We start from the raw sequence: 71,592 nt of genomic DNA on the forward strand, positions 1-71,592 counted from the left end.
CTAATACGATAATCTTTTTTTCGATTACTAACAGAAACTGAGATCACTTTAAAACAGCCTTCTTTTTGACATGTATATTAATGACTTGACATCTATATAAACTAAACTCGATAATTGTCTTCTTTTAATTGGCATTATTAATCATAAATATAATCCTATTGCTAGAATGACATACAAGCGAGGATGCTTGATAAATTATAAATGTCTTATATCCGTCGTGTCTAGAAGAGTAGAGAGATATTCGTTCTTTTTAAAAAAAATATATATATATTTATATCGAGGGTCTATTGGAAACAACCTCTCTATCCTCACAAGGTAGGGTAAGATCTGCGTCAAACTACCCTCCCCAGACCCCGCGGTGTGAGATAATACTGGGTATGTTGTTGTTGTTGTTATTTTTGTTTTTATAAATCAAATATATTATTTAATAATATTTTATATAATTTTTAATTTTATCTAATCATTGATCTGGAGTAGCACGAAATCCCAACATGAATTGTTAATCTTTTTATCCTTTAAAATAAATTTCACATTGGATAAAATTATTATTATTATTATTTATTTCCTTATTTGACCAACTTTTATATCCTTTAAAAGATTAAATTCTGCTAAAACCATATAAGGTAAACTTGTAACTAGATTTAGCTAAACTAATATATTTGAAACTTCTAAATTTTAATTTTGTTTTCCTATAATTTAAAAAACAAAATCGTACCATCAGGAAGTCTTGAAATTTCAAAGTTGGCAGAGTCCATCCATCGTTCGCTTTTTTTACCCTTGTAAAATAGAATTTATACTAGACAAAACAATTATTTGATTATTCTCCTAGCTAATATTTAGGAGTTTTAAATTAAATCAGATTTATTACTTATTAAATTTTTCTTTATTTGAATTGAGTAAGAAGTCCTTATAATTAGGACTTTAAAATCATTGAAGTTTACGTTATATAAATTTTATATTTAAAGTATAATTAAGTAACACCAAATCTTTTTCCGTATGATTTTTCTACAATTGAATATTTTATAGTACAGAAGAGATTGTACAATTGTGCTAAATTTTAGGTGAACAATTATGATGTAAATAAAATAAAAATAAAGCTTAAAGAAAGAGGAGATTTACTTTAACCTTTATCGCAAATCAGTAATTAACATATAAATGCTATGAGTAGTCTATGTAATATTGGTCCACTGATTATTAGTTTTATTCTTCGATCATTAATTTACTTAGATATAAATATTAATATAGATGTTAAACATAATTGGAAAAAATAATAACAAAAATATTTAATAATAACAAGAGAAAGAGAGAAAGAAAAGTAATTGATAAAAGTCATTTACTAACACTACGATAAACATAAAATGCAAAAGTTCGATTTTTTATCATTTGACAAGAGAACTTTTGGGATAAAAATATATTTAGAATTAATTATTTAATTTATGGTAGGAGCAAATATTAATAATTTGAATCCCAAAAAGCGAATTATCGCTTTTAGAAATTAAGTATTTGAATTAAAAGAAATCAGAATATAAAATAAAATCAGTTACAATATTAATAATTAAATTAGTTGAAATGCAAACTTTAAGAAATAAGGATTAAATCGTAGATGATAAAATGTATTCATAAAGAAAAGTCAGGTGAGACACAATTTACTATATTTGTATATCATATTATAAGATATGTATCATTACCAATAATATACAACTGATTTAACTTAATTCATCATCTATGCATGTTAAGAAGATATTGAATATAATTATTATGTTAGTGCTAGAAAAATTATTTTCATCATTTAAACAAATATTATATTTTATTTTAACGTTAATGAATATATTTTTATTTGATAGACACCATATACATGTGCAACGCACGTATACTAAAACTAGTTAGTGTAAAAGTGTAATGAAGTTCTATCACGCGGTACTATTCACATGGCATTTATAAGATATTGAATTAGTTACTAAAAGATACTATGAATTAATGTCTATTGATAAACACAATTTGAACATATTTCTTTCTCCAATTTGAACAGAATAATAGATTAGTAAGCCACTCGGATTCCGCACTATATATGTAGTTGAACAAACTAAACAGTAGTAGAACAATGTCAAGAACAATGTAAGTTGGAGCATTAATCTGCCACACAACTAGAGTCCCTCGTGCGTTCTGACAATGGATTTTAAGAATGTTAGTAAACTGTATTTGTAAACTAATTCTGAAAAAAACAAAGCAGAATAATAGATATATATAAACAGAAAATGTAAAGAGATAGAAATTAATTCGAGCCCACTGAATTCACAGTGTTTCCTTAAGGAATTTAATCCCCTCCTAGTACTCAAGGTTATGGATTATTTCCTCCCATAATAGAACGAATTACACACTGGTGTAGTGGTACTTAAAACCCCAGTGTTTCAGCGAACACAAAGTTCGGTAGCAAATCACACTTACTATTGCTTTGTTTGATGTTAAAACTATGCAGAAGAAGGAGGAGAAACTCAGAAAATCGTATGGAAATTCTAAGCAGAATAACCTTGTATTTATAGCCAAAGTTGGGCTGGAATCTGAAGAGGTGCAACTCTTCAGAATGGCTATTTATGCAAAACGGCCACAGTATAAATGCCATAACATAAATAGCTATTTACTCACCAATAAAGAGGGAAAATTGAAGGGTAGTTAATTTTTTGTTACAAAAACAGAAAACTGAAATTTGGATAACTGAATTGGATTTAATATTAATATTTATTTTAATATTAATATTCTGTTATTAAAACAAATATTTAATAACATTTCTGTTAATATTTGACTATTAACAAATAAATTTGGTCCAAAAATTAATCAATCGATCATTTGACCAAATCTGGAGCCGAAGCCAGAGCCGAGCCGAGCGACGACGGCGGCGGCGCGAGGCTTGCCTTCTTCTCAACTCTTTATGAGCTAGAAGAAGAGCAATTGTTTATATACACATCAAAAACCTTTTCCTCTTCCAATATGGACAATGTCCCTTTGCCAAGGGGGTAAAATTTAAAATTTCACTAAAAAATTTCATTTTCTTCCGTTTCTTATTCACCCTCTTTTAAGTATTTAATATAATTAAATATATAAAACCCAACAAAGAACCCCATCAAAAACTACAGTCACTATATATATTCTGTATGCACTACTAACCTTTGGTTTGCTGCTTATTCTCCTCATCAGCTCTTCATGTAGAAGCGGTAATTTAGCTCTCTTTCCTCTGCGAAACTCCATATGCCAACCTTCAAATGTAATAAACAATCTTTCTTACATAAAAACCTATGGAGATGACCTTGAATTAGCTTTGGCCGGAGCAGCAACGGAGGACAAGACGGTAATAGTTACTGTTATAAATAAAGCATACGTAGAGGGAGATAAGCCGATGCTGGATATTTTCTTGGATGGTTTTTGGCTTGGAGAAAGCACTGGGGAGTTAATCAAACACCTGTTGATAGTTGCGATTGATCAGACGTCGTACAGAGGGTGTAAGTTTTTGGGGCTCCATTGCTACAAGCTCCAAACCGGCGGTGTTGATGTCGTCGGAGAGAAACTGTACATGTCTGAAGATTTTATCAAAATGATGTGGAGAAGAACTTTAATTTGTTCTTAGGTGATGTTCTTAAGCGAGGTTACAACTTCATCTTCACGGTACGTTCATATTACATTGGAAATTGGAAGGCTTTTAGGTTGAAAACCAGACCATGAATTTACAGGATTTAAGTTTGTATACGGCAAAATCGGAGGGTCCAATTTCCCGTCTTTTAAGCATTTCGGAAGGTCGACTCAAAGCCTCGAGGCTGCAAAGATGCGCTCGAGTTTTCTTCCTCGGGGCCCATCGGCACCCGGCCTTGGGAGTATATCGATCGGGGCTAAGGCTGAAATAGGAGTTCCCAAGACACAGCTAAAATCTGTCGCGGCTAAGTCTGTCAAAAGCATAGCCAGGCTATTCTGAGCCCTACTCGAGGCGTTAGTTCAGTCGTCCCATCTCCACACCTTTACAGCTAATGTGTGCCTTACCGTATAAACTTCTTCCCTTCTATATAAAGGGAATTTTCACTATTTTGTAGAGGATGGATGTTGCTCCAAAAGGCTCTATATGAAATATATGATAACTCTCTCTCTTTCTCTCTAAGATACTCTCTCGACACTGTTGGTTCTATCCGATTATTTTCATACTTGTTCCATTTTCATGGCTTGTTTATTGCCTATCATTGGCTATAAAGAGCCTCATTTAATATTATTGCATCTGTTAGCCCTTCCCCGATAGCTCGAGCCCGAGCTCGAAATTCGACCTCGAGGCCCCAAATCGACCAGCTCGAGGCCCCGAACGGCTATCTCTCGGTTCGATTACTACTTTATTTTAGCTCGCGTCTCACGCTCAAACTACACACTCACAGCATCAACTGCTCCACCACTAACATAAAAATAGGTCACGTATTTTTAGAGTTCCATTAACAAATTTAATTGTTATTACCATTTCACGGTAAACAAAGTTATACGTGTAACTTTTTATTTTTTTGCTAATTAGTAGTACTTGAAATTATTAACACAATCCCATATGCATTCATTACAGGTATTATTCATTCAAAACTATATTTGTCAGACTCCATTAATTAGCTGACTACTTCTTTAATTTGGTGCTGACCAGGACACTAATGTATTATGGCTAAGAAATCCATTCCCAAATTAGTTGAGCCTGAACAAATTAAGGCGACCAATGTTCTGACGCAAACCCTATTAACACAGGATTCTACATGATCAGATCAAACAACAAATCCATAGCATTGTTCCGATACTTGGGGCTTAAAGTGAGGTTCTTAGACACTATTTATTTTAGCGGGTTCTGTCAAAATAGTAAGGATGTTAGGGCCGTTGTGACTGTTCATTCCAACTGTTGCCGGGGAATTAGTGCCAAAATGGCTGATTTGATAGCAGTGATTCATGATTGGAAGAGGTTTATGAGTGCCACTACAAATGAGACGACATTGACGTTTCAATGGACGCCTCATGATCATAATTGTCACAATTCCTGGCGAAAATGATCAACTTTTTTATGATTTTCTTCTGAGAATTTAACAATTATGATTACAAATTATGGTCAAATTCAGTCTTTTGATTTTGTAGCTAGGCAGTGTATCATTGTTTGTGATTAGTGCATAATAAGAAGAAATATTTTTCACATACTATTTGTCTAAGTACTTGCAATAGTTTAATGTCACGTTTGCTTCTTCACATACTATTTGTCTAAGTACTTCCATTTCTACTGGAATACCGCTTGTAAGATCCTCTGCTTCATGACTTCATCTTTCTTTTCCCATTTTGGTAATTTCTTTATTTGGTTTAATTTTTAATTGTTTGAAAGGGAGACTCAAAAAGTTTCTAAAATGCATCTTCAGACTGGTTTACTAGCTTTGCATGTTCATAGTTTAACAAAAACACACCCCACGCCTATCTGTTTTATCATGAGCCACCGACCCAAAGGAAGAAATGAGAGATTTTCCTATTAGTTAATTTTCTTTGTTTGGTTTAGTTTTTGAAATGAGATATTATAAAAGTTCTTAGAACGCACGTATATAGACTGCTTTACTAGCTTTGCTTGTCCTTAGTTTAACAGAAATATATCTCATGCATATCTATTTTATTATGGATGACCAGCCACCAAAAAGAATAAGAAACGAGATCTTCCAAATAGTGTCAAATCATCTCCTCCACGGTACTCTCATTTTCTCATCTGAACGCATATTATATGGTTCTGAAAGTTATAGCACAGAACTTAAAAGGTTTGGCTCCAATGCATTTCAATTCCACAAGTTATAGATATAGGTAACAAAGGAAGCAAATTTCAGTTATGATCAGGGGAAGAATATTTTTCCTTTTATAAGAATACTACCAGTGTGTTGGCCCAAGTGTAGGTTTGTTTTGAAGATTGACAAAGGAAGCTCAGGCATGAACTAGGTCCACCCCTTGTGTGCATAGACACGGCAGATTCGAGCATGTGGGATGCACGTGAAGGACATAAGCTTAACTTGGTACCTGATCGAAAAGGTTGCATAATTGATAAGGAGAATGACTTCTTACTCAAAGAGAACACTATTCAAGATAAGGGAGGAGTTACAAGTTGAGATCAACTAGAACTCTTCCACCAAGGAAGAGTAACATTAGAACTCTAGTTATTTCTTCATCTAACTCTATATATTGCAAGATGTTCTTATTTTACAGGTATGCACAAAAGCAGAAGTTAAACGCGAATTGAGAGCAAAATAGCAAGGCATTTTGCAAGCAGTTCGTGTGTGATTCAAGTGTGCAAATCTGAAGTTACATGAACCAGATAGAAGAACCAGTTCCAAGTATCTGTCTTTTATTCCAGTTCAATTGTAGTTGGTATTTTCATATTGTACCTTTCAGCATTCTCTAGAGGCAATTGTAATAGGTACTTAGAGTATTCAAGTTAGAGTTATCTTGAAGTTGTCGCAACAGTTAGAGGTTGTTTGCCACAACGGGATTCAAGTTATGTGGAAAATATTTTGTAAATACAATTTTTGGCTCAGTGATTTAGTGGAGAGTTTGGGAAAATCCTACTGAGAAGTGGGTCGTGGTTTTTTCACCTTTTGAGCTAGGTGTTTTCCACGTAAAGTACTTGTGTTCTTTACTTTCCGCATTTACTATTTTAGCAATAGTAAGTTAAGGAACACTTAGAAGAACTATGTCCTTCCATAAGTAGTTTAGGCGAAATATTGGACACCACACAAATCACAGGCCCCCCTCTTGTGTGGTATTGAAGTTAAAACATTAATTGGTATCAGAGCGGGTTTATCTTGAAGAAGCTAGCATCTTAGAAGAAGATCAAGATGAGTGCACCACCTGGAAATCGGGAAGGACAATCCACTGCTAGGCCACCACTCTTCAATGGCCAGTACTACTCCTGGTGGAAAAACAGAATGAGAAACCACATCATAGGAGAGGACTATGAGCTATGGGACATTGTCACTGATGGTCCCCTGGCTACTATGAAGAAAAATGCTGAAGGAGTAGATGTGCCGAAAACAAGAGCTGACTGCACTGCTGGGGACTTGAGGAAATGGGAGAAGAATGCTAAGGACAAGAAATGACTTGTGTGTGGACTTGGTCCAGATGAGTACAACAGAATTCAAAGCTATACCACTGCTTAGGAAATTTGGGACACTTTGCAAGTGGCTCATGAAGAAACACCTCAAGTGAAGAGGTCCAGAGGAACACTACTATATTCTCAATATGAGAATTTTACCATGAAATAAGGGGAAACCATCCAAGAGATGTATACAAGGTTCACCACACTGACAAATGGACGTAAGTCTCTTGGAAGGATTATTCCTGAAGAAGACAGAGTTGAGAAGATTTTGACAAGGGTCTACTAGTCACTTGGGAGAGCAAAATCACTGTCATTTAGGAATCAATGAACATTGCCACTCTTAAGTTTGATAAGCTAATTGAAAATCTCACTGCTTATGAACTTAGAAGGCAAACCGTGAAGATGGATGTACCTAAGAAGGAAAGGAGCCTGGCACTCAGAATCACTGAAGGTTCTGAACTAGAAGATGATGAAATAGCTATGATCACAAAGGACTTCAAGAAGTACCTAATGAGAGGAAAGGGTCCTTCAAGAAGTGGAAGCTACAACAAACAATGAGGGTTGCTACAAGTGTGGGAAGACTAAAAACTACATCAAAAACTGCCCTCAATGGGAAATAAATGGAATAAGGAAAGAGCCGAACGATGAAACAGGAAGAAGGAACAGGTTCCACCCAAGAAGAACAAAGGATCAACAAAGGCTAAGGTTGCTGCTTGGGGAGAAAGCTCAGATGATGAAGATGGAGATGAACAAGCACTTATGGCCATTGGAGAATCTGATGAGGAATCTGAGGTAAGTGTAATTCATCTCAAAGACAAGATTAATTTTTTGTCTAAAGAAAGGCTATCTGAGTTACTTCTAGATTCACTACTGATTCTGAGGATGTAAACACTGAAAAGGAACAACTATCTAAGGAATGTGTGATTTGAAAGCAAAGTGTAAGAACCTGGAACTCAGGGTTAGTGAAACTGTAAGTGAAAATACGGCTTTAAAGAACCAGGTTCATGCATTTGAAGCAAATATCCTAGAACTTAGATCTGAAAACCTAAAACTGAAATTAGAAACAAGTAAGAAGACAGTTGATTGAACACAACTCACTCTAGAAGAAAATTAGGTACACTAAAAGATGAGTTGTATAAGAAGGATGAGCAGGTAAGAATTTTGAAGGAGGATCTAGACAAGGTCAAGCATGAACTAGACAGAACTTGTAAATGGAACAGGTCCTCCGATGCACTTTCATGGCTACAGGAACATTATAGTAGCAATAGAAGAGGACTTGGCTTTGGGAATCTACCACCTAAATGGGATCCCAAAAGCAAGTACCTTGCACTTCATGAGAACAAGATTTGTACACACTATGGTAAAACAAGTCACTATAAAAGTGAATGCAATGCAAAAGAAAAGGCAAGCCAAAAGAATAAAGAATTTGTTCAGGGAAGAATAGGCTACCAAATTGGGCTAAAAAGAATTGGATTCATCCTTTTGCCTATAGAAAGGGACCCAAACTAGTTTGGGTTCCTAAGACTAACCCCGATTTCCTTTTGCAGGTCCAAGTGAAGGGGAGCAGCCAAATATAGTACATGAATAGTGGCTGCTCAATGCACATGAGGTTCCTTTCACTTGAGGGCCTCAAAGGAGGTAATGTCTCCTTTGGAAATGGGAAGAAAGGTGAGATCATTGGGGTTGGAAAGGTAGGTAAGACTGATTCTCACTCTATTGAGAATGTCTACTTGATAGATGGCCTAAAATACAGTCTAATCAGTGTATCACAACTGTGTGATAGAAGTAACTTGGTAGCATTCACCTCTACCAAATATTTTGTGATAAATCTTACCACTGACAAGATTGTTTTGCAGGGAAAAAGAGTGAATAATATTTATATTGTAGATCTGTCCACACTTTCAGAAAATGAACTCACTTGCTTAAGTGTGTTGGACAATGATCCCATTCTTTGGCACAAGAGACTTGGACATACAAGTCTGAGTCAACTCAACAAATTAGTCTCCAAGGACCTGGTGATGGGATTTCCTAACATCAAGTTCAAGGAAGACAAATTTTGTGAGGCTTGTGCAAGAGGGAAGCAGGTAAGATCCTCTTTTAAATGCAAGAAAGTAGTAAGCACCACCAGGAATGGAATTGGTCCATATGGATCTCTGTTGTCCAATGAGAACATTAAGCGGAGGTGGTAAAAGATATGTGATGGTGCTTGTTGATGTACTCCAGGTTTACTTGGACATTGTTTTTTTCACTTCTTTTGTTAGCAAAACTCAGAAACAACTAGAAAATCAACTTGCATCAATTAGGTCTGATCACGACACTAAATTTGAAAATGCTAAGTTTGCTGAATTTTGTGATGAGCATGGCACGGATCATAATTTTTCTGCTCCTAGGACTCCACAACAAAATGGAGTAGTTGAAAGAAAGAATAGGACACTTGAAGATATGGCTAGGACGCTTATTTCTAGTAAACTGCCCCATAGCTTCTAGGCAGAAGCTGTTAATACTGCATGCTACATGGAGAAGAAAATGGATGCCACAATAATGGTAAAGACTCCCTAGGTAAGTTTGATCTCAGAAGTGATGAGGGAGTATTCTTGGGGTATTCTTCACATAGCAAAGCTTATAAGGTCTATAACAAAAGAACTATGTGAGTAGAAGAAAGTGTTCATGTGGTTTTTGATAAAACTAACATTCTTTCTGAGAGGAGGGAACATGATGATTAAGAAATTAGGCTGGTAAGAAACTCAAACGAAACCATAGCCCAGACTAAAGTTGCACTGGAGGAAGGAACAGATGATGGAACAAGTTCTTCCACCCAGCGCACCATGACAGGGGAATAGAACAAAGAGGAAATGATTCTAAAACCTCAAGGGAACCTGTCCATGAACCTATTCCACAACAACAAAACATTGAAGGAACATCAAGAGGAAACCAGTTAGTTGTGAAATCTTACAAGTATCAAAGTTCCCATCCCATTGAGAACATAATCACCGATCCAACCTCTATAATCAAAACCAGATCTTCATTAAAAAATCTCTGTGATTTTGATGCTTTCTTATCTTTTATAGAACCTAAAAATGTTGCTGAGGTTTTGCAAGATGCAGACTGGGTAAATTCAATGCAAGATGAACTCAACAAATTTGAAAGGAGTCAAGTTTGGCATCTAGTACCAAGACCCAAGGACAAATCAGTAATTGGCACAAAATGGGTCTTCAAAAACAAATTTGTGTTTTATGCCTTGTAGGAGTGATTCCGAGCTATATAGATGTTATGGAATGAATTCAAGTGATTTGGAGCTTTGAAGTCTGAGTAAAAGCCTAACGAATTAAGCCGGGATCGTATTCGGGGATCAACGGATGATAGAGCAATAAAATAAAGATTGAGTAGGTATATTGCACACTGTCTAGTAAAATGCACATAACTTTTTGCTCAGAACTTCATTTGTGCTCCACAATATATGGTTGGAAAACTAACTCAAAGAGCTACAATATTTATGTTTTAGGTTTTTCCAAATTTTAAACGAAACAGGGTGAAAACGCGGTCAAAACCACGACCGCGGACCTGGACGCGGACTGAGGCAGACACTGGGTAAATACCGCGCTTGGACCGCGCCCGGACCGCGACCGCGGCGTGCAGACCTGGAAAATTGTCCTTTTTCGCGTAGGAGAAGGTATAATTATTTGGTTCAGACCCTACTTGGTATATATACATGGAAAAATGATATTTTAAGGAGGTTGGACATATTTTTAACAGAGATTCGACCTAAAGAGGCAGAGACATAATAGGAGCATGGCGGGGAATTCTTCAACGAGTTTTTCCTTCCTCTTCCTATTTTTCGTTGTTGGTTATGACTTTTAGTATTGTAGTTTTACATACTATTATGAATAACTAATTTGTTATCTAGGATTTTGATACAACCTTTTGTAGGATAAATTCTTGTTATATTTTTATATAATTGAGTTGTTGGAGTTCTCTACTTGTTCAACTACGTGTTTATTATTGTTGATTGAATGGCCATCGATTGATTGTGCCTATTTATTATGTGTTGCTTGAGAAAGGATACATATTTAGGTGGTTGTTGAACAACGTCACTCCTAACGTATGTGAGAAATCAATACAGCGGGTTTAAAGGTAGGCTTAGAAATAACAAAGCCTTGACGTGGTCATAATGAGCGGTTAGATAAAGCCAACAAGTGTAGTTCGAAAGAATATGTCTAGTAAATTGTTGTAGTTGCTCGAGAGAGAATTACGGCATCTAAAGTGCTCACGATCAGTAGAGAATACGTTGGCAAAATTGTAGGGAACATAGCTAGAAGGATTCCGATTGGGGAAATCATAACTCTAGACCTCCTTAATTTAGTCTCCAACCCTTTGTCTCGTTAGTTGATAATTTTACCGCTTTGTAGTATTTGCTAGTTAATTAGTTAGAAATATAAATCTCAATCTTATAATTTAGAAAATTATTCAATCTTGTGTGATACTAAACAAATACAGGTAAGCCTTAGTTCTCTGTTGGATTCGACTCCGGACTTTTAGACCGGATTATATTTGCAGCGACCGCTTATCCTTTTTAGGACTAGAGTTGGCGTGATCAGTTGCTTACACGGAATTCACTCTCCATCAGATGGATGTCAAGAGTGCCTCTCAAGGAAGAAGTGATTGTCAAGCAACCTCCGAGGTTTGAAAGCAAGGAATATCATGATCATGTGTACAAACTTGACAAGACACTTTATGGGCTCAAGCAGGCTCCAAGAGTATGGTATGAATGATTATCAAAGTTTTTGCTTGAGCATGACTACAAGAGAGGTAAAATTGATAATACTTTATTCTTAAAGGAAAAAGGTAAAGATCTCTTGGTAGTTCAGATATATATTGATGATTAGAGCTATATATCAATATAGGCGGCACCGGGCTAGCCCAGCACAGCCCACGTGGGCTTTAACAATTGATGGGCTGGGCTGGGTTAGCCCACCATTTTGAGGGGCCTTATAATGGTCAACCCACCCCTATGTGGGTTGGGGGCCGGCCCATTATTTTTTAAGAAATAATTTTATATTTTTTTCTTTAAGTTCTAACCTAAAAAAGATAAATATTTAAAAGTTAAAAAAAAAATCTTGGAAATTTTTTACAAAACTTAATAACTTTTATATTGTTCCAATATATCACAATAAACACTAAAAAATAAAGACAAGACTATATTTTATTCACTAAAAGTCAAACTCAAATAAAAGTATTCAAGAGAATGTCCATACGCTTATGGGATATACAACACATCATCTTCATCAAACACATTTGAATCCGCTTTGGAGAAGGTTGTCTTAACATCTTCACTTTCATCTACATCTACAATTCGTATGCAATATTAATTAGTTAAATATTAAGAATAATTAAATTTTTAAAACTAATTAACGTTTTAAGACTTTGATCTTTTAATATGATGAGCTTAATAAACTTTAAGCTTGGGATGTTATTTTTTGTGTCATATACTTTTTATATTTTATATATTTTAAATACGTATTTTTATTTGGCCCACGGGCCGGCCCAGCCCAGCCTCACTCAAGCCTCACGGGCCACGGGCTTACTCAGGCCGGCCTTAAAAGCCTCATTTTTAAATGGGCTCCAAAAATCCTAGCACAACCTGCTAAATTACGGGCTGGGCTGGGCTGGCCCAACAGGCCAAGCCCATATTGATGGCTCTATTGATGATATAATCTTTGGAGCAACTACTGATATGCTAAGTAAAGAATTTGCTAAACTAATGGGGAGTGAATTTGAAATGAGCATGATGGGTGAGCTTAATTTCTTTTTAGGCTTACAGATTAAAAAAAATTCAAATGGAACTATGATCCATCAGCAGAAGTATGTAAAAGAGTTGCTTAAAAGGTTTAAAATGGAAGATTCCAAAGAAATTGACACTCCTATTGCAACAACTACAAAGTTGGATACAGATGATTAGAAATTGTATAAGGGAATGATTGGCTCATTGTTGTATCTCACTGCTAGCAGACCTGACATTGTTTTCAGTGTAGGCCTTTGTGCAAGATTTCAGGCGAATCCAAAGGAGTCTCACTTGACTGCTGTCAAGAGGATTTTGAGATACCTAAAAGGCACCACTGACCTTTGTCTTTGGTATCCAAATGGTAGTAATTTTAATCTAGTGGAATATGTTGATGATCATTATGCAGGTTAGAAAGAGTACCTCAGGTATGGCACACTTTCTTGGCTCATATCTTGTGTCTTGAGCCACCAAAACGTAAACCTTATCTACTGCCGAAGCTGAGTATGTTGTTGCTGCTTCAAGTTGTGCACAATTGGTGTGGATCAAACAATAATTAATGGACTTTGGAATTGATGTTGGTTGTATCCCTATCTTTTGTGATAACACTAATGCAATTAGTATGACCGAGAACCCAGTTCGTCACAAGAGAACTAAGCACATAGATGTTAAGCATCACTTTTTGAAGGATAACTATGAAAAGGGTTTGATCACTGTAGAATTTTGTGCTACTGACAAGCAAATAGCTAACATCTTCACAAAATCCCTAAGTAGAGTTCACTTTGAAAGGAACATGTTATAATTATGGATGATTAAGATCACCTAAATAGACCAGTCCAAAATTCACAATGAAAAAATTATTATTTGTTTAGAAAATCTGTAAATTGTGTATATAATTAGATTAAATCTTGTTCAGTCTCATACTTTCAATAGTATACTCTTGTACCATGTGCTAAAATGACTCATTAATCTCTAACAATATTTTCTCTATTTTGGCAAATTTGGACTTACACAAGAGAATTCTCAGTGAAGAACCTGGTTCATCAAGATTATTTGGTGTGTTTCCTACACTCTGCATAATTTAAAATAATAATATTTGGGTCATGAGCAGAGTCCTACCTAATTCCAAACTCCTTTTGGACTTATCCGTTACAAGTGAACCAGTTCCGTTCAAAAGAGTCCTAGCCGAATTGAAGTACCTAGATTCAAGGGATACACTCCAACCACTACAACATTTTTGCCCTATAGCCACACTAATTATAGACAACACTCGAAAAGTGTTGCCAAAAGTAGCTATAGATGAGCTTTTGAAGCGTGGTCTTTGACTAGAGTATTTGGCCACGTTTTTAAAGGCCACACTTAAAAAGTGTGCTCTTATAATATAAAGACAACACTTCTTAGGTGTTGCCAGTTTACAAATTATTTGGCAATGCTTATTAATGAGAATTTAACGTTTTTGAAGCGTTGTTATATTCTAATACCAAATTTAACACCTTATAAGCGTAACCTAAAAATTTGTTATATAAATTTCTCTTAAAATTTCCCCACAAATAACGAAAATATTTCCCTCTTCCCCACCCAATACTCAAAAGGCAAAGTAATTAAAACATACTCCTCCATCCAGAACGATTCCCAGCGTTCTTTTCCTCCTTGCCCTAACTTTTTGTTGCGCTTTGTTACTCCTCCATCTAGAACGATTCCTAGCGTTCTTTTCCTCCTTTCCCTAACTTTTTGTTGCGCTTTGTTTTCCGCCGCTGCTGGAGCTGCTCCTTCACTATAGCAAATCTCCATCCTTTCTCTATTGGTTAGTATTTCTTTTACTCAAAGGTTTTCTGTAAAAAAAATTTCGATTTCTGATGAAAAAATAATCTTCTATGATGTATATACATGGGTATGTTGGTATAGTCTTCAGTTTATACTCAATGTTTTTAATTTTTTTCTAATTTTAGATTCTTGGGCTGAAAAGAAGTAATTTTATTTTGTTTAATTTCTGGGTATAAGTTTTAGTTGTTTTTAATAAATTCAGATTCTTGGGTTGAAAAGGAGTAATCTTTACTATTTGATTTTAGTTATCTTTGATTGATGTTCCTTCTTATACTTAAAAGTTTTAATTTATCTAGCTTCTTATTGAATTTTTTTGGGGCCGATAGAAGTGAAACAGGATTCGAGACACAACTGGTATTACAGTGCATTTGCAATAACACAGTTGTGATTATCTGTTGTGAAAACACCGCCCAACACCTCGAAATTGTGTTTGTTGTGCCTATTCTCATCCATGATTCAATTGTGATCCATGAATGAACACCTGAAAATTTATTCTGCTTATGTTCCCGGTATGTCCTAACTTGTTATTGTTCTGCAAGCTGCTAACTTTAGCTATTGTATGCTAATATATTATGTTCTTTGAAGTAATTTTGGACTGAAGAGGTTTATTCCTTTTTTTGGGTTGTTTGTAATGGTAATGTTCTGTTTAGATGACTGAATGGTTAAAATCAGTTTAGGTTACTAAGTTTAGTTATTTTGAATCATAGAGTTCATATATGACTTGCTAATTGATTACAGATATGAATCTCTCATGTTAGTATGGCAAGGCCATAGGCATAAGGACTACATCAAGCGTTCAACAAGAGAGATGCCAGTATTTGGACAAGTTTAATTGCATTGAATCCACAAAAATATAGACGATTTTTTCTACTAAAAGTTTGTGTATGAACACTCTTCAAACATTTTTCAGTTATTCTTCAGGAATATAGCTTATAAGTAATATTTAAGAGGAAGAAAGTATCTTAAAGAAGATTTTCAAACAAAACAAAAAAAGAAATTAAGAGATTAGATAATTGGCTAAACCTGGGAGAAAGAGAATAGTAACTATTCTATCTTACAAAAATCAGATCTTGAGAATACGTAGTAAATTTTATACCTACGAGAGAAGATTGGTTTCCAGTTTGGGAAATATTATAAGCTCAAGGAGATTTTTAACATGCATAAACATTTGGGAAAAAGCAATTTTTAATTCCTAGTTGCATTTAATAGAGTTTGCATTGTATCAAGAGTTACTAATAGGAACTTGTTAAAGATGACTTCAAGTTGTCAGGATAAATGGTTCCCTTTATGTCCAAAGCTTTCTTTTAGTAATTTCAGAATATGGCTAGTTCTTTAGTTTCTTCTTTAGAGTTGATGAAATCATAAATAGCTAGTTTTTTTTTTTTGGCAAACCGCTAGGCAATTGCCTAGGGCTAATTTTTATATATAATTAAATTAAAGAAGAAATACAACATGTCTGGAGGCCTTACACGATGAAAGAAGTAAACATTGACAAATACATAATTCCTATTATCAATATTGAATGTTGAAGTCAATATTGATATTACATTATGCATTCTAATAGGAGAAAGTAACTTGTAAATCAAAAATAGCCATGTAATGTCTTCCAATTTGCGAGTATTCTTCAATCTTGCTTTATTGACATAGTGATGTATCAATCGTGCCTCCGTTGCTGCATCCAATGTGACTTCGATCATGATCCTAGTATCACTTTTCATCACAACTTGTTTTGAGTAATTGGTCCTGTCATTTTCCAGTTTGTCCTCGCGTGTAGTCCCTTCTCTTTATAGAATTCCATTGCCAGTGTTCCAGTAAAGCTGTTGCATCGAGTACAATTTCTATACATTTTCCCTCCTTATGTTCATAGTGCCAAATGTTTAATACCCAAAATAAGTTTGCCCTGGCATGTATATTTTTTCCATATTTATTGGGATAGCTCGTGATTCCTTTGGTTGTCGTTTCTCCTGGTGATGTTCCCCTGCATATGTGTTTGTCTTGCCTTGGATATCGACTTTCAGCTGCCATCTGCACGTATTCCTATTTTTGTTATTGTTCTTCTTGCTGACAATTCCACGACAACAATTGTAGTACCCATTGGATTCATTGTAATCTCGTTTTCTGAGTGTGATTATCAAGCCAAATCCTGTGACATTTGTTCTGTTGGGAGTTGTAATGTCCAGATCTTTATTATTTGTACTAAAAACTCCACCAGCTTTTAAAGTTCCACAACGCATGCCTTCACCTTGACCGATACTCCTTGACCTTTTCAACCACGCTTTTGTGCCTTTTACTCCTATCGAGTACTTCCTATCTCCTATCTTTAAGTTTTGAATTAAAGAATAGGACATATCTGTAGTAACTTCTCTTTCAGTGAAACGATCTCTTTGCACAAATGTAACCAGTTGAGACTCCACCAAAGAGAACTCGATGACTCAATTGGACAAGTTGATAATTAACCTCCCTTCTATGTTTTCAATCATCATTGATATCCCATTCTGGGATTGAGCACCAAGTGCTAATACCACCCAAATTGGGATAGCCAAATGATGAATCAAAAACATAGATCCTGTACCTGCATTAAAAAATAGACTGTCAGTTGAAACTGTAAGACCTATGATCTCCTCCCTTCTTATTTGATCACAACTCATGCTGCTAGCAGATATAAACCCATTGCCTCCCAAATTTATCAGCCACAATGCCTTACTTATCACAAAGATCACTCTTTTAATAAGCATGATCTCAGGATGATAGTCGACCAATTCTTTTCCTGCTTGCTGCAGCCTGCCAACTAACCTTGTTACCTCTTTACCTCCTAACCTCTTGCAACATTTACTCTTAGATAAGGACATAGTTGTTTATCAGAATTCACTATCCTTCTCCCTTGACTGTCTAATTCCCAGAAATCATGTGCCTCAATATTACCCACATCTAAAGCATAATTGTCGGAACAAAGTGATATCTTTTTTATATCTTCTTTGATATAATTTGTAGCGCGCAACCAAAGAGAACAACGAGGAACCATAAAAGTCTGAAATGTTTATTACAACTCGTACAAAGAAAGGGAAGGAAGTTCATACAGATACTCAAGTTGCAATAGTAAGTCATGCTGCAAGTTAAGTCTTGTTATTGTATTTGCTGTTTGGCTTTTATGAATTGCTTGAAAAGGATTTTTAGCGTCAGAAGGACTTAATTTTCATGGTATTTTTGCAACCAGCTAATAACTGTTTCTGCTATTATCTTTCTTTTTTTTCTTGTTCTTGCTGTTTGATGTCTGTATTGTCTCTAGAAGTTTGATTTTGTTGTAGTGAAGATATGGTTGTAGTTGAGTATATAAAATAAAAACGATGAGCTTTGTTATTATGTTCGAGTTTCTCTGTGTGTGTGTGTGTGTTTTAACTTGGAATTCTATGAGCTACTGTTATAACCGTGCAGTCCGCGAATTCTAGTCTGATTATTTTCTGTAGAATTGCATCTGTTGCATTGTCAATGGATGTAGTGGCTTCATCTAGTACTAGAATTCTACTCCTCTTCGACAGGGCACGTCCGAGACAGAATAATTGTCGCTGTCCCATGCTCCAGTTTGATCCATCTTGTAAAACTGCATTTTGCTCATAGTACTATTGTTATCTTCTAGTACAAAAACCAGTAAAATTGGCTATATGATCTTATATTGATGATCTACATTTTGATCTGTACCTGAGGAATCTAGTCCTGTTTCTTTTCCTTGAATAGCCTCTCTAAGCTGACATTTCTCAAGAACCTTCAACAAGAAAATTGTATAAGTAAATTAGAAGCAATTATCAAATCCTTATTAACAATGAGATTAGCTTTATATGAAAGTTATCTTCCATACTTGATCATCACTATATTCTGACAAGGGATCTAAGTTGTATCTAACAGAACCTGTAAAGAGCGTAGGATCTTGTGGAATAATTCTAATACGCGACCTAAGATCATGAAGCCTAATTGTTGAAATATTGCGGTCATCAATGATGATCTTTCCATCTGTAGGTTCAACGAGGCGAAACAATGCACTGATAAGAGTTGTTTTCCCACTGCCTGTTCTGCCTGCAACTCCAATCTTTTGTCCCCCTTCAAATGTACAACTTATACCTTGAAGAACTAATGGAGCATTTGGCCTGTACCTCACCTGTTTTAGAACAAACTTAAAAGAGATCAGACGCTTTCATGAACTAATTAACGATTCCTGCAACTGAAACCATACCTTTAGGTCGCGAATTTCCACTTTGCCACGTGTAGGCCAACCGGGTAAAGTGTGATTACTTTGGGCTACTTCAGTTGCTTCACTAGGTAGTCTCATGTATTGTTCTAACCTTTCTACAGAGATAATAGAATTTGCTATTGTGCATTCACATTGAACAGACAAGTATCTTCAAAGGGAATTTCAGAAGAAATTCTTGGAGAAAATGTTTGTTTATAGCTAGTGTAGTAATTGTAGGAATTATTGTTGCTTTGCAAGTTATACTAATCCAGATCATAATTATAGGCAGTTTATTAGGATGTTATTCATATTATAAGAGCACAGCACTAAGCTAGAAACAAGACCTTTGGAAAGGTTCAAAGGAGCTGAATTTTCATATCTTCCAATCTAGCCTAAATTCATGTCTTTGCTGTGCCATTCTTGGAAGTAAGAGCCTAAATTTTCATAACTCAAAAGCTGCAGTGTAAACGCAAAAACCTTTTGCCAACAGCTTCAGTTTGTTTGTTTCAGATTTTACCTTTTTGTAGGTTGAGATTATAGTATGTGCAATTTACTTGTAAGTGATGTGCAATAATATTTTTTTTTGACAGTCTAAACTTCAGAATCGTCAAAGTTCCGGAGAAACAACAGATGATGCATTTAGGGCTGTATTTGGAAAGGAGCAGCCTGGTCGGGTTAGATGCTATGGTAGATCGGTGACGACAAGCTCTCTGAAAAAAGATGAAGAATTCACCAAGCTTAAACAAAAGAATGCCAATGAAATAACTTCTCTGAAGGAAGAAATGAAGGAAATGATGAGAGAAGAAATGCGACGTTTTTTTAGTCAAATGGTGAAAAAGAACCCTGGACTGGATTTTCATGATATACAAGGGTGTGCTGGATCTAATATTCCTTCACCAATTGATGCAAGTAGTGCACGAGCTATGAGAGGCCAAAATCTACCACATTCTTCTGGCTCAACTCACGCCCCAAGTCTTGAAAAGGTATTTATATTTCCCAATTTCAAAAACTACCTCAATCTTAACTTACAAAATCATGATTTCTAACCAGTATATACTATATATATGTTTCTTCCTAATTTTTAATTTTATTTTGAATGTGTAGGAAAATACGGGTGATGCAATTGGATATGGTGGTCACAAATCAATTTGATTCATTAAAGTGAATGATGAAGACCTTTTGAACAATTTGGATGTTTATTTTATTGATTCTATAAATATGAATACAATTGGTTTTGTAGAGGTCTTTGCTAGTGAACTTTTGAACCAACAGTGCTTTATTACTATAGACAGTACACAAAGTATGTTTCTTTGTTGAAATTTATTTTAAGTATATGCATTTGAATTATTTTTATTCTATTACTTATTATCTAATTTAATGCTTGAGATATATATGTGTGTGAGAACAGAATTTGATGCAAACAAATATAGTTTTTTAACCACAAAATTGTGGCTAATATAAGTATTTGAAAAATAATTTTGTCGTGCAGACAAAATCGCCACGCTTAAAAAGGGTGGCCATAGGGATTGTCATGTTGCTCTAGAAGCCACACTTTGTAAGTGTAGCCTTTAACGTGACAAAGATCACGCTTCATAAGTGTAGCCTTATGTCATAAAAGCGTGGCTATATGAGAAAATATAAGTGTGGCCTTTGTACCGTATCGGCCACACTTTTAAAGCGTGGCTTCTAAGGCAACACCTACAAAGCGTGGCCAATAGTCAAAGGTTACGGTACTTTAGGCCACCCCCCAAAAAGCGTTGCCTAAAGTCGTAAAGTGTTGCCTTTGCCCAAACGCTACACTTCTTGGCATCTTAGGCCACACTTCTCAGGGGTGGTTGTAGGCCTAAAATGTTGTAGTGAACGTCTTTTCAGAACTGAAATTCAGTTTGATTAGACTTCTAAAAGTCTGAAAATCTGTCGTTACCCCATTAATTACTCCTCTTTAAATTGATCAGCTTTAGTGTATTTCTTACTTCATCTCTCTCAAGCCGTCAAAAACTCTCAATCTTCTTTCATCTTCCAAACACAATCTAATTCTCTTCTCTTCCATACCCAAGCACAGGAATGGCTAACACTCCTGAAAACCCTTCATCACCACCACAAGAAACCACTTCCACACACACTATCACTCCATCCAACGCCCCAACCTCTAAGAAAAGAGTAAAAAAGATGGCTCGCAAGTTTGTTGCTGGTGAAGAGCAGATTCAGAAAATTAATGAACAATTGAAAGTGTACTGAGGAGGAAGAAACTGTTTCTTCCGAACTGAACAGGTATCTTCTGGTCCTAAAGTTACTCCTGAGATGATTTCTGAAGTTGCTGCAAATTTGGAGAATAGATTTGTACTGGTAGGGTTTATAGCAGGTTTTGAAACTACAAGTCTGGAGAAGTTGGTAGTAAAAATGAAAAAGGAAAAGAAAAAGAGAGCAAGGGTGCTAGGAGTGTTGTGAGTGGAAAGGGCAAAAGAGTGGTTGATTCTTCACCCACTCCCGTGAGCTTAACCAAAGACACAGGTGCAATGGTTGTTTGGGGAGAGAAATCTGGTGGAGTAGAGGAGAGTGTAAAGAAAATAGGGGGGGAAGCGGGTCTGGCGAAGCCGCTGAAAGGCTTGTTCAACTTGGAAAAAATGTAGATGAACTTGTTTAATCTGTAGAGGAAACCTCGCAGACCTACTGAAAAGAGTGACTGAAAGTTATAATCTAAAGAAGAAAAGGAGTTCAAAGGTTAGAATCCTCGGCACTACTAAGGCAAATAGGAAAAGGAAGGTTGTCCCTTCTGTTACTGTTGAAGTTCCTCCCACAAGAGGAAGAGCCACAAGAAGTCAACTAAAGCAAAATGAGGCAGAACTGCAGAAAGCCTTACAAGAAAGCGGAAGAAAAGTTGTTGCTAAGGGAAGAAGAAGATAGATGAGCATATTGAGGCTGTTGACATTGATGAGATGGACCTGGTCCTTCGAGATGAAGATGAGACTGAAGAAGTGGAGGTTTTGACTCCCAAACCCAAGAAAGCTATGACTTCCACTAAGAAGTCTGTTTCAGAGTCAAAGTCTGCTGAACCATCCACCTTGGCAAAAAGAACAAGGTCTGCTGTGAAGTCAAAACAAGTGAAAATTGTTGAGGAAGAGGAATGGAGTGGAGAGGAGAAGATGATTCTAACACTGAGAAAGACAAGATGGCCAAGTTTGGCAAGAGGACAATTTTGAAGGGCAGACTCCTCAGGGACTTGGAGGAGCAAGGAATGGTGTTGCTTTTGGAGAAGTTAGAATTGCAAGGCTGGAATACATGGTCCTTCAGATGGATGGCAGGTTCGCCAGGAATGATATTGTTGAGTTTATGGCAAATGCTGAGGTGAAAAATGGAAGGGTTACTAGTATAGTAAAAGGAGTGCAAGTCTCTTTCGATGTGAAGGAGTTGGGAGAAATTCTGGGTGTACCTGGTGAGGGGTACAATGACTATACAAAGCTCAAGCGGCCAAGCCTAGAAAACCTTCCTACTGCCCTGGCCATTACTAGAAAATTCAGTGACAATGAGGATGAAATTAAGCCTAAGGCTGTGTACAAGAGTGAGATGAAGCCACCCCACAAGGTGTTGTTCGAATTTGTCAACAAATGCATGGTACCAAGGCAGGAAAGGAGGCCAATTGCAAACTTCATGAACTTGGTCCTGATGGAGTGTTTGGATAGTGTGAGGTGGATTAATTGGCCTGGATTTATTATCCAGCTTCTTGATAGGGTTATAAATGGCACCAAGACTCGTGTCATTCCCTATGGCTTCATTCTCACAATTGTGCTTGCACATTTCAAGGTACCTATGAAGAAGTGGGAGGTTGGTACAAGCAAGGAACATTTTGGGGAAAATACTCTGCTTGCTTGTGACTATGAAGTCCACGCCACTCCTAAAGAACCATGTTCATTCAAGAAGGTATCAGTGAATAGCAAGGTGCGAGCCTTGGTGCAAGAAAGTGGGGCAAAGAATGCTGAGATTGAGAGGCTGAAGAAGAGGTTGGTGAGGTCAAGACTGAGAGAGATGCTCTCAGAACTGAGCTGGAAAGAGAAAAGGAGAAGAGTGATGGCATTCTTCAGGATATGCTGAAACTCCTCCAAGCCAAAAAACAAGCACCTAGTACTTCCCAGCCTTAAGCCTCCTAGCCTAGTGTAGATCAACCAGTGACCCAGTTCGGGATTTTTTGTTGCTTTTGCTCATGTTTCCAGTGTTTTTATTTCTTCTTATGCTTTGTGGTAGAATTTTATCAATGAAATTCGTTGTCTTTTGCTCTAACTGTTTGTTTATATTTCTTAGATGGTTAAAGTTATTAGTTTGATCTATGATGATTAATCTATGATTGCATTTGAAGTAGCCTCAGTGGCCATGAGTAAGTTTTAAAATATGGTTATCTTACATATTTATGAAACTTTTTGATGATGCCAAAAGGGGGGAAAGGTTGTGTTTTACACTTTGAACAGTGATGTTTATAACCTAATGTACCTGATCCTTGATGATAAGTGAAAAAGGGAAAAATGGTGCTAACATTGTGTTGATGTTGAAAAGCACAGAGTTTATCATCATCAAAAAGGGGAATTTGTTGGCCCAAGTGAAGGTTTGTTTTGAAGATTAACAAAGGAAGCTCAGGCATGAACCAGGTCCATCCCTTGTATGCATAGACGCAGGCAGATTCGAGCATGTGGGATGCACGTGAAGGAGATAAGATTAACTTGGTATAATTGATAACCCCTGATCGAAAAGGTTGCATAATTGATAAGGAGAAGGACTCCTTACTCAAAGAGAACACTATTCAAGATAAGGGAAGTAGTTAGAAGTTGAGATCAATTAGAACTCTTCCACCAAGGAAGAGTAGCATTAGAATTCTAGTTATTTCTTCATCTACTAACTCTATATATTGCAGGATGTTCTCATTTTACAGTTATGCACAAAAGCATAAGTTAAACCTGAATTGAGAGCAAAATAGCAAGGCATTTTGCAAGTAGTTCCTGTGTGATTCAAGTGTGCAAATCTGAAGCTACATGAACCAGATAGAAGAACCAGTTCCAAGTGTCTGTCTTTTATTCTAGTTCAACTGTAGTAGGTGTTTTCATATTGTACCTTTCAGCTTTATCTAGAGGCAATTGTAATAGGTACTTAGAGTATTCAAGTTAGAGTTAACTTGAAGTTGTCGCAACAGTTAGAGGTTGTTTGCCATAACGGAATTAGAGTTAATCCTAGGTTTACAAAAGTATTTTGTAAATACAGTGTTTGGCTCAGTGATTTAGTCGAGAGTTTGGAAAATCCCTACTGAGAAGTAGGCAGTGGTTTTTTCACCTTTTGAGCCAGGTGTTTTCCACGTAAATACTTGTGTTCTTTACTTTCCGCATTTACTATTTCAGCAATAGTAGATTAAGGAACACTTAGAAGAACCAGGTCCTTCCATAATCAGTTTAGAAGAAAAATTGGACATCACACAAATGAACCCCCTCCTCTTGTGTGGTATTGCAGTTATAACATCACAGTGTGTGGGAGATTGAAAAACTCTCACCTGTTTATTACTTATAAAAATATTATTACTCCATCCTTTACAACTTTTTCCAAGCAATTTGACTTGGCATGGATAGAGTATTACATATTTACACATATACAAAGTGGACTTTTAAGCCCCATTCATATAATATTAGCTATGAAAATCATTTCTATATATTTTATGTAAACTTTTGCTATTTGGATGGAGCTTTAAAGATCCTTTCGATTTTTAAGCTCCATTCATATAGAGCTCCGAAGAGTCCTTTCTAATTTTTATATATACTATTGCCACTTAAATCCTAAGGACGAAATTAATTTGTCAAATGGAAAATGGTGTTTAATTTTATTTGTTTCTTTGAACAATCAACTAATCCAAATATGCATAAAGTTGTAACTGATCCAGGTAATCGCAACTTTTAGCTTTGGCTTGGCTTCAAACCTTATTAATACTAACTTTTTCTATTTGTGTTGTTAATATTGGCGCTGGCTACTTTGCCTAATAAGGAACTACTTAATAAAAATAACCTCCCCTGATCCTTAAGGCAAGGTTTGCCGGGTGACAGGAATCCTCTGAGGTCAGCTGATCAACAGGTTGACAGAACACCAACAGCGAAAGCACTCTGGTGGGCCAACTAGAATTCCATCTGTTTTTTGGAATTGGGAAAGTGTGGATTTTCAGGAACGAGAATCATATGATATGTTGGGGATCTCCCATGATGAGGAGTAGGGGCTCTAGAGCTTTTTCCGCAAGCTGCTATGCTCGTTGCAGCGCGATAGCGCTTTACTAATATAATAGAAAGTCATCGTCCAATTGGAATGATAACAAAATGCAGCCTTCAACCCCTCAACAACTCCACCTTTTTGTTGACTTTGAAAATCCACTTGTACCCGAATACTAATTTTCCTAGAGGAAGAGAGACTCAATCCCAAGTAGAAAACGTCACTTAGTAAATTGGTGGATCACACACTTGGAGACAGGGACAGGGGCAAATCAAAAGTACTCTTTCAAAATCGGTAAGTCAAAGGTCAGGAGCTGAATCAAAACTAGCTAGACTTCCCTCTCAGCTTGCCTGTAAACCGGTGAAACTGGAAGCAGTCTGATTATTTCCACTTGAGTGGACTTAAGTCTTTCTCTCCTCGTACAGTCTTGGCAGTCACTGTATAGCGACAAAGGGAATGTTTCCACCGTAGGGGTTTGTCTCCATGGAAAAAGTATTCACTACTGCTTACAGCGTTGTCGGACAAGTGGGGAATGTTGAGGTAAACCAGAAAAATTTGGGTAGAGCCAGACCGCGATGATATTTTCTTGTTCCTGAATGAGTCTGTTTCATCTTTTTAGGTTTATGCTCTACTCCGAGTGAAGATCCATGGAGATCATATGAAAGGCGTAACTGATTCTAGCTAGGGCAGCGATACGAAGGATTGTGAGTACGAATAACCTCTGGATTTGAAATCACTGTTTATATACCGGTATTGGCCATATTTTACAAGAATATTCTGTAGTCTTAGTAAGAGGGGGAAGGGTTAAGGATTTACCCGGTGTGTGATATCACATTGTAACTTCGTCGCTTAAAAATAATTTGGCAAACTCCAAAACATGACTTACAATAAATAATCTTTCAAATGGGAGACAAAAGCAGAGGCCCGCCATTTGCAAGCATTGAACTTTGTCAATGATCGAACTTAAAGATATGACCTGAGTGCTATTTGATGAGTAACTGAGAACAACTATCTAAGCTCCGTCCTAGTCTGCGCTCTTTGGACTTTTTAAACTTAACGAATGGTCCTCTCCTTAGAGTCAAGTGGCTTTCAGCTCCTCTCAAATCCCATTTTTTCATCAACAGGTAGGGTGAATTCTAAAAATTCTCCTTCAATAGAAATTTCTGTTTACTATACCTTATAAAAGACTAATCAAGATTCACAAATTTGTCAAACTAGGGAGAGAATAAAAGCCTAATTAAGATCCTCGTTTAACCATATATAGATTAAATACAAATTAGAATAAACTAATGTAGATTGGAAAGAAGGCACCCAGCCATTTATGGCGCAGGGTACTGGACATACAAGCACATGTATAGAGATTAGTTGAAGGTCCTCGTTTGATTGCAGAAAATAAGGTTGATTTTATCCCCTCTAAGTTTATTCTTTTTGCATTTAGTTTTACATCCACTTGATCAAGATCGGAATATTAATTGAATTTTTTTTTTATCTTACTCCCACAATAAAATAACCACCTTTTATCTCAGCCTATCATTTTTTACTTTTATTATGCAAGGTCAAAGCATAGGTTAAATAAACCGTGAAATGTTTATATCAATTTTAGGCATTGTAGTTGTACCCATGCATTGCTAGTAATTAAGTCCGTCACTTTGTTTTGTTCCCTGAAGTTGTGTCAAATACATAGTGTCTACTTTCTATTTGGTTTTGGCATTTACCCCCACCCGAGCTTTATACCATGCATACTGCAGATAGTTGTTATAAAATTAAGGGAGAATTACATTCCTTGTCACTTGGCCCAACAACCCATTAGAAAACGGCCCATGTTTGAAGCTTTTACCCAGTATAGCCCAGGTTATACATAATCTGAAAATTAATTTTAACCAGTTAGCCCACCCCTTATTTCTTCGTTCCTCTTTTTTCTCTGTTCCCTTTTTTCTTCGCTCTTCTTCTTCTTCTTCTTCCCATCAGCCTTTGCACCACAAAATTTTTCTACTATTGTTATTCTCCTTCAATTCTTTTCCGGATTTCAATGGTTAACTAAGGATTTGAAAAATAAAAGTCACCATTACAAGTTGTTCGAAGATTCGATTTCAGAAATTGAGTTTTCTGATTTTGTTAGTTGTTTGGAATGGGTGTTGTCTCAATTGATTGGAATCATCAAGATGAGTTCAAAACTTAAATTTCAAGTGATTTGGAGTAGATTTAGGCTATATTTGAGTTAAATTTCAGAAATTGAGTTTTCCGACTTGTTAGTTGTTTGAAATGGGTGTTGTCTCAATTGATTGGAATCATCAAGATTAGTTCAAAACTTAAATTTCAAGTGATTTGGAGTAGCTTTAGGCTATATTTGAGTTAAATTTAGAGGATGCCCAAGGAAGAAGAAGAAGAAGAACACGTGAAACTCCATTGATAGGATTCATTTGTATAATATTGTATAAATAGTATATAATAGTGTATAAACACAACTTATACACTATTATATCCAAGGTTGATACATTATTTACAGGTATTTGGTGAATTTCTCGCATTTTCTTCTTCTTCTTCTTCTTCTTCTTCTTCTTCTTCTTCTTCTTCTTCTTCTTCTTCTTCTTCTTCTTCTTCTTCTTCTTCTTCTTCTTCTTCTTCTTCTTATACACCTATATACATAGTATATCAAGAATATTTTCACTCTGTGATTATACATCTTTATACACTTTTATACAACTATATACATACTGTACCTATTTGTATAAAAGTGTATAACATTGTATAAAAGTGTATAAGCATCGCTGACGAAATTTTTGTACGATTTTCATTTGCAATTCTTATATAAAACTAGTCCAAATCTCCAGTAAATAACTCCAAACTTTGTATACAACCTACTTAGACTATTTCTAATAAGTTCAAACAACACCCACTCCAAATTTCTCACACAATCATAATCGAAATTTAACAAGATTAGCATCAAAGGAGATGAGATTTTAGGTTTCTTGCGTCTGTTTTTGCGTTTTGCAGTTGTGATAGGTATGTATAAACCTGAAGATATACAAAAAAATTTAAAAAAAAAAAAAAAGAAGAGAAGTATATGTAATGGAAGAAGGCACGACTGAGTGTTGACTGAATGGGGAACTAATTTTTCTTTTTAGTTTTGTTTGCATATGATTCTTTTTCATTAATTAAATTAAATATTTGGGTGAAAAATGAGGAGAGAGCTACAATAGGGGTAGGTAGGAATAAATAAGGTTGTTATAATTAGAGAAAATGAGAAAAGAAAAGATCTTATTGATATTTGGTTACACATTTGCAAACTTGTAATTGGGCTAAAATAGTGCAAGGTCAACTTATGGAGTGCATTATTCTGTAATTTTCTCTAAAATGACAGCTCATTTGGATGGTTGTTGCCCATTGTATCGAATTATATTGTTACCCCAAAATAATGTTTATTTTGATTGTTCAGTTAAAATTGGTTGTATTGTATTGTTAGATCCATTTTCCGGAACAATAAAAAATCTTATATTTTGAAACAACCGATTTGGTGTGGTGAAATTGTTTCCTATTTTTCTTTCCCATTATGCCCTAACTCATTACTTTATAATTCTATTTGCCCTTTATTATTTTTTATTTAATCTAAATATCCTAACTTATAACCTACATCTTCATTCCTCTTTTCCTTCTGCCGCTTCCAACTCCAACGTCAGATATAGGTTTTGCCTTCTTTTTATTTTGTTCTTTCTTCTACTTTAATTTTTAACTCCAATTCTGATTATTTTATCGCCAATTAGCTGTGTAATATTAATTTTTAATTCCAGTTCTAATTATTTTATGTGTAATTCTTGATAATATTTAAAACAATTGAGAGTATTTCAGCAAAATTATCAGCTACAGTACAATATAGTCAAACTAAACAGCAAAATGTTATTTGACAATATCAAACAATACAATATATCAGAACATAGTATTCATAAAACGATACAATACAATATCATACAATACGATACATTATAAAATGATGGTAACAATTATCCAAACAGAATGTCATATAATCTAAAATGGTATCATTCTAACTTATGATAGTTAAGTGACTTAATGAGGAATATATATATATTGCTAACAATCGCTAAGTACTTGAAATACATGTGCAAACACACTTGCCATCCGTCAATTGATTTAGTATTGCAAGACTAAATTCCAAAGCAATAACAATGACTTACATACCTTACTAGGCGCAGCAAAAATTATTGTAATTGCTGTGAAGATAATTGATCACGCCCAACTATGCCTTATAAAAAGGACTCTGCGGACGTTGTAAATATAACCCGAGTATTACGCCCAGGGTCGAATCCACAGAGAGTTAACCTATCAACCACTATCTTCAGACCCACTAATTCTTCAGAACCAGCTTCCCAAATATTCAAATCTCAGTTGAGTGTTCTTTAACAACTAGCTTGCAAGTAACTAAATAGCTGTAAACTAAACTAATAAGGTTGTAAACAATTATGAGAAAAATGCTAAGGCAATGATTTCCCCTATTGATGGAATCCCTTCTGTTTATGCTCATACAATTTACCAACACATCTCTATCAATCATGAACACTAATCTTACCGTAAATCTCTCCCGAGTAATCACAGTAATTTACTATTGCACTCTCCCGAGATACACTAGCTTACTTTATTTAGCACGATTCACTTTAGATTACACCCAAGGCTTCGTTATCCCTAATCCCGCCTTTAAACCCGCAATTATAGATTCCTCTAATAATCTAGGAGTGGTGTTGTTCAACAATACCCTAAATATGCACTCTTTTCCAAGTTATGCACACTAAATAGGCATAGCTAATTGAGGATCCTGTCAATTAACTACAACAGACACGAAGGTGAACAAATAGAGATTAAACTAGCAATTTGTATTCACATAAACAAGAAGTTCATCGCCCAATAGGTTCCATCAAAACCTTAGACAAGGAATTAGCTACTCATGGCTATGGGAAAAGAAACTAAGATTGAATTCATCATAAAAATCAAAAGAAAAGAAGAAAGATGTTTAGAGTATTCTCTCACAATGGTTTTCCTTGCTAAGAAACCTTAAAAATCAATACATGCCTCTCTTGGGCGAAGTCTAATGTTTTAAATAGGGTTTAGGTCTAAAAATCCCGTGTTTTACACTTTGGTCCCTGAAGTTTTCGGCTTCCGCCGCGGTTCTGCCGCGGTCGCGGTCAGACCGCGGCCAAAAGCCGTCTCTGATTCTGAAATCATCCGCAGCTGTCTTCCACCGCGGTCGCGGTGGAACCGCGGTCAAACCTGTGCTCTGAATCTTCGGCCTGTTTTGCATGGTTCACTTGGGAAATTTCACAGTTGGCCTCTTTTTTCATCAATTTTGACTCCAAAACTGCTCCTTAGCCTTCCTTATACATATATCACCTGCAAATCATGAAAAGCACTAATAAGAGCATTTTGTTATCACTTTTAGCATTAAAACTACACAAGAAGGTGATTATTTAAGGCGTAATTATAGTCAAATTCACCTATTATCAATAATTGCGCCAAGTTTACTTTGCCTCTCTTGAAATCGAAATTCTGATTCGCAAATTAGATGCCTTATTTTCTTTTGCAATGTTTTTCTTTTTCAAAGGGAGAATCCGGTGAGCAATTTCTCTCTTGAACGAGAGATTTTAAAGAAGAGAAGTTTGTCAGGAAAACTACCGATGGAATCAATTGATCCACGCTAGTTTTTTAGGAGTTAAGAAACTTCCTTATATAACCTCCTTCAAGTTTATCTCCTCTAAACGGGTCGGCTAATCCAATAAGTACGGGAAGAAATTCAAAAATAATCAAATTTACAAGTGGTCATTTAAAAATTGCCACCACTTTTCATGTAAAGATAAATCTGAACGAAAACACTGTTCAAAATCCGGAAAATACTCCAGTATAATATACTGGAGTTCCGGCATAACTATACTAGATTTCCAGTATAATATATCGGTCCAGTATATTATACTGGAACTTTCCGCGTGTTGGAGTTCCAGCATAATATGCTGGAAGTTCATACACAGGTGCACCGGTCTCCAGTATATTATGCTGGAACTTTCCGTGTTGCAGCAAAATAGTGGCTATTTTTCAATGACTTTGCAAACGCTGCTATTTTTGAATGACTAGTCCGAAAACTGACTAGCCTGTGCTATTTTTACATAAGTGACCCCTGATCTAATCCAATATTCGATGGGTATAAACATCATATGTGTTATGAACCAAGATATTGGGCCAAGAAGAATTATTGGGCCGAGAAGAAGCCACAGGGCCAGAAGGCCTTCGAAAAGGTTAATTTGGGATCTGGGTCCAAGAAGTGCAATCACGAATCGATTAAAAGGGACTAGGCGATAGCATGGACACGTTAGGCTGAATTTTGTAGAAACTTCTCCTCTCTAATCTCTCTCCCTCTGACTATTTCTCTCTGTGGCTCTGTCTATCCCATCCCCGTTCTTTTTGTTACTTAGTTATTGTTACTTTTCAGTCCGCTATTTCTGTATTGGGTCGTGGATATTGGATCCATAACATTGGTGCTTTCATTGACTTGTCTACCATGGTAGACCCCAACATCCAACATTCTTGTTTTGGTTTGTATTCGTCCATGGAAGCTACATCGGTCATCGGTCACAATACCCAGATTCAACGGCGATAACCCTAAGGCATGGGTATTCCAGGTAGAACAGTATTTCACCCGCTATAGTATTTCTTCTGATCATAAATTGTCGTTGGCTTCTTTATATTTGGATGGCGAGGCTTTGGATTGGTATTGTTGATTATATCGAAACAAACAGCTTGCGGATTGGACCACTTTGTAGCCAAATTGTTTATTCGTTTTCGAAATCGGGATGCACCTAAGGGGCGTTTGGCCTTTCTCCGACAACTTACAAAGTAGACTATTATCCGACACGAGGTGCGGCTATTTCGCCGCTGTGCACTATGGCCAACTCCCTTTTGCCCCAATCTTGGAATGCACAATCATACTACAACAACTTCAACCTTGCCCACAAGGTGTTTGGTGCAAAGTCGGATACGAATACTGATAATGTTGTAGATGTTGAAACAATGCTACCAACACCAGATGCTGTGAAACCGGAGGGTTTGTGACGAGAATGCATCAATAGCAATTGAAAATGACAGTGCTGGAATTTTGGCAACTCAAGCGAAAGAGGAGATCTGTCACTCGGATTTAGATGAAAATAGAGAGAATGCCGACTTCCCTTTGCCACAATACTTTGTTGAGCCATCTGTATACAACAACAATGAGGCGCACAAGGTGTTCGTGGAATTCGGTCTAAAGCCGCTATTCTGGATACTATTGAGGCACATTTTCCTAATGATCCCGAGTGTCATGTCGCTCTAAGTGATAAGGCAAATGACTGTGCTAATGCTGTTGAAAATAAAGACAAAAATGAGGAAGAGAAAGTTGTTACTATTGGAAAAGAAATACTGCAATTTGTTCCTGCAATGATAGTGAAACCTTCATCATGGATTGGTTCTACATTTTCTTGTTCTGGTGACCTTGTCATGTTTAATTCTCAACATGGACTTGCGCTAGCCCAATGCTTGAAGGAGATGTCGTGTGTACTTTTAAATTGTAATTGCGACCAACTTATAAAAAGAGGTATATTTAGCTAGCGTTTGACCATAGATCCCAAAATTATTTTGAAAAATCTGATTTGGGTGAAGTTTGGTTTGAAGTTGAAAATGTGTTTGGACATACGTCTTCAAAACATATTTTCCAACTTTATTTTGGAAAAACATGTATATAATTTCCAAGTTTAGGGATTTTGGCCCAAAATCAGCTCAATAGCTGATTTTGGAATTTGGGATTTGTCCAAAATATGGGCAAAATTTATGGCCAAACATGAGTTTTGAAAATAAATCCCAAATTTATTTTGGCAAAACTCATAACCAAACAGGGCCTTAATCACTTCAGTGGACTTAGTTATGTTGCACGTATCTTAACTTTGCACCTTGTCATGTGAATACAACATTTGATAGAGACTCTACTGTGTCCAGGACGGATTTTATTTGGGCATCCTTTTCTATGACACAAATCAACATAACTACCATTGTTCTTTCAAAAGAATGCCCTCTCTCGAACTTTGAGGACACACAACTACAAATTCGGTAAAAATCGACCAACATTGGTCAGTTATGGCCAATTACTGGCCAAAACATTTACCGACCAACTTTGGTCGGAAATATATTTTAATAATTTAATTTTACCGATCAAAGTTTGTCGGTGTATTTGAATTATATTTTTTTATTAACTATTAAATTTAAAAAAATACCAATCAAAGTTGGTCGGTAAATGAAAATATATATATTTTTTAAAAAAATTAAAATTTAACAATACCGACTAAAGTTGGTTGGTAATGTTGAATTCTGGGAATTCCTTGTTCTTTAACCGACCAACTTTGGTCGGTAATTATAAATTTTTTATTTTTTTAACGATTACCGACCAACTTTGATCGGTAATTTGCAGAAAAATATTTTTTTTAGTAGAAACCGACCAACTTTGGTCGGTTTTCTGGGTTTTAATTTTGGCATAAAATGCCTGTTTTGGAAGCTACACCACCTGTCAGCATACCAACACACCTAATAGCAACATACAACAACAACAACAACAACAATCAATAAATACATTAAAACTAACTAATTAAAGTTCAATTGAACATAAATATCCAAAACCAAGTTAAAACTTATTACAACTAGTTCAAAACTGGTTCTATTTGTCTAGTTCAAAATATATAAAAGTCAAGGAGTATTTTCTATAACATCATCATCACCGTCTGATGAACTTTCGTCTACAAGACGGTATAGAGAAGGGTCTTGTGGAGGACGGGAAGAACGATCATGGGGAGGACGGGAGGAACGATCAGGTGCAGGTCGAGCCTCTGGCGATGACCCACGAGACCGGGGCAACGAAAAAGCTCCAGTAGATAGGAGAGTTCTGATCTGAGCTTGCATAACAAGGAATTGAGCATCTCTAACCCTTTCTCTTTCCTTGGCCGCTTCTAGCTCGGATACGAGCTTTGTCACAGTCTCCTGCATAGCGGAGAGGCTCTCCCTATTAAGTTGCTTGCCTTGCAAGGAAGTCCCTATTCCTTGGATTCCACATTTATAGCGATGGAACTTTTTAGTAGGAAGCCCGTATACCTTCCCCCATTTTGGACCGCCAGCAGACTCCATCCATATTCTTTCAGCATCCTCGTCCGAAGGTTGGGTTGGCTCGCCCGATTCACCAGCTGGCTGAGTGCGGATGAATTCCTCCACGTTAGTTTGGTAGCGACCCTATATGAAAGTTTAAATTGAATTAGTATTTCAAAATTTATATAAAAGTAAATTAAAATACTTAAAGAAAAGTGAAAGCTTACATATACATTCGAGGCCCGGTCCTCGACCCACCTTTCTTGAACCGTCTCTTTCTTCTTCTTTACAATATGCGTCTCCTTCAATAGCTCATCATGGTTCATTGGACGCCCCAACTTCTTTTTCTGAAAATAAATTAATTTAGTTAATAAACATAATAGATATACTTTGAAAATTAAAATAATTTAAGCAATTACGTACCAATCTTCTTTTTATTGTCCCTAGGCTGATCGCACCTCTAATGTGCAAGGAGCCTCCCTTCTCAGATGCACGAGCTTTCTTTCCTTTTTCGCTCTTCTCTAAGAACTTTGCGGTAAGCCATTGCCTTTGCAATCATCCCATAAATTTTGAAGTAACCAGTCAGGCTTCTTGTTCTTCTTTCTAGCATCGGAGAAAGCATCCGACAATCGCCTGCGAGTTTTTTGATGAAAATTTGCAGCCACTTCCGTGCTATAGCGGTGTTCCCATACACACTTCTGTATTTCAAAAGTTAATTATTATATGGAAATATCATAAGTATAAATTATTAAACTGCTTAAAAGAACATATATACCTTAAATTGATTGAAAATTTGCTCCTTCAGCGAGAATGAAAAATCAACCAAAGTCGCATAAGGGCCATCATAAAGCTTTATGATGGCTTTGGTGATTATCCTCGTAGTCTTATTACTTGAATGAACCTGCAATTTAATTATAAAACACATTAATATCTTAGTAGAAACGTTACAAAAAAAATAAACGCAAAATAATAAATAACTCTTACCCATCACCCTCAGGGACTATGATGATCCTGTCATATTGATCATAATGCACTTCCTCATCATCATCATCATCGTCGTCCGAAGTATGTGTATCAGAGGCATGTGTGGACGGTGTAGGGGGGCCAAAGCTACTACCTCGCAGGCGAAGGCTTGAAATAGATGGAGTCGCTGATGAAGATGGTTGCGATCCCTGTCATTGCGACATATCTGGATGGACCCCAAGTGGCTATGATACTGATTGTTGTGACCCGAGTGGGTGTGACATGGGTGGATGCGATCCATGTGGCTGTGATATGCAGGAATGCGATATGGATAGCTGCGATGCAGATGGCTGCGATCCACGTGGTCGTGAGGCAACTAGACTGTATGTCGGGCGTATAGTCCTATGGCCCTATGATGAAAGACCTGGTGTCTGGATGAAGGTGTAGGGCTCGTGATCCTATGGCAGCTCAATACAACCGTGGGGTGGAGGATAAGACATAGGCATCTCTGAAGAGGGTGAAAAAGAGGGAGTATTATTATCTACCATCCTCTTTCCCTTCTAAGCCTTTTCTCGACCCCGAGAACCAATAGGGTCATTGTTACCTTGACCCTTGCCTGCCATCTGAATATAATACATATTTAGATTGAAACATATAAGAAACTAGCTATAAAACGAGAGTGCAGAACTCATCGACGCATGTAACCTCTTTAACCTAGGTATAAGAGATAAATAGTGCATCGCCTTGATAGCGACCATATTCCCGCTGTACAGCCTCTTGAAACGAGGCTTTTTGCAAAATTTACAACTGTCTAAAGTTGCATCATCTTTATAATATAACATGCAACCATCTTCACAACAATCAATTCTCATTGACGAAAGTCCTAACTTAGAAACAAATCTCTTTGCCTTGTAGCAATCACCAAGTAATTTGATATTAGGGTCAACTAGTTCACTCATAAGGTCAATGAAAGAGTCCATGGCTGCTTGAGAAATATTCCAATCAGATTTGATACTTAGTAATCTAACTGCAACAGACGGCTCAGAGTGCGGACTTCCTTTACGTAGTGGACGACTAGCTTCCTCTAACTGTTCATAAAAACATTTTACGTCATTATTAGGAGTTTGTTCAACATTTTCATTGGGCTCACCCCCGAAGTGCATCCCAAAAGCATCTGCAACCATATCCTGAATTCTAGAATCAAGATTTGTATTCTCCACCGACCTACTACTTTCACCAACAACCATGTTATGAAATATCCCACGGCTACTATCTATATCTCCATGATTAGTCCACAAAAAGTAATTCTCTATAAACCCCTTCCTATAAAGATGAAGCTTAACTCCTCCGATTTTACAAACTTCATACAGTCGCACCTGACACAAGGGCACCTAATTACTCCTTCACTTTGGTATGGTGGAAGTGACATTGCATGTCTAATAAAGTCATCAACCCTTTCTACAAAATCCCCCCGCAATCCCCGCCGATTAGGATAATTTCTATTGTACATCCAAGTACGATGTTCCATCTATACAAATAAAATAAGAACAAATTAATTTAGTTAATTCATATCCTACTCTTTTTTTATTCAATTCATATCCAAAAGGTCCAATTCATATCCTAAAATTTCAATTTATAAACTAAAATTTCAATTTATAAACTAAAAGTTCAATTCATATCCAAAAGGTCCAATTCATATCCTAAACGTTCAATTCATAAACTAAAAGTTCAATTCATATCCAAAAAGTTCAATTCATAAACTAAAAATTTCAATTCATATCCAAAAGGTCCAGTTCATATCCAAAAAGTTCAATTCATAAACTAAAAATTTCAATTCATATCCAAAAGGTCCAATTCATATCTAAAAAGTTCAATTCATAAACTAAAAATTCGATTCATATCCTAAAAGTTCAATTCATAAACTTGTCACGACCCTAAAACTGACCCGATCGTGATGGCGCTTATCGTGAAACTAGGCCAGCCGACACAACTCCCGAATTAACCATTTAATCAATAACAATCACTTTTAAGCCTTTAATTAATCAGATATATCATAATGTAAGTCTACATGAACAGTGCGGAATAAATACACAAGCCCGACATCGGGGTGTCACAAGTCACGAGCATTTACTAAGGTCTGAACACAACTAAGAATCAAAAATATACTAAATACAGTCTAAGGAAGACAAGAGGGAGAAAAGCAGTGCTGCGAACATCGGGCAGCCAGCTTGCTAACTCCAATGACTCCGCCACTGAGCAATCAACACCCTCTACTGGGTTCAGAACTACTTGAATCTGCACACAAGGTGCAGGGAGTAATGTGAGTACGCCAACTTAGTAAGTAATAAAAATAAATGAAAGCTGAGCAGTAAGAAAACACGTAAGCCACGTCATAACGCTATAGCAAGTACAGTACATTTCCAAAATAGTACAGAAATTATTTACTACGTAAATCAAGCTCAGTTTCAGTAAAACCTTTTAAAACAACTTTCAGTAGTTTCAAACGAGTGATAAAAACTGTGAGTAAAAATGATAGAATAGTAAACAGCCCCTCGGGCGAAATATGTACCATAAACTGCCCCTCGGGCATATGTCAACAGAACTAGCCCCTCGGGCTACCTCACAATCACTCGTAATCAGCCCCTCGGGCATAACATGAATCAAAACTTCCCCTCAGGCAACATGGATCAAGAACAACCCCTCGGGCTGTAACACATCACACACACTGGGTACCCGCGCTCACTTGGGGTGTACAGACTCCGGGAGGGGCCCCTTACGGCCCGAGCGCAATATCAAGCCATCTTGTGGCATAATCAAATAGGCTCTCGACCTCATATCAATCACAAGCCACCTCGTGGCATAATAAATCAGGCCCTCGGCCTCTCATATATCACAAATCAATACCACATGCTGCGGCGTGCAGCCCGATCCCATGATATCCTCACAACACAGGCCCTCGGCCTCACTCAATCTGATCTCACTCAAGCCCCTCGGACTGACACTAAAACAAGTACCCAGCTCAAAATCATTTATGAAATCAAAAGGAGTGAATAAAACTAAGTTATCAAAACAGTAAGAACATAGCATGACTAAGTGTAAACATTAAACCAAAACAGTGAGGTAAAACAGTAGTAAAAGCCCCTAAGGGTCCAAACAATCGGCACAGGGCCCAGACACAGCATTTATCCCCAAGCACAATAATATTTTACAAAATATAACAACATCGAATAGTTTTTAAGTAAAATACGCAACTTAATAGTTGTACGGGATGGACCAAGTCACAATCCCCAACGGTGCACGACCCCACGCTCGTCATCTAGCGTGTGCGTCACCTCAAAGTAGCACAACAATGTGAAATCCGGGGTTTCATACCCTCATAACAGTATTTACAATCACTACTTACCTCAATCCAGATGAAATTCTACTCCGCAATGCCCTTGCCGCTCGACTCGGCCTCCAAATGCTCCGAATCTAACCAAAAACAGTACCATACCATCAAAATATGCTAAGGGAGCAAAGCCCGCTCGAAAATAACCAATTTACATCAAGAATCCCAAGATTGACCAAACCCGACTCTGGGCCCACGTCTCGGAATCCGATAAAAATCACATCAATAGAATCCTTATCCTCTCACGAGTTCGTACATGCCAAGAACATCGAAATCGGACCTCAATCCCCAAAAGAAATTCTCAAACTTTTCCTCCATTTTACCCAAATTCCTACTCTAATTTCTCTAATTAAATGATGAAATTCAAGACTAAATCATGGAATTAAATCAAATATGAGTGAAGAATGCTTACCCCAATTGCTCCACTGAAAATCTCCTCAAATTTCACATTCTCCCATGCTCTCTAATGGAATTTCGAAATTATGGACCAAACCCTCGTTTTAGAACTTAATATTCTGCCCAGACATTTTTCCTTAATCGCGATCGCGGAAACATCCTCGCGATCGCGAAGAACATTTTTGCTGCCTCAATATTTTACTCTACGCGACCGCGTTAATCCACACGCGAACGCGTTGCATAGATTTCCTCGAGCTGCACGATAGCGCTTGACTCTACGCGAACGCGATGGGTAACACCTGATTCCTTTACCGCCTTATTTCTTCTATGCGGACGCGGCCTGGCCCACGCGTTCGCGTTGCACAACTTGACTGACCTACGCGATCGTGTTTCTTTCTCTGCGAATGCGAAGGGTTGACCCAGCTGGCCTCTCATTTGCCTTACGCGATCACGAACCTCCTCCCGCGATCGCGATGAAGAACGTACTAGTTGCAGAACACCAGCAAACCAGCAACTCCTTAAGTCCAAAAATTGACCCGTTGAGCATCCGAAACTCACCCGAGGCCCCCGGGACCTCAACCAAGCATGCCAACACATCCCATAACATCATTCAAACTTGTTCCAATCTTCGGAACGCTTAAAACAATAGCAAAACACCAAATTTACATCGGATTCAAGCCTAAGCATTCCAAAAACTTCCAAATTCTGCTTTCAATCAAAAGTCTATCAAACCTCGTCCGAATGGCCTGAAATTTTGCACACACGTCACAAATGACACAACAAACCTACTGCAACTTTCGGAATTCCATTCCGACCCCTATATCAAAATCTCACCTATCAACCGGAAAACGCCAAAATTCCAATTTCGCCAATTCAAGCCTAAATCTACTCCGGACCTCCAAAACACATTCTGATCACGCTCCTAAGTCCCAAATCACCTAACGGAGCTAACCAAATCATAAAAATTCCAATCTGAGGTCATATACTAACAAGTCAAAACTTGGTCAACCTTTCAAATTTTAAGCTTCAAACTGAGAACCGTTCTTCCAAATTTATTCTGATTATCCTGAAAACCAAAACCGATGATTTACATAAGTCATAATACATCACACGGGGATAGTCATGCCCGAGAACCGGAGAGCGAAGTGCAAAAGCTCAAAACGACCGGTCGGGTCATTACATCCTCCCCCACTTAAACATACGTTTGTCATCGAACGTGCCCATAGTTGTTCCAAAAGCCAACAAGTCGCTTTATGACCTTACCATGCAGATACGCGGGGGTGATCCCACGTCACCCTACCTCATATAGGTCCGATAGCACAATGTAACCGCAATTCCACAATCTAACCTAGCCCATAGACCTTAGAACCACATTTTCACTTTTAAAATCATCTACAAGATCAGAATCTCACATTTATACTCTGAATAAGCCTGAACAAGCTGTAATAACCCATACCTACAACCTCAGGTGCAATTGCATGACATACCACATAACTCAAACACTTGTAGCGATAACTTCTAATCACAGCAGTTGCTCAAAACATCCGAATTTCGATAATAAGCCTTTTATCAAATAAAGCCTCATTCCAACACTTCCGTATACTACCAATGATAAATGAAAAACATAGGAAGCCCTAACCATTCCTCAGACCAACCATTCGTGAAGCCACTTCTCCCTTGCAAGGACCATAGCAAATTTCCTAGCCGAACATCGATATTATCGTTCCAACATGCTGAAACCGAATCCGTTTGTGTTCATTATGGATCCCAACGATCTCATATAATCCAATACAACTACTCTGGTGACATGACACATCAGTACAATCTAAAGCCACAACTCGTGCAATCCGCGCACCAACAAGCAACAATCCAAACGTACTCAAATCATGAAAAAAGTGACTCAAATGAGAGAGCTGTACCGCAAGCTCACCAGTACCACCACAACACAATGCTGAGAACCCATCACACGTCGTAGAACCAGAACACACGAATCTAACCCGAAAGGGTCATACCTCCACATAACTTTGCTGCAATGCGCGACCCTATCCAAACACTGATCCACATGAAACACCTCAAGTCACTATGCTCAAAATCGACAACCACACGCAATTTGATGTCTAGAACCAAAGTAAATCATCATAACCACGGCGAAGCAATTGACATAACACTACACAAACCCGAAAGGACACAACCGATACGCCATCCGTTGAGCAATACCCAATACTCTTCCCGCTCGAATTCCACCGAGAGGCCCCAATACAACCGCACCACATGTGCCTATAACTAATAAATCCTAACACCTCGCATCACAGAAAGATAACTCATAGATCTCCCCAGATCACTAATAAGCTCAATAACAATCGAATCAACACATCCCTCAACAATAACAACTCAGAGTCAACCAAGTGGACTCGATGCAGAACACACATCCAAATTAGCCTACCAGTGAACCCCTTATCAAGGAGTTCCTGAAGCTGCTCCTTCAACTCCTTTAACTCCGCCGGTGCCATACGATACGGTGGAATCGAAATGGCTGAGTGCCCAGCACCAAATCAATACCGAAATCAATAACCCTGTCCGGCGAAATGCCCGGCAGCAGGAAACACATCCGGAAAATCCCTCACTACCGGAACTGAATCAATGGTAGGAGTCTCTGGATTGACATCCATCACGAAGTCCAAATAAGAAAAACGATCCTTCCCAGCCATCCGCTGGGCCTTCAACAATGACACTGCCCTACTGTGAACATAATTCGTCAAACCTCGCCACTCACTCCGTGGCATTCCCGGCATAGCCAACGTCGCCGTCTTAGTACAACAGTCCAGAATAACACGACGCTGAGACAACCAGTCTATGCCCCATATCACATCCAAAATCTAACATACCAAGCAACAGAGATCCAATCGGGTCTCCAGACCTCCAATGGTTACCACACAAGACCGATATACGCGGTCCACATCCACGACCTAACCTGTTTATGAGAACTCCCAGTCTCCAAATCCACACAGCACGCGAATCACCATATACGATCCCAACTCCACCGTTCAAATATACAACACACCTCTAATACCCAATCATCCCACGAGAGGTACTCCTATAATTCTTCTGTACCACCAAGCAACTCGAATATCAGCAGTCGATCCAACAAGAGAGCGCCGTAATACTAATGAAGTATCCTCAACTCAAACACATCGCCCTTTCTCAAATGTATACCCTCATCAAGCCACACCAATTAGTGATCTCATTTATCTAGTCATCTAAATTGTCCATGCTACCTAAGAATTTGTGACCTTCCTTTCAAAGCTGAACCGTGACCTTACTCATGCAAATCTCAATACTACACAACATACCGCATATACCATACCATCCTAGGATAAACATGAGAACTTCATATCCCTTCCGAGCCACAAGAAGCTGCGCACTAAACTAGCCAAGAACTTTCCATTGATCCCATCTAGAAGAAAATCACTACACACCCCATGCTCCTCACGCTCGTTGCAAATATACATCTCTAACCGTGGTAGAAACCATCAAGAACCCTCCGAATTCCATTTGCACAAAACTAACCGTCAGGACTGAATCCTTCTAACTCAACCAAGCTACGTAGGCCACTAAAAACCAAGAGCATTGCCGCGAAACACCTGCAGAAACTCATTATCTATTAAGCATCCCAAGAACTAATCATATCCTTACCATCCCGATCCGGCCTACTACCAAGCTATCCCATCTATCCGAGTTTCCTTCTGATTTACCTTCAACTTGATACTCCTTCTTGCTATAACACCACAATTCCTCAACCCAAACTCACCATACGAGACCCAAGAATAAAACTGCACTGTCTAAGGCTCATAAGCCGCTGAATACTCTCTTAAATATTCCCAAAAGCACCACATTCAATATACCTACCCTGAAGGGACTTCCTGCGAATCCAAAGCCATTACCTTTACCTTCCTGATACTAATATATAGAAGCCCATAATGATATAGAAATACCACGAGTCTTGACACCCTCCAATGCAAACCTCAGTTTCTATCCAAATATACAACTTGAAAATCTCCAATTATTACATGTAAAATCTTGAACCCATTAGAACCATTCTCGAGAGTCATCCACTTTACTCAATCCGCAATTAGACCGATCAAATGGACCGGATGACATGTGCTCCAATGCAACCAAGCAACTTCATGACCTACACCACACATCCTTTACCAATAACAACTCAAGTCATCCCGCGATTCTTATACACCCACAAAGCATAACATAACCTTTATTGAAATTCCCTTTACTCGAGCCATCCTCGGTCTCAACCCCGTAAGCCATAACTGATTCACCAGTACTCCTCAAACTGGAACCAACATAGCACATAACCGTGCAATCAACTAATCAATAGCACGCTCCCCCACTTGGCTCAAAGCCATAGATCAAAACACACAATAACTCATAATGCGTATACTCTATTACTGCCATAATACCATAGTGAGATTAAACTCAATCCTTCATAAGCTCGTGCAACACAGACCATCTAAGACTTCAAATCTTCTGCAAATCTCGCGTTCACCCTCGTAACAAACAAGCCCACTCTCTTAAGCGACCCCAAATTTAAATTGAAACACATATATTTTACTGGTAAAGGAGATCTTCCAACAACAACATAAGGAACACACAAACTTCAGAACACTCCGCGGGAGATAACCCACCTACTTCACCTCAAACTAACATCTCTTTATACCCTTCCACCGTTATAAACGTTATGCAGTCATTTAATCTTCCTGAGTCTGAACTCATATCACAACGTGAAATCTACTTCACTTCCCAACTAGGCAACATGAAAAGATCCTTCTTCACACCCATAACTCGGGGCTATACATCAAATCACGAAGGAAATCAAACACTATATAGTTCTTGCTGCCCCCAAGCAGACCCTTCTCATCTCATTCAATTCATATGAACACCTCTCGCAGTCACATCACACTCATCACGTAACTATCCAGTCATCACTTCCCTTAATAGGGACACAATCGAACATATAGATCCAGAAATACGCGCTCGCGCAATAAATAGCTCAGGGCTCAAGCTATAGGCAACATCCAGCCTCAAGTCTTCCAGACTAGCCCAACATCAACACACAGAGATCACATCTCGCCTCTCGATCAGGGAATCACAAGCCATCAATGCACAACTGATACCGAGTGCTCATGTGCCATACGAACGCATGGAAGGAATTCAATGAGTTACATTTCAAGCTGAATCAAGAACGCACGATAAGAATCAAGAATGTGAAGTTTTTCCTAAAGGTTTTGCAGCCTCCCGTGGATAAGCACAGACGTCTCCGTACCGATGCGCGAGACTACTAAACCTGCTCATGACTTGCGAGACCTATGTAACCTAGACTCTGATACTAACTTATCACGACCCTAAAACCGACCCGGTCGTGATGGCGCCTATCGTGAAACTAGGCCAACCGACACAACTCGAATTAACCATTTAATCAATAACAATCACTTTTAAGCCTTTAATTAATCAGATAAATCATAATGTAAGTCTACATGAATAGTGCGGAATAAATACACAAGCCCGACATCGGGGTGCCACAAGTCACGAGCATCTACAAAGGTCTGAACACAACTAAGAATAAAAAATGTACTAAATACAGTCTAAGGAAGACAAAAGGGAGAAAAGTAGTGTCGCGAACGTCGGGCAGCTACCTTGCTAACTCCAATGACTCCGCCACTGAGCAATCAACACCCGCTACCGGGTTCAGAACTACCTGATCTGCACACAAGGTGCAGGGAGTAATGTGAGTACTCCAACTAAGTAAGTAATAAAAGTAAATGAAAGCTGAGCAGTAAGAAAACACGTAAGCCACGTCATAACGCTACAGCAAGTACAGTACATTTCCAAAATAGTACAGAAATCATTTACTACGTAAATCAAGCTCAGTTTTAGTAAAACCTTTTAAAACAACTTTCAATAGTTTCAAACGAGTGATAAAACCAGTGAGTAAAAAAATGATAGAATAGTAAGCAGCCCCTCGGGCGAAACATGTACCATAAACCGCCTCTCGGGCATAATATTAACAGAACCAGCCCCTCGGGCTACCTCACAATCACTCGTAATCAGCCCCTCGTACATAACATGAATCAAAACCGCCCCTCAGGCAACATGGATCAAGAACAGCCCCTCGGGCTTCAATATGAATCAACAACAGCCCCTCGGAATATAACACATCACACACACTGGGTACCCACGCTCACTGGGGGTGTATAGACTTCAGGAGGGCCCTTATGGCCTAAGCACAATATCAAGCCATCTCTGGCATAATCAAATAGGCTCTCGACCTCATATGAATCAGAAGCCACCTCGTGGCATAATAAATCAGGCCCTCGACCTCTCATATATCACAAATCAGTACCACATGCTGCGGCGCGCAGCCCGATCCCATGATATCCTCACAACATAGTCCCTCGGCCTCACTCAGTCAAATCTCACTCGAGCCCCTCGGGCTGACAGTAAAACAGGTACTCGTCTCAAAATCATTTATGAAACCAAAAGGAGTGAATAAAACCGAGTTATGAAAACAGTAAGAACATAGTATGACTGAGTGTAAACATTAAACTAAAATAGTGAGGTAAATAGTAGTAAAAGCCTCTAAGGGTCCAAACAATCGGCACAAGGCCCAGAGACGACATTTAGCCCCAAACACAATAATATTTTACCAAATATAACAATATCGAATAGTTTTTAAGTAAAATACGCGACTTAATAGTCGTACGGGATGGACCAAGTCACAATCCCAAACGGTGCACGGCCCCACGCTCGTCATCTAACGTGTGCGGCACCTCAAAATAGCACAACGATGTGAAATCCGGGGTTTCATATTCCCAGAACAGTATTTACAATCACTACTTACCTTAATCCGGATGAAATTCTCTACCGCAATGCCCTCGCCGCTCGACTCGGCCTCCAAATGCTCCGAATCTAACCAAAATAAGTACCATACCATCAAAATATGCTAAAGGAGCAAAGCCCGCTCGAAAATAACCAATTTACATCAAGAATCCCGAAATTGACCAAACCCGACCTCGGGCCCATGTCTCGGAATCCGATAAAAATCACATCAATAGAATCCTTGTCCTCTCACGAGTTTGTACATGCCAAGAACATCGAAATCGGACCTCAAATCCCCAAAAGAAATTCTCAAACTTTTCCTCCATTTTACCCCAATTTCCACTCTAATTTCTCAAATTAAATGATGAAATTCAAGACTAAATCGTGGAATTAAACCAAATATGAGTGAAGAATGCTTACCCCAATTGCTCCACTGAAAATCTCCTCAAATTTCACCTTTTCCTGTGCTCTCTAATGGAATTTCAAAATTATGGACCAAACCCTCGTTTTAGAACTTAATATTCTGCCCAGTCATTTTTCCTTAATCGCGACCGCGGAAATATCCTCGCGATCGCGAAGAACATTTTTGCTGCCTCAATATTTTACTCTACACGACCATGTTAATCCACACGCAAATGCGTTGCATAGATTTCCCCGAGCTGCGCGATAGCGCTTGACCCTACGCGAACGCGGTGGGTAACACCTGATTCCTCTGCCGCCTTATTTCTTCTACGCGAACGCGGCCTGGCCCACGCGTTCGTGTTGCACAACTTGACTAACCTACGCGATCGCGTTCCTTTCTCTGCGAACGCGACGGGTTAACCTAGCTGGCCTCTCATTTTCCTTACGCGATCGCGAACCTCCTCTCGCGATCACGATGAAGAACGTACCAGTTGCAGAACACCAGCAAACCACCAAAAATTGACCCGTTGAGCATCCGAAACTCACCCGAGGCCCCCGGGACCTTAACCAAATATGCCAACACATCCCATAACATCATTCAAACTTTTGCCAATCTTCGGAACGCTTAAAACAACAGCAAAACACCAAATTTACATCGGATTCAAGCCTAAGAATTCCAAAAACTTCCAAATCCCGCTTTCGATCAAAAGTCTATCAAACCTCGTCCGAATGACCTGAAATTTTGCATACACGTCAGAAATGACACAACGAACCTACTGCAACCTTCGGATATCCATTCCAACCCCTATATTAAAATCTCACCTATCAACCGGAAAACGCCAAAATTCTAATTTCACCAATTCAAGCCTAAATCTACTTCGGACCTCCAAAACACATTCCGATCATGCTCCTAAGTCCCAAATCACCTAACAGGGCTAACCAAATCATAAAAATTCCAACCCGAGGTCATATACTAAAAAGTCAAAACTTGGTCAACCTTTCAAATTTTAAGCTTCAAACTGAGAACTGTTCTTCCAAATTTATTCCGATTATCCTGAAAACCAAATTCGACGATTTACATAAGTCATAATACATCACACGGGGCTAGTCATGCCCGAGAACCGGCGAGCGAAGTGCAAAAGCTCAAAACGACCAGCCGAGTCATTACAAAACTAAAAGTTCAATTCATATCCAAAAAGTTCAATTCATAAACTAAAAATTTAATTCATATCCAAAAGGTCCCATTCATATCCTAAAAGTTCAATTCATATCCTAAAAGTCCAATTCATATCCTAAAATTTCAATTTATAAACTAAATGTTCAATTCATAAACTAAAAGTTCAATTCATATCCAAAAGGTCCAATTCATATACTAAAAGTTCAATTAATAAACTAAAAGTTCAATTCATATTCAAAAGGTTCAATTCATAAACTAAAAATTCTATTCATATCCAAAAGGTCCAATTCATATCCTAAAAGTTCAATTCATATCCAAAAGGTTCAATTCATATACTAAAAATTCAATTCATATCCAAAAGGTCCAATTCATATCCTAAAAGTTCAATTCATATCCAAAAGGTTCAATTCATAAACTAAAAATTCACTTCATATCCCAAAAGTCCAATTCATATCCTAAAAGTTCAATTTGATTCATAAGAACAAATCCTAAGCCCTAGATTCTAACTAAACTATTCAAGACATGTGACGACCAAAAGGGTCATCACCTATTTCCTCATCCACTCCGTGCTTCCGAGGTCTTGAAAACCTCATTATTACTTGCCTCGATTTGCGTGCGCAGTCCGGGCGTGTAGCCGGAAGGCTTAAATATGAATTATGTGTGAAAAATGATGAATTTTGATATTAATATGATTAAAGTTGACTTTGGTCAACATTTTGGGTAAACGGACCCGGACCCGAGATTGGACGGTTCCGAAAGGTCCGTAGAAAAATATGGGACTCGGGCATGTGCCCGGAGTCGAATTCCGATGTCTAGAGCCCGAGGAAAGAATTTTTCTGTCAAATTGTTTCTCTGAAATTATTAAGGAAAAAGGAAATGAAAATTGATTAAAAGACTGTGGTATCGGGCTCGTATTATGGTTCCGACGCCCGGTACAAGTCTTAAATATGTGTTAAGCGCTTTCTGTAAAATTTGGTTGAAATCGGACGTCATTTGACGTGTTTCGGACCCAAATATCTAAAGTTTGAAGTTTATGAAGTTATAATGAAAAATGATGAATTTGGGGCTTGATTCAATGATTTTGATGTTATTTTGGCGATTTGATTGCACGGATAAGTCCGTAGGATGTTTTTGAGGTTGTGTACATGTTTGGTTTGGAGCCCCGAGGGCTCGGGTGAGTTTTGGATAGGCCACGGGGTGAAATTTTGGACTTAAGGAATTGCAGGTCTGCAGGTTTCGCATTTCCCAAACATTTTTCGCAATTACCAGGATTGTTCGCATTTCCCAAACTTTCTTCGCAATTCCCAGGTTCGCATTTCCCAAACATTTTTCGCAATTCCCAAGCCTGTTCGCATTTCCCAAACTTTCTTCGCAATTCCCATGTTCGCAATTCCCAAACCATTTTCGCAATTCCCAAGCCTGTTCGCATTTCCCAAACTTTCTTCACAATTCCCATGTTCTCAATTCCCAAACCATTTTCGCAATTCCCAAGCCTGTTCGCATTTCCCAAACTTTCTTCGCAATTCCCATGTTCGCAATTCCCAAACCATTTTCGCAATTCCCAAGCCTGCTGGGTTCGCAATTGCGAACCCATGTTCGCATTTCCCACATCTGAGACCTGCAATTTTTCATACTTAGACGAATTTTAACCCTCTTTTCTTCATTCTTTCAAAACCCAAACTCCATAGGCGATTTTCCAAGAAACCTATCTTCTCCAAATCATTTGTAAGTCAATTTTTACTTAACTTCTTCAATCTTTAACATCATTAGACATGTTTTCATCTTAAAATCAAGGATTTCCATGGGTGAAAATGGGGATTTTGGGTAGAACTTAGGTTTTCTTAAAATTGGGGATTTGGACCTCCATTTGAGGTCCGATTTCAAAACAAAACATAGACATGAACTCGTTGGGGAATGGGTAACCGGATTTTGGTTCGAACCTCGGGTTTTGACCACGTGGGCCCGGGGCGTTTTTGGAATTTTTGGGAAAAACTTGGGAAAATCATTTTTATGCATTCAAATTGATTCATATAGTGTTTATTAAAGTAATTGAACAATTTGTGATTAGATTCGAGCGAATTGGAGGTGGAAGTGAGGTAAAGCGATAGTTGAGGACTAAGTGGACTTCAAGGCTTTGAGGTAAGTGTTTGGTTTAACCCTAGCTTGAGGGAATAAGAGTTGAGTCTTGTTGCTAATTGCTATGTGATCGAGTACGATGTATAGGCATGGTGACGAGTATCTATACATTGGTGTCTAGCATGACCGTGAGTCCTTATAATGTGATTATCATGGCTTGGTTGTGAACTCCGTGTTTATTAGAGGATTTCTATATGTTGTGAATAACATGTGATCGGTGATATGATCATTTGATCCTAGGAGCATTGGCTCGAATTGTGATACGAATATTGAAAGTATATGAAATGACTTGAATCTGTGGAGCGTTGGCTCAAGATGGTAGAGTGGATTATAAGATAAGAAAAGTAAGAAAGAGAAAGCGTTGTTGATTATTCCCTTGCCGGGACGTTTGGTTGAACTTGTTGGTTTCTTTCCCTTGCCGGGATTTTTGTCAAATATTTGCTTATATTTTTATGCCTCTTAATCGTGACTGTTGTTTGGGGAGTCAGACTGTTAAATGATGTGGATCGGGTTGCGCGCCGCAACAAAGATATTGAGGATCGGGTTGCACGCCGCAACAATAATATGTGAGGATCGGGTTGCGCGCCGCAACAATGATACGTGATAAATGATGTGGGTCGGGTTGCACGCCGCAACAGTGGTATTTGTGGATCGGGTTGCACGCCGCAACAATGGTAAATTGTGGACCGGGTTGCACGCCGCAACAGTTATTGATACCATGTGTTTATATTGAGTATTGTTTTCCTTGTTCATTGTGAATCTAAGCTGCTTTAGTTTGTTACTCGGAATTACTGTTACTATTGTTATCTCCCCACAGCATGTTTCCCCCTCCCATATTGCTAGTTGTTTGGTATTTTGTTTCCGTTGTATATTTATAACTGCACAGGTTTATGTGGTGTCCGGTCTAGCCTCGTCACTACTTCGCCGGGGTTAGGCTAGACACTTACCAGCACATCGGGTCGGTTGTGCTGATGCTATGCTTCTGTGCATTTTTGCACAGGTCCAGGTTCTGAGGAGCAGCAGCAGCATTAGTACGGGAGCAGGCTTTCATTATCACGAGACCGAGGTAGCCTTGCAGGCGTCCGCAGGCCCGGCGTCTCTTCTTTATGTTCTCTTTTAGACTGTTGCCTCCTTGTCTCGAGACAGACAGCTTCTATGTTTCTTTCAGACCTTTGTATTTAGTATATTCTTAGTGGTTCGTGAGTGATGTGACACCAAATCTTGGGTAGAGGCTATTATTAACTGTTCCGTGTTTTGATTCAGATTTATAAATCAGACTTCCGCTATTATTTTTAGTAAATTTCATGTTCTATATTGATGCTATAAATTATTAAAATAATTGTTTAGTGATGAAAAGGTAAATAAGTTGGCTTGCCTAGCTACCACGAGTAGGCACCATCACGATCCCGATGGTGAGAAATCCGGGTCGTGACAAGACAATACAAAGTTAATAATTCAATTCTAACTAAACTATTCAAGACTAATTAAACTAATTAGTTAATAAAACTAATTAACAAAACTAATTAAAACAAGACCTAAACCCTAGTCCTCAATAAAATACAATGTTCAAATAATTGAAACAAAACCTAGATATAACAAAGAAATGGGTTGTAATTCAAACCTAGAATTTTTAGGTGGAGAAGGAGAGAGGCGGCAGTACAGTGGCAGCGGCAGTGGCCAGCGACGGTGACGGTAGACGAGGGGCGGTGGTGACGCGGAGTGGGGAATGGGATTTGTGTGAGAAAAATAAAAAAAGAGAGGGGAAAGTATTGAGGGAGGAATTAGGGTAAATTTGGGGAAGAAAGTAAGAGAACTGGGAGGGGGGAGGGGGAACCCGTTATTTCATTCTGTATTTTAGAATTACCGACCAACGTTGGTCGGTATATTAACTATAAGCATTTATTTTATTTAACTATACAATTATTATAAATAATTATAAACTATAAGCATAATCTTTACAAAAAATTATATTAACTAGGTGCTTACTTTTAATAGATTATAATAGCATCTATGTAAGTAAATTTTCTAAGTTATATTTAAGTATATGAATAATTTCACACACATACATACACTATATTGTAATGGATGATCAATCTTATACATTACTACATACGAATAATTAATCAATTGATAAACAAATATAATATTATTCAATTTTAGGTCGAGACGTTTTATTTTTTATATTAATCGATATAGGTCAAAACGTTTTATTTTTAATATTCATCGATGCATCTAAATAATTTATAAGTCGATGAATCAATTTACAAGTCTATCAATCCCTAAAAGAACCGGACCTTGTGTTCCTAGCGCTTCATATTCTTAATATATATATATATATATATATATATACCACACATACACACACACAGACACTTCATTGTAATACTTTAACTATATATATAGCTTGTTATAGTATATGTTAGTGTGTGTATATATATAACACACACACTTCGTTATAGGCCGAGACGTTTTATTTTTACTATTAATAGATATAGGTCAAATGTTTTGTTTCTAATATTCAATGATGCATCTGAGTAAGTTATAAGTCGATGAATCAATTTACAAACAGATATATTTGATGATAAATTATATATACTAATTAGGATCTTCACAAGTCTATATATATAATTTATCATCAAATATATCTGTTTGTAAATTTATTCATCGACTTATAACTTACTCAGATGCATCGTTTAATGTAAAAAACAAAACGTTTGACCTATATTTAACACACGCTTCGTTGTACGACTTTGACTACATATATAGCATGTTATAGTATATGTTATAGCATATGATAGTGTATTCATTATTTGTATTACAAAAGTGTTAACGGATTACATTTATATTATTTAGATAGTTAACGGTTATTTTCCAGAAATTAAAATATACCGACCAAAGTTGGTCGGTAAATGCTTCCCCTAAATTAGCCGACCAACTTTGGTCGGTAATTTTAAATAAAATTTCTTTAAATTTTATAAAACATTTTAAATATAATATACTATTAAAATTTTAAAAATTGGGTCCATATTACCGACCAAAGTTGGTCGGTAAATGCTTCCCCTGAATTAACCGACCAACTTTGGTAAATTTTATAAAATATTTTAAATAATAATATAACTATTAAAATTTTAAAAATTGGGTCTACATTACCGATCAAAGTTGGTCGGTAATGTGAAAGTTTCTTTGACTAAGCAAGTCTGACCAGCTCGGTCAACTTGTTGACCAACTTACCGACCAACTTTGGTCGGTATTTCTTTTTAAAATAGATGTAAAATATTTTCCCCCGGTTTCCGTGTAACTTTGGCCGCTTTTTTTTGACCGACCAACGTTGGTCGGAAAATTTTGGTCGATAATTATCAGATTTCTAGTAGTGACAAGGTTCTTATTAAGGACGGGAGTATTGTTATGAACCAAGACATTGGGCCAAGAAGAATTATTGGGCCGAGAAGAAGTCACATGGCCAGAAGGCCTTCGAAAAGGTTAATTTGGGATCTGGGTCCAAGAAGTGCAATCACGAATCGATTAAACAGGACTAGGCGTTAGCATGGAGACGTTAGACTGAATTTTGTAGAAACTTCCTTCTCTAGTCTCTCTCCCTCTGACTATTTCTCTATGCGGCTCTGTCTCTCCCTCAACCACTTTCTTTCTGTTACTCAATTATTGTTACTTTTTAGTGTAATTCCTTTGTATTGGGTCGTGGATATTGGATCCATAACAAGATCCGAGCAAGTTTTTACCCCTACAATAATGAGAGGTTTAAGTATAAGAAGGGGTTATTGTTATTTATTACTATGAATTTACAATAATCTTCAACGTGGGAATTCACATCGTACGGCAATCCACAATGATTTTCAAAGCGTAAATCCACGTCGTATGGCAATCTAAGTCCTTCTAAAATTTAAAACCTGGTATTAAGTGTTGCCAAAATGCTTGTCGCGTTTGAGTTATTGATTACTACTTACAGTCAAATGGAATTGTAGTTTACAACTTACAAGTAATAATAACAAATAATTTTAACAAGTGATACAGGAAATGATGGAGTTGTCACATTTTATCAGAAGATTAAAACAGATTAAACGCTAATTATTTGAAGCTGAATAGAAGAAACTTGGTCGAAATTATTTTATTATTATCAGCCAAATCTTGGCTAATGCAAAAATGGACAACTGTTTATTACGTCTCATGTTTCGGTATCGTGTTAGCCATTATTTATTCCATATGTAAAACTCTCTTGCACTCAACCCACCATAATTGATCAAATAATAAAGAGTCAAACCTTGGTTTGACACGTGGACTATAGTAGTTGTCTAAATAAATCATATATTCTTCTTGCTACATAAAAAACACAAAGACTTACTAACTTGGCAATGGGGAAAGTCCATAAAATTTCCTCCTTGAGAAGTTTATTTTCAAGATCAGTTCTTCGGCCTTGCAAATCAATCATCCCCACTACAGCCATGGACCACGCTAAAAATCGAGTCATAATTGATCATAGTCACCATATCAAATACATGATTTTGTTCTTTGGTCTACTCTTTTTCTCCATTAATATCTTCACTTCTCCTAGCAACACCCCCTTCTTCCCTTGGCAACTCTCACTCTTTAACCCCTCAAAACAGGTAACATTTTAATTCTTGTTTTAATATATATATATACATATCAGTATCATATACTTCTGCATTTTTTCCCCTATATTAAAAGTAGTCTTGGCGCAATGTCACGAGTTCAAACTGGAAAACCGTTTTTTGCAAAAATATAACAAAATTGGTACTCCTATAATATATAGACTCAATGCAATTTGGCGGGAGCTACGCGTGCCGAGCTACATTTTACTCTTCTCATGTCTAATGGTTTGTTTTCTTTTATGGGGTGCATGCAGTTGCATGAAACAGTGTATATTAAAGATGATCTTGAACAAGCGTTGGCCGGAGCAGCAACGGAGAATAAGACGGTAATAATTACTGTTGTAAATAAAGCATACATAGAGGGAGATAAACCAATGCTAGATCTCTTCTTGGATGGTTTTTGGCAAGGAGAAGGCACTAGGGAATTAGTGAACCGCCTTTTGATCGTTGCAATGGATCAAACCTCGTACGAACGGTGCAACTCTATGCATCTTCATTGTTATAAGCTCGAAACAGATGGTGTAGATTTTGGTGGAGAAAAGTTGTTGTCTCATGATTTTATCATGATGATGTGGAGAAGAACCTTGTTCTTAGGTGATGTTCTTAAGAAAGGTTACAACTTCATCTTTACGGTATGTTTATGTGTCATAAAAAATTATTCTAGCAATTTTTCTTTCATGCTTTGCGATGCATATTTCATGTAGTAAAAATGGCAATTTGGTGTACGAAACATCCCGTGTCCACGCAGAATACGAAAAATGGCCGCACCAAGGGTGTGATGTAGGCATACTTCATGTAGTATTTCCAGGAAAATAAAGTGAAAACTGGGAATAATAATTACTCCCTCCGTTCCAATTTATGTGTTTGTTTGACTGCGCACAGAGTTTAAGAAAAAATGAAGTCTTTTGAAATTTGTGATCCTAAACAAGTCAAAAAGGGGCCAGAGTATTTGTGTGGCTATAAAAGATTCTCATTAAGGATAGAATTGTAAGTTTAAGTTAAATTGTTACCAAATTTAGAAAAGAGTCATCTTTCTAGAACGAACCAAAAGGAAATAGGTTTACATAAACTGGAACAGAAGGGGTACAACTGTTTATCTAGGGAGAATTGAGAGAAAGTGATTAAGATAGTTAATGTTTGCCGGTAAAAACTAAAGCATGTGCTTTTACACGTAAATTGAGCCGTAATTTCTGGTTATTTTTTTCTTAAGTTCTCCAACGTCGGTAAATATGTATAATGTAGTTACTACCAAAATAAGGATCTGTTCTAAGTTAGTACTTTTGTAGTTCTTAGGTATATAGTATATGTTTTAACTTAACCTATTTCCAAAGACCTTTTTTGCGTTTTCAAAGTTCTCATCGAGAGAAATGTTTAGATGATTTTTTACGGAAAAAGGGTCAGATATATCCCTCTACTATTGTTTATTATGTCCTCCGTTATACTTTTTGGCTATTTTTACCCTTACCGTTTGGCAAAGTTTTAAATTTGCCCCTGATTTGACGGACTTGCCACGTGGAGGCTGCTAAGCGAAGGTCCCAACCCATAACAAAATAACACAAACCCGTTCAGATAATCCGTGACCTGATCCGACCCATTTCAATTAAAACAAATCTGACCCTACAGTCTCCACCTAGACTACCATACCTCTTCCGTCACCACCGCCGCTGATGGAGAACTCTAAATTGGCCATCTAATAACCATCGTCTCCCATCGTCTTCTTTTATGAAAATTTAAAACCCAAATTCCCCATCTTCATGAATTTGAAGAAAACAGAATAACCCTTGTCACCTCCGAAAACCAAATAGCTCTCTTAGCTTGAATAGTTGCACCTTTCATTCCGATGAGTCACCAGGTACGGTACTTGGCTCGCAGGTGTATGTATTCTAGCTCTTTATTTGAACGAAAAGTCCGGTTATTCTTTGGACTTTTATTTCCCGGTCTAAGGTAAATCCTGAGGTCATAAGTTGAGTTTTGAGCACCTGAAATTGGGTAAATCCCTAACTCTTTCTCCTCGTTCTTCTTTTCTTTTTTCTGGTTGATTACAACTATGGTGTAGTTCTAAATTCAGTTCTAATTTGATGCATGAGCATCAGCAGGTGAACTAACAGTAGTGGCGAGCAACAAAAGAAAGTCTGAAACACCTTACAAATTCCATGCACCTTCAAAAATCAACCAGACAACCATCGAGTTTGAACGAAAACTTCGCCGACGATTCCCGTTGTCAATGATGGGAATTTGATGGCGCCGACAACAAAGAAGATTTCAAAAGTAAACTGATAAAGATTTTTAAGGAATGGCTCTTTATAATTGTTGACCTGGGTCTTGTGTAAAAAGATGGAATTGATAATAAAGGATGGTGAAAATGGTCTCAAAATAAAATTTCTCTAAGAATGGTGTTGGTGGTTCCCCTGTTCATATGGTTTCTTCTGGTAATAGTGAGATTGTCTCTCTGATGTGATTTTAAGTAAAAAACATGACTATGTTTAACTTCAATGTCGAAAAGTTATGGTAGAATACCAATTGAATTTTGTTGAAGATGAATAAGGTGTTTTCCTCTTTTCTTGAAGACGGCAGAATAATGTCTACTTCTTCCTCTTTTTGGTATGCGAATAGTTAGGGCAATAGTGTCAGGCGGGTCATGTGTAACAAGTCAGGTTGAATTTTTTTTAATGTTGGGTTAGTTCAACCTCTCAGAAGATGCCACGTGTCTTGGCCGTTAATATAGGGGAAAATATAAAACTTTAATGAACGGTAAGAGTATATTTGAACGGAAAGTATAACGGAGGATAGATTTAATTTACAAAAGATGGATCTAAATCATGGTTAGAATAATAGTATTTCCATTTGCTCCCGAAAATTTATGGAAATCCCACAATTCAATTAGCTAAATAAAAAGAACTCTAACTATATTTTCAGAATTTATAAATATATGTGATACATTAAAATTCTCTTTATCTCATCTTTAAAGTGATATTACATACCAAGTTTTGCAACTTAAGAAGAACCTGAGGTGTATAGTCAATTTATTTTCAGTAACAATAAAACTTCAATGTCTAAATTATTTATTCTCCGTTTTTTCCTCTTCTAGAGCTTAATTTTAGGATGTTTCTATTTTGTTGAATTTTGCTGTAGCAGTAATCTCTCAAAAACATAATATCCCTGGCAAGAATCTATGCAACAGGATTTTTTGTGCTATTTTTGGAGTAATTTTGGGCAATATAAATATTTTTATATATATTAATACTACCTATTACTAAGCATGGTTAAGACCAATCTTTAGATAATTAAATGTACACCATGCATTAATGATAAAAGGTGACATGTGTCCTCTATTTATATAGGGAGTTGGGGAAATGAAGAGGAGTTGAATCCATTTTCTTGTTTGTTTTTACCATGGAAAAAGGCTAAAATCATGGCAAGGAAAGTTGAACTAGAAAATCATTTATAGGAAGTTGTAAGCAGTTACTATAACTAGAGATACTATTTAGTATTTCCAGACAACTTTCTGGTCAGATTCTATTCTAGTAAACAAATGATGCTACTCTATTAATGTTCAACATATAATGACAAGTTTGCATCTTGGGGGAAGACAACTCGAATATCTTCAAATTAACCCAACGCGTTTGTGATAATTAAATTCCATATTTGACTAGATTTTCCTACGTTGAAATTGATCATGTGCATCTTGCTTCTACTTTTTGCATAAGAGATCTAGTCACAATAAGCAAGTCAAAAGTTTAAATCTAACTCAAGTCCAGTTCTATTATTTCGGCGTGAAATACGATCGTCTAGAGATCTGCATTTGGTTCGATCATTTTTATATATAATTTTGTTTGTTTATTCATTCAACAGGACACTGATGTGCTATGGCTAAGGAATCCATTTCCGAACTTGTACGTAAATCAAACCGTAGACCTTCAAATCAGTACAGACAAGTTCAACGGAAGCCAGTGGTATGAAGAAAACCCAATAAACACAGGCTTCTACATGATCAAATCAAACAGCAAAACCATAGAATTGTTGGATGCTTGGTATGCCGGAAAAGACAACATTAATTCAACAGGATGGAAAGACCAGGACGTTTTGATCAAGTTAATGAAAGATGGGAAGTTCAAACAATTGGGTCTCACTGTTAGGTTTTTGGACACCCTTTATTTCAGTGGCTTTTGTGATGATAGTAAAGATGTTAACGTTGTTGCAACTGTTCATGCCAATTGTTGTCCTAGTATAAGTGCAAAATTGGCTGATCTGACGGCTGTCCTTCATGATTGGAGAAGATTTAAGGGCTCGGATGCAAATCAGACATCGACGTTTGGATGGAGTACTCAGCATGTGAATTGCTGGGATTCTTGGAAAAACTGATGGGGAATTTTGCATATGCATGCTGACCTGATTAATTTTATAGTCGATTTTGATACTATATATTACAATCTTTCTAGTAAAGAATTATACGGAGTATAATTTTCTTGCAAAAATATAAAACGCATACATAACATATTGCTTCTTCAAAAGATTGGTAAGGAATAATATATATGTGATGTTAGAATCGCCAAAGAGAAAACGATATATTACTTGCAAAAATGTAATACGCATACCTGAGCTGAGATATTTTATTTTTTTATGTCCAGGAGCCGTGATACTTTTTATACAAACAAATATTCAAATAGGATTGGTTGTTTTAAAAAAAAAATCTTCTCAATATTATACTCTTTTCATCCTAGTTTATCAATTCTCTATTTTGTTGCATCATATATAAGATGTCTGATATCATGCTACACTAAGCGTATGCATAAAATGAAAAAATAGAGTGAAAAGGTCAACCCAACAATTAAAGGGATACTAACTAACAATTAAATTAGCGGTGAAACTAGAATTTGAAGCATATGGGTTCGGAATTTTAGTTCTTTTATGTTATTGATTAACAATCTATGTATATTCAATGAATTTTTTAAGACCAATACATTGATTTAGATCAAAGTTACTTGATTCGGTGCACCAACAAATCCTATGCTAGCTTCGTCGCTGAGTTAAATCCTCTCCCCACCACAAGAGATAGATACTACTAATATTTTTCTAGACAATTTCAAAAATATAAAATAACCTAATGACTCCAAGAGAATTTAGACATGGAGTGTGAAAAATATAAATATTATACCTACGGACTAAGACATTGGATGCTGGAGGAAGAGATCAATGGGCTTAAGACCGGAAGAAATTAGAGAAACTTTCAGAAATCACTATGTTTTAGTGAAAATTAGCTAATTGTAGCTACTATTTACTATATTACTTCCTATAGCTAAGTTTACATATTTTTTAGAATGTATTCAATGTAGTTAAGCTACTGTATTCATGAATACAGTAGCATTTCTAGGCGTGAAACAGGGGATTACAGCTAGACAGATTTTTGTATTCGAGTGTATTCGACTGTATTCATGGCGTGAAATATGGGATTACAGCTGGACAGATTATTGTATTCAACTGTATTCACGGTGTGAAACAGGGGATTACACTATTTTTAAACGGAAAAGTGAATCAATTAACATAATAGACTCCTAATATAACTCAACAAACTCAATTATAACACACAAATTTTATATTTCCAATTATAAAAAAGATTCTCAACCGAAAAACACCCCAAAAACATGGCATTCTTCGGAGAAATTATATAATACATCTGAATACATAAATTATATTAATTAAATAAATATATGAATACATTCATGGAATTTAACGAGACAGTGATCAATACAATGAAATACATGGAATACAGTGAGATACATTGAAATACAATGGGAAAAAAAAAGACAATGAATACAATGAAATAGATGGAAATACAGCGAGATACATTGAAATACATTGAAATATATTAACAGAAAACTCAAGTTGCTCAGCCCCAAACGCCGTCGTCTTCGTTCCTTTTTTTTGCAGCTGATGTTCGTTCCCTTTTCTTGGGGTGGCGACTGGAGGTTGTTAATGGAGTGGGCTGGTATCAGCTTTCTTTTTGGAATTCAAGGATGATGATCCTCTCTTAGGAAGGTGGGCGGATGACCAAGTTTGTGAGGGGTGGAGTGTTGGGCGTTCTTGGAGAAGGAAAATGGGAAGGACGAATGCTGCTCTCTCAAGAAGGAGGAGATCTATCCTCCATTGAAGAGAATGAGAACGAGATGGGCTACTGGTGGGTGAGAGATTGGGGGTGGGCAGCCTTTTTAGGGGTCCTCGGTTGAAGCTTTTGGTTAGGGATAGGAGAAATTTGAGTGGAGAGAGAAAAATAATATAAAACTTGTTTTATGGCTTAAGGGTAGGAGGTAAACATAAATAGATAGTTGGCTATAAAAAATCAAAAGGTAGCTATGGAATATAATTTTTTAAAAGGGTATTTATTTAAAATAAATAAGGTATCAACCTTTGCTATAGGAGGTAACTAATCCAAAAAATTAATACATAGCCATTTTTTGGACAGCTAATCAAATGTTAGCAAAATTATTAATCTTTACTCACTCTTTTGACATATGGCAAGTTTCGGATAAAAATACTTCCAACTAAAACACGAAACAACTCAAGCAGACGGTACAAATTTCAAAACTTTATAAATTCAAACCCCATGAATGATTCACATGGTCAAAAAATTTAAAACTACGTGTGAAGATTTGCTAGAATTTCAAATGCCATGAAACATTTGCTAGAGTTTCAAACCCCAAAAATGATTACTGGAGCTTGAAAAAGTTTCACAACTAAGTGCGACAATTTGTTGGAGTTTCAGACTTCATGAAGGCGTGAACAAATGTTGAATTTTGAAGCTTTATAAGTTTAAATCCCATGAACGATTTATGTGGTTCTTTCGTGTTTTAAGTAGGAATTTTTTACAATTTTATTTTTTCATTAAAAAGTGGTTATCTCCCTATTATGTTTTAAATAGTGGCTAAAGACTCATCAACAACAAGATACTCGGTATAATTCCACAAATTGTAGACAATAGCGGCTAAAAAACTCATTGCGAACCCAAAAAGTGGCCATCCTACCCATATTTTTCCTCAAGATATGCGTTAAAGTTGGGCGCGTTGTGTCTAAATGTATAAGTTCAAACCTAAAACCACGTGCTAACCAAAAAAAGAAAAAAAGAAAGAAAAAAATAAAAGAGAGACATTTAAAAAGAGACAACAAAAAATAAAATATTTATCGTCACTTATCCATAGAAGGCCCTTTAACTATTTTTATGAATAAAAGTTACCAATAATATATAATATTTAAATACCTTAAAAACATTTTTTCAATAGATATTATTGAAAATTCGTTAAAGTACATAGTCAAGGCAATATATGGAATTTCAGAAAGATTGGAGGTGATTTGAATTGGTTTAGAGTTAAAATTTGTTATTGAAATTGAATCAAAAAAGTATTTCTCGACACATGTATCCCACTGTATATCCACGTATATCAGACACAAGTATACATTGATATACACATATATATGGAGAATACACATTGGATACACCAAGGATACATGGTAGATACACCGATTTACATGATAATATACACAACTCGTCTTCTTCCATGCTCTTCATCTATTTCGAATTGACTCAAAATTCAATCCAAATCACCTCGAATCTCCACTAAAATTGTTACAAAGTCGAGATTCAAAGATATACCTAATTTGTTCCAACAATATCCACTAGAAACAAATTCCAATTTCGTAAACTCAAATTTTTGAACTTTATCTCAAGCGAGTTTCAATGGTTTTCAATGGATTTTTAGCTCATCTTCTTCAATTTTTAAGTAATCAAATATTTTTTTATGCATGAAAGTAACTCTCCGAGATGTACCTGATCTATTCTAATAATACTCACTCAAAATAAAATCCAATTGCGGAAAATTAAATTTTTCGAAGTCAAGCAAGCTTCAACATTGGATTTACTGGTTTAGTTTTCTGATTTAGATTGTTGAAGTTTCTGGGATAGTTGATGCTTCACAAAAAAAGGAGATAATCAATATGTAGTCCTAAACAAGTCAAAAAGGGGTCCTGATAATAGGTGAATTTAACTATAATCACGCCTTAAATAACCACCTTCTTGTATAATTTTGATGATAAAAGTGATAACAAAATGCTCTTATTAGTGCTTTTCATGATTTGCAGGTGATATATGATCAGGGAAGGCTAGGGAGTATTTTTGGAGTCAAAAATGAAGAAAAATAGGCCAACTGTGAAATTCCCCAAGGAAACCACGCAAAAAAGGCCTGAAGATTCAGAGGACTGGGTTGACCGCAGTTCCACCGCGACCGAGGTAGAACCGCGGTGGAAGATAGCTGCGGATAACTTCAGATTCAGAGAAGGCATTTGGCCGCGGTTTGACCGCGACCGCGGCAGAACCGCGGCGGAAGCAGAAAACTTCAGGGACTAAAGTGTAAAACACGAGATTTTTAGACCTAAACCCTATTTTAAATACAAGACTTCGCCCAAGAGAGGCATGTATTGAATTTTAGAGTATCTTGGCAAGGAAAACAATTGTGAGAGATCACCCAAAACATCTTTCTTCTTTTCTTGGATTTTTATTGCTAGTTATGATGAATTCTATCTTAGTTAATTTTTCCATAGCCATGAGTAGCTAAATCCTTTGTCTAAGGCTTTGATGGAACCTATTGGGGGATGAACATCTTGTTTATGTGAATACAAATTGCTAGTTTCAATCTCTATTTGTTCAACTTTGTGCTTGTTGTAGTTAATTGACAGGATCCTCAATTAGCTGTGCCTATTTAGTGTGCATAACTTGGAAAAGAGTGCATATTTAGGTTATTGTTGAACAACACCACTCCCAAAGTATAAGAGGAATCTATAATTGCGGGTTTAAAGGCGGGATTAGGGATAACGAAGCCTTGGGGGTAATCTAAAGTGAATTGTACTAAATAAAGTAAGCTAGTGTATCTCGGGAGAGTGCAATTAGTATATTACTGTGATTACTCGGGAGAGATTTACGGTAAGATGAGCGTTCATGATTGATAGAGATGTGTTGGTAAATTTGTATGAGCATAAACAGAAGGGATTCCTTCAATAGGGGAAATCATTGCCTTAGCTTCTTCTCATCATTGTTTACAACCTTAGCATTTTAATTTACAGCTGTTTAATTTACTTGCAATCGTAGTTAGTAAAGCGACCTTCAACTGTAATTCAAACATCTGGGAAACTGGTTCTGAAGAGTTTAGTGGGTCTAAAGATAGTGATTGATAGGTTAACTCTCTGTGGATTCGACCCTGGGCGTAATACTCGGGTTATATTTGCAACGTCCGCATTGTCCTTTTTATAAGGCATAGTTGGTCCATCCCATATCTATCTCAATGTGGTACGTTACCCCCGGCCACTCTGATCCTGAGCTGAATGCTGCTTAGGGCAAGTCTCCATCGCAGATTGGTGGGTGTATTTTTCAGCAGGCACAGTGTATCACCAAAAGAAGGCAAATAGAACCCTTCTTTGACAGCAGCGGCCCCTTAGGACCATTTATCACTAATTACCTCCTCTGCCGCAATCAAAATCCTTTCTTCGGTCACGAATCACCATTCAACTAGTGCACGTGGAATTCACGTCATTGTAGTTGCTTGAGGGCAGGAACCGGCTGCCAAAATGACCGTTAACCACACTTAGCCAAGTGTGTTGAATGGTTGATCGTGATGTCCGGTATACAGTTGGTCTCCCCTTGCCAAATAGTATATCATGTCATGACCTCCCATGTGACCCCTGGCCTGTCGTGTAGTAAGTCAATTCACATAGTGAACTAGGCAGCCCAACACCTGGCGAATGCATGGGAATTGTGCGCTAACCACCTTGCCTCGCACAATCCACCCCCCTTACTTAAGTTCAATGGCAGTTGCATAAACTCCCTAACAGCATCTTGTTGACCGGGGTAGGGTCATCAAATAAAATCCATTCCCTCCTATCGAATCTTCATACATTGCTGCCTTTTCTACGCGGAGGGGCTCGCCCGGTCAAGCGACCGATCTCATGGATGAAAGTTCCTTCGAGCCTGGCACGAAAGTCGTCCTCCGCTATTCTGATTGGAACCTGGATTCATCAATATGTAGGCCGTTTGGGATGCGCCTGCCGATCTCCTTTGCCTTTTTTGGAGCCATAGTACCTGCAAAGAATTCAGAAGAAACACCGTAATAACAATCAATATATTCCTTCCTGCTTGCCAGTGATGGGTACTCAGACTTCACCACCAATGGCACCATACACTTGCCCCCATTTAGTTCATTCATTAACAAAGTTGCCCATTCCCCACTACTAAAAGGTGTTCAAGGACAACAACCTCCACAAAGGCTCCACAATTTTGCTTCAATTTTCCGGGCATACATCACCCCATACTTATATTCCTCAAATGATTCACTTAATAACAACACCACCATTTACACCAATACAACACCGCCATCAACCCAATACAACACCGGCACAACCTAGGTAGGCATAAAATGCCCCAAAAATTGTACAAAAAATCCCCAAATTTTACGGCCAAAAAATGGCCGCATCACCAAAACTACACCACAAAAAATTTCTAGGCTCCAAGGTCATAAAACAAACCCCACAATTAAAGGTATCTGGGGAGACCCAACCAAATTTAGCACTAAAACAACCCTACCAAACAATCAAATACAACAATAGAAAACATAAAAAGAAAGCCAAAAATTAAGACTTTGAACACTAATCCTAACTAAGGGTTACTAAAACTAAACACAAAACTAAATTACCACATTGGAAAAAGAAAATAGAGGGGGAGGAGAAAACCTACTTGATGGAAGAGGGGGGAAGGTGGAGGTAGAGTTTGGGAGAAAGATGAGAATGGAGATTTTTTTATTGTAGAGAGAGGAAGAGAGAAGAAGAAGAAAGAGGGGGAGGGTGTCGTTGGTTTTGAGAAAAGAAGGGATGTCGGTGGTTTTAGAAGGAAGGGAGGGGAATAACTAAAAAAATTAAAAAAAAATTTGTAAATTATTCTGAACCTGGACCCGTCGGTCTGCCGCGGTTCTGCCGCGGTTGCGGCTAGAACGCGAGCAGGTAAGGTTCCAGAAAGGTCAAGTCACCGGTTTGACCGCGTCGCGGTTGCAAACGCGGTGGAACTGACTAGTAGAGAGGTGCTTTACCGCCATTTTGACCCGGGGGTCGCGGTGGAAAACCCGCGTCATGGGCACTTCCTCTATTTTTTTTTTTTTAAAAAAAAGATTACATTACAACAATTTCATGGGTTGCCTCCCACGCAGCGCCTATTTAACGTCGCGACAGACTCAGATGGGCCGCAATAAGGCTCGCTCGACCTCTGTTGGTTCATTCAAGTGCAAGCTCAGACATTTACTTAGGCTCGTCAACCCACATATAATTTCCAATCGCTGACCATTGACTCTAAATGCACGAGATTCATTCTTAGTGCAACTTCCACAGCTCCTGACGAGGAAAACTTCAACTTACTCGAAACATGGTCCAGACCATTCGTGACTTAAGCTTACCGGGGACAACCTCAATCTTGAGTTGGTAGGAGCAATCCATGTCCCAGGTTTTAAATTCGCTCACAATGTTCTGATTGTACAACGCTTGTGCTCTCAAAAGCAAGATACCGGAACTCCTCGAGCTCATGGAGTTCAGTGACTCTCGACGTGCCCGCAGGCGTCCATTCTAAGATTTAGCTGTTTTAGTGCCCCAACCACGCTTTATGCTCAAGTTCTACAGGTAGGTGACAGGCGCTTCCCAAACACCAACTTGTATGGTGACATACCAAATTGTGTCTTGAAAGCTGTTCTGTCAAGCCCAGAGTTGCATATCAGCTTCCTCGCCCAATCAGTTCTGTGGCGTCACGGTTTTTGTCAGTACACTCTTGATCTCCTCTATTGATACTCAACCTGTTTCCACTAAGTCTGCGGGTGGTACGAGTAGCCACCTTGTGGCGCAACACATACTTAGCCAACACTTTTCAAAAGCCCATTGATTTCACCACATATACCTTCTTTTTTAATTATTTATTTTTTTTTAATCTTGTTTTCTCGTTTATTCTGTCATAGTTCATGTTCTATTGTTTCATTTTTCTCTTTTATTTCTATTTTTCTTCTTGTATATATATTTTCTATTTTTACGTTTGTTGTTTATTCATTTGTTTTTGCTTACACCTTTTTTTATTTTATGGCAAAAGTGGAGTGCTCCGTCGCTGATATTGCGCGTGGTTGTCCACAAAACGGGTGAATATGTTCTTCTTTAGAAAACCCAAACCACTACTTGCATCATTGTGGCATGCTGCAGCTTCTTACCACTTGAACATAGTCTACAATAACAAAAATGTACTTATGCCATAGGAAAACTGACGAAGACCCATGAAATCTATCCCCCAGACTCAAACCACTTCCAACCTCTTGAATTGCTTCATGGGCATCTCGTGGCCACCCGCCGGGAAATGTTCCCTGTCGTTTACATTTCATTTACAGCCCTTTACCCATAAGTGAGCATCTTTAAAACCGTTGGCACGAAAAAATCCAGCTTCTAGCACCTTTGCTGCTGTCCTGAATTCCCCCAAAGTGTCCGCCGACCGTACGCCGATGCGTGACAAGCTGCCCAAAATAGAAAATTGCTCTTACTCAGGACGCATTCTCCGGATCATATTATTCAAGGCATAATTTTTGAACAATAAGGTTCATCCCCGTAATACTTGGCGGCTTTCACGAAAAAATCTTTTCCTTTGGACGATGAAAGGTCGTTGAGGAACAATACCACTGGCCAGGTCAATTAGCAAAGTCCGCCATATCCATGCGCGCTTCCTGCAATGATTGGTGTTCGAGCAACTGCTAGTCTGTTAAAGTTTCCAGAATTTTCCTCAACCTCTATACATTTTCAGCTCCCTCAAGTTCGTGATAGATGATCACGTGACTTGATTCGTCAGTGCCTCGGGTCACGTATTTCAAAGATCGAATTCTTGCAGAGTAGCAACACCCAACGAAAGCAGGCGTGGCTAATTCTTTCTTTTCTATTAAGTACCTAAGACTGCATGGTCATGTATACAATTACCTGTTGGATCCTATCAGTAGGACCGAAACTTGTCAAAAGCGAACACCACATGCTAGCAGCTCCTTGTCCGTCACTGTGTAGTCAACTGGGCCCCACTCAGCGTTCTACTAGCATAGTAGATCGGGTGCAACAATTATGTCTTTCCGCTGCCCAGCACCTGCCCCCACTGCGTTAGTCACTAGCATCACACATTTAATTCGAACAATTGCTCCAGTTGGGCAACAATGATGTTGTTGTGACCAGCCTCTGTTTCAGCTCCTCAAACGCTACCCTGCAATTCATCAAGAAAATAAAACGGGTGATTCTTTCTCTAAACAACTTACAGAGAGGGTTGGCGATTTTTGGAGAAGTTTTTATGAACCTCCGGTAGAAAACCGGCATGACCAAGAAAACTTCTTATGGCTTTTGACCGGAAAGTTGGTGGACGCAGCTTTGCTATTACTTCAACCTTTGCTGATCCACCTCTATTTCCCTTGCTTGAAACCCGGTGCCCCAAGTACTATTCCTTCTTTACCATGAAATGGCACTTCGTCCCATTCAGAACCAAGTTTGGTCGTCGATGCACCGTTTCAGCACACGCGTCAGATTTATTAGCACTTCCTCAAATGAATTTCCCACCACGAGAAGCATCATGAACACCTCCATTTATGTCCTCTACCATGTCAGTGAATATGGCCATCATGCACCGTTGGAATGTGGCGGGCTGAATTGCATAGGCCAAAGGGCATCCTCCTGAAGCATAAATGCCCATATGGGAAGGTGAAAAGGGGGGGAGGTTCTTTCTCTGTCCTCAGGTGCAATAGAAATCTGGTTGTACCTGATTAACCATCAGAAAGCAAAAGTGTGACCTCCCTGTCAATCTATCCAGCATCTGATCAATGAAGGGAAAGTGGGAAAGTGTCTTTCCGGGTGGCTAATTCAACTTTCGATAATCCATGCAAATTCTCCAGCCGTGTGACAGTTCTTGTTTGAGATTAGTTCATTGTTATTATCTTCACAACCGTCATTGCCACCCTTTTTAGGAAACGCAATGAACCATGGGCTAACCCAGCTACTGTCAGAGATTGGAAAATGATTCCCGCATCCAACCACTTTATCACTTTCCTTCTTCACCACTTCCTTCATATTCGGACGTTCAACCTCCTCTGATGTTCCCTGGAAGGTTTGTGCCCCTCTTCCAGCAGAATCTTGTGCATGCCCAATAGGCGGGGCTGATCCCCTTGATGTCTGCCTGTCCACCCAATGGCAGTTTTTGCACTCCCTTAGTACCTGCCAAAGCTGTTGAACCTGCACATCTAACAAACCAGATTGAGATAATAACGAGTAATGTGGAGTCGGGACCCAGAAATTCATTTACCTGAGGTGAGCTGGCAATGGCTTTTAGCCAGCTTAGGTGGTTCTTCGATGGATGGCTTTGCTGGAGGGTCTCTCTCTTTCTAATTTGTAAGGGCTCAAACTCTAGATTTTCGTATCCCAGAACCCTCTACTATCCAATCCAACACCCATTCCCCAAATCCTCACCATTCACCTCACTAAATTCGTCAAGCATTGCAGCAAGGGGATCCTCAACCGTCAACGCCTCATCATCAGACTTCTACAATTATAATACCACTTGCATCGATAAGAGAACAATTGGCAAACTCACTTGGTCGCCTCATAGATTTCTGCACATTGAATATAAATTTCTTCATCATTGAGCCTCATCTTTAGCTCCCCAGTCTCACAATCAATCAGAGCTCTCCCCGTGGCCAAGAACCCTAAGATTATAGGAATTTCTTCATCCACTTTGCAATCCAAGATTTACAAAAATCTGCAGGGAACACGGAATTTCCCCACCTAATAAAGCAACTATCAAGGATCCCCCAAAATGGAGCTTCACAGTCCTGTCGGCCAGCTGCAACAACATAGAGGTGTGTCTAGCTCTCCCAATGCCCAACCTCTTATAAATAACCAGGGGCATAAGATTAATGCTGGCCCCTAATCACAGAGTGCCTTAGCAAAGGCGAAGTCCCAATAGTGCATGGAATTTAAAGCTACCTGGATCAGATAGCTTTTTCAGCAACAGGTCTAGACACCACTGCACTGCAGTTTGAGTAAGTGTTCACCGTGGAAACAAGTCTTGGAAGTCAAAACTTCTGAGACTCAAGTCCTTCTATTCATTAGCGTTATCGCATTCATCTCCTTTAAAGTCAATCAATTGAATGTTACGGATTTGTTGAGGCAATCTCCAAGAACTTTCTATACTGCTCCTCTTTTTGATGCTTGGGCCAATTCTCTTGTGGAAATGGTGCAGGAGTCTTGGCTTCCCATATCACTTGGATTTCTTGCGGCCTCAGCTACTATTTCAACTACTGGACTCAGCTACTTTCTCAGTTCTCCTGCCTGCATATTCTTTTCTTCAGGCAGCGCTGGACTGTCACCTCTGTCAATCCCGTAGACATCACCAGCTCAAGGGCCACTGGAATGAGTGTTCTCAGCCTGTATGTTTTCTCGAGCTCTCTCTTGCCTCAAATCTAGATCCCTTACCATTCCGAGACTTCACCGCCATCAGCTGTTTAGGCCCTGATCCTTTTTGGATTGATTTGGGTATTTGCATGGTAATGCCCTGAGGACGGATTGTTCAGTGACATTGAAATCTGCCCACTGTGTACCTCATATTTTTGATAAGCTGCATCATGTGCATCCACCTTAATTTATCTTTAGCATTGGGACCCATAACCTGCTGCATCATTGCTTCAAGTCTTGTAAACCCGTCTTCCTGTCTCCACCCGTGCTGCTTGCTGAGGTGGTGTACCCTTGCTCTGATTGTTTACCCTGTGCGTCTAGGATACTGCCATGTTGTTGGGGGGTTCTCATTGCCTCCCATGTTCCGGCGTTATACTGTGGCTGAGGTGGCCTGTACTGCTGCTGAGTCTGCTGACCCCAGTTCTGAATTCTTGTCTCTGACCCCCATAAGTTTAGCCAATAGCTCAATATCTCAGGGTTGCTGATGATTTGAAATGATCATGCCTCTGCATCCAAGGAATTACCAATGGCTGGCTAATGCAAAGATGTGCACAAGCCCCCATTTGGTAGAGTCTACTATATGTACCTGCCTGCTTCTGCCCTGATTCCTCCACCTTTTTGAGTAAGGAGGCTCATTTGTGTTCAAGAGAGTCGCATATATTTCAAAGCCATTGTATTAGAAGGATCAAGAGGCATGAGTGCCACCACTGGGGTGATAGGTGCATTCCAGTTGCCCATCCCGAATTCTCCTCCATTTTGTCAAGTGCAAATTTCTGGACCTTCTTCTCCAAGTCTTTGCCTTCAAGAAATGCCCCACCAGCAGACGGCATCTACAATATTTTTTCATGCTGTCAGATAGTCCCCCGCAAAACTGTTGTCCCAACATTCTGTTCTGCAACACCGCAGGTGGGACACATAACCAACCATTCCCTTAAACCTGCCCCATGTCTCGTTGTAGTGTCTCCTATTGGTTTCTGTGTTTGAAACTTACGATACTCATCAATTTGTTGAGCAGTTTGTTGGCGGGGTGGAACTTGTTGTGAAATTGCTTGACTAATCCATCCAAGTTTCTATAGGTTTATGGGAGCGAGTTTAGCCAAACACTGAGCCAGCTCCTGTCACCAGAAATTGGAAACAATAATAGCCGATGCTTCCGAGTCACGTTGGGTTGCCTTTGCAGTTTTGCATATAACAGAAAATTCTTCAATGGCTTGCTGAGGACTTCTGTTTGTTGTCCAGAAAAAGAGTCCCTTTTTTGCAACAAGTTGTAGGCATGTTATTTGTGATCTTTAGAACGATTCAGCTTGTTATGGCAGGGCCAACAATGGCAGTCGGCCCAGATGTCACTGTGGGTTGCTGCCCAGTCATATAGTGCACCCTCAGCACAGAGTTGCCACTTCTCTGGCATTTAAGCCCAACTTGCTCTTCTGACGTTTCCAAGTTGGGATCATTTCAACGGTCTCCCATGTCAATTTCGAATTGTGTATTTGTTGGATTGTTGAAGTCTTTTGTTGGCACGTATCATGTCCGGCAATGTTCTACTCGGGGTTGAGGAGTCCTTCAGCGGTAGTTCTCCAGTCCTCGTAAATTTCTAGGGCATACACCTGTGCCCCAGTTCAACAATCGCAAAAATTTCAATAAAAAATCTGGGTAGAGTAGAAAAGCTTGCACCACAACTAAGAATTTTTTGTATTTCTATCAATGGTAATATGATAATTCCGTTAACTCCCCAGCAATCGCGCCAAAATGTTGATCACGCCCAACTG

At 38.0% G+C, this 71,592-nt stretch overlaps 1 protein-coding gene and 1 pseudogene across 1 annotated transcript; both read left to right on the top strand.

Annotated features, from left to right (window-relative positions):
* Positions 1 to 5,051, top strand: part of LOC109216521 — an 8,715-nt pseudogene extending 3,664 nt beyond the window's left edge.
* Positions 5,052 to 32,106: 27,055 nt separating this feature from the next.
* Positions 32,107 to 58,718, top strand: LOC109216522 (uncharacterized protein At1g28695-like). Its single transcript, XM_019380684.1, has 5 exons — positions 32,107 to 32,266; positions 32,444 to 32,764; positions 35,423 to 35,727; positions 54,553 to 54,930; positions 58,151 to 58,718. Exons 1-5 carry the CDS (start codon positions 32,107 to 32,109, stop codon positions 58,658 to 58,660), a joined length of 1,674 nt encoding a protein of 557 aa, XP_019236229.1. The 3' UTR covers positions 58,661 to 58,718.
* Positions 58,719 to 71,592: the final 12,874 nt, after the last annotated feature.

This window comes from Nicotiana attenuata, unplaced genomic scaffold (genome assembly GCF_001879085.1).
Source record: "Nicotiana attenuata strain UT unplaced genomic scaffold, NIATTr2, whole genome shotgun sequence".
NCBI lineage: Eukaryota > Viridiplantae > Streptophyta > Magnoliopsida > Solanales > Solanaceae > Nicotiana > Nicotiana attenuata.

Coding starts and splice junctions, on each gene's coding strand:
- LOC109216522 (XM_019380684.1), top strand. CDS start 32,107: ATGGCCAACTCCCTTTTGCCCCAATCTTGGAATGCACAATCATACTAC. Junction 32,765..35,422: donor GTCGTGTGTACTTTTAAATT/GTAATTGCGACC, acceptor TGGACGGTGTAG/GGGGGCCAAAGCTACTACCT. Junction 54,931..58,150: donor GTTACAACTTCATCTTTACG/GTATGTTTATGT, acceptor TTCATTCAACAG/GACACTGATGTGCTATGGCT.